We start from the raw sequence: 72,089 nt of genomic DNA, 5'->3' as shown, positions 1-72,089 counted from the left end.
ACAATATCTCAGTAGAGTCAGAAAAAGTATTCTTGACTGTGTGATGTCAGGGGGTCCTTTGTTGCCTCACCCTAAGCCACGTCCTCCAAATTAGTAACCATCAGGAGCCAAGGTGACAGTTGGATCTGCACCTGCCCTAACTCCCTGTGTGTAGAACCCTTAGTTGGCTTAGAAGTTGGGTGGGAACAAGAAAGGTGCTGTCCATTAACACCCCTCTCAAGCCCCAATTCAATGTAGGTTATAGCCACGTACCAGAAACAGGACACCATAGCTATCGTAAGCGAGAGAACTCCATATTACTTTCTCTCTAGGATGGAATATCATACGGACTGTAAACATCATACATCAAGAAAAAGGTGGACACTATTCAAGCCTGAACTGGAGAAAGCACGTAACAAAAATAGTGCATAAACCAAACATAAACATAATTGTGATCATAAACAAATTGTGATACCTGGTGGGAGAGACCAGTAGAAAGTACTTCCAAGTACCAGCATTTATCTATAGGTGCTGAAGCCATGGCTGATTCTTATTTTCGCCCTGTCTGCCTCTTGTATTATATAAATTCCCTACAACATGTTTGAATTGCTTTTATAATCAGAAAAAAAAATCCCTGTTATTTTTGAAGAAAGCAGCATTTTAGAGGTCACAGTGATGACATGATTTGTCCTCTGCACATCAGGAAGAACAAACTCTGATTTGGGCCCAGAGCACTTTGAACACATGAGGACAAACCCACCAAAGGTTTATTCTGAGACAATGCAGTGCACCTGCTCTCAGTCAGGGCATCTGACGACTCTGAGACCTTGTGCGCCCGCACAGGGTCTGTGCATCCATCCATGTCCGGACACATGCCAAGAGCAATGAGTGAGCAGGGCCCTGCACCCAGTGTCACACGTGCAGCCTGCAGGGGTTCGGTCCTCACATCAAAGGAGTGAGGCATGGCAGGAAGGCAGACATGCAAACAGACTGAGGGGTGTGGCCCACTAGATGCTGTGCTCAAGATGTGCACACAGCCCTGTGGGGAAAATGCAGGAATTAGCATCAAGTCTCCCTGGGATATTCAGGGAAGGAAACATTTGGTCTGGGTCTTGAAGGATGAGGAAGAACCAGGTGGATGGGCCAGGTTGGGCAGGGTTATTCCAGGCGCAGCAACATGAGGGAGAAAAAGAGCAAGAGACAGATGATAGACAGACAGACAGACACACACACACACACACACACACACACACACACACACATGCACACAGAAGAATATATATAGCTATTGGTATCCTAAAAATTCTACATTCGATGGGAGGGTGTACCAGCTATGGTTCTTTGGTCATAGACCACAGAAACTGACTCTAACTAAGGGAGAGAGGGAACTTGCTGGAAGAATGTAGAATAGCTCTAGGAATCACTTAACTTGAAAGCCGAGGCTCAGAAAATGCACCCCCAGGAAGCTTTAGAACAACCACACTGGTCTGTTCTGGAAGCTGCAACAGGTTCACTCATGGGGAGTCCACTGTTTCACCGAAGACTAAAACCCAGGGAGAGAGCTTTTGTGGGGTCACATGTAAGTCACATAGCTCCTGGAGTTTTATGAGAAGTCCCATAATTGAGATAAAACAATGTCAAGCCTAGGCACTCAATAAATTCTATCTTCTTCCCTTCCTTCCAGGAGCCAAACTGTGGTAAGACCAACACATAAGGCTTCATTGAGATGGACTCAACAGACTCAACAAGATAGACTCAACAACCTGAAGGCACACATTTATGTGCCATTTGGCTGAAAAGGACGGCAACCAACTGATTCCCTTCCCTGAGATTTCCAAGGCCCTTGCAGTCCCGAGGCAGGAAGTGGCCCCCTATGGAAAACTCAGGCCAACATTTCTCTTCAAGCTGCCGGGAACACTGCTCCAAGCCAAATCCAAAAATAATCCCATTAGTCACATTGGAAGTGCTAAGCAGAAACAAAAAGAAATCAAAATTAATTTCAGTACCTACAATGACAGCAGCAATTAAGGTGACAAGATTATGGAAATCATCAGCATCTCCCGAGATCTTTGCCTGAGGGGGGAAATATCCAGTAACACAGCAGGACTGAGAGCTAGAGGGACTTGGGTTGTGGTCTGATGAAACTCACTGTTCGCTACTTATGGGCCCCCAGCCCTCAAGGATTCTTCTCCAAATAATAATAATGTCTTCTGTACCTACTATGTGCCATGGTCATTAGGTGATTACCTCTAGTTTTCCCGCCAGCCCTACAAGAGGGATTATTGTTCTTACAGATGAAGAAACTGAGTCACAGAAAATTTCAATAAATTGCCCAAGCACACACAGATGGAAAGTAGCAGAACCAAGACTGGCAAGGACCATCCCACTGCCCTATTGTTTTAGATAACATTTCAGATAACCAGATAAAGTCTGTCTGATCCCCCAGGCTTCTGCATATGTGCTCCATTCCTGTGCTAGGAATTGAAGGAAGACAACTAGATAGAGTTTGGGTGTTCTGCAAGTTGCCCATTTCCCTCTTTCTGCCTTCCAGTTTGTGTTGCTGAGAGTGGCTGCTAAAGAACCCCTGTGTGGTCATCCGAAAAAGGCCCAAGCACAAGAGAAGAGCATCTTGTTCTGAAATCTCAGGGGAGATAAATTGCATCTTGCTGTGCAGAATGACAAAAACAATCATTAAAGTCAAGCGGACCTGGCATAAGGGAGTCCAGGCAGCAGTGAAAAGCTCTTTGTGGCTCTGTCCCCTGGTCCGCTCTCCCGGGAACAGTGCCCTTCTGGGTACTTTATATACCCTTATTGATCACCTCCGTGGAGGCCTGGGTAATGGAGAAAGCAAGGTGGCCTGGATTGCTTTTATCAGGATAACAATGAGTGGCTGTTCTGGCCTAATTACATCGCTCAGTCCAATTTGGGGCAAATTTGAAGGCTTTTAGAGCAAAGAAGCAGGAGCAGTTACCAAGTGTCTTCATGTGTATGGTGGAGGGTAGATCAATGCCAACAATGACCATAATTATAAGACAGTAACACCACCCACCGCTAAACTGTGCTGTGCTCTCCAGTCGACAGTACCCCTCCAGGGAACATATTTTCATTTCTGAACCAGCAGTCCTGTTTCCTGAGGGTCAGGAGAGGAACGCAGAGGAGTCAGAGAGTCAGAACCGGTTTGAGGAAGTTGGGGGGATTTTTTTAGCTTCATCCTCCTGTGCTGAAATCTCCCGCAGTGCAAGCTTGTCTTCACAAAGCGTGCCAAGCCCATGATGAAGGACTGTGGGGCAAGCTGAGGTCAAAGGGCAGGCTAACAGCACCGCCCCCCTCCAGGTGGGACGTGTAGGATATTCTTTGGACACTCCTGGCTACCCCCCAAAAACGAGAAAGGACAAAAAACAAATGGTTACACTGATAAGAGTCTCCTCTGGTTTACCAGAAAAAGGCAATCCCATCAACATCCTCAAGTGCAGAAACTTCCTACCGTCTTCATGTTAACGCTTTGCTAGAGGGAAAAACAACCTTAGTTTGACAAGAACTAGGCGTCCAGTAATCTGTGAGTCTTTAGCATATGAAAGTTTCTTTGGAAACTTGCATTTTGACTTGACCTCCCCCAAGTCCATGGTATATAACTAGCCATTCTACACAACTTCACGGCATCTCTTCCGGCCTACCAGTCCAGTCCCCGTGCTTTAATAAAATTGCCTTTTTGCACCAAAAACTTTTTCAAGAACTCTTTCTTGGCCATCAGCTCCGAACCCCATAAACCCCACCATCACCCCAAAACTTCATCAGCCTGGGTCTGTATCTATTGTAGAAAGCCTTGTCCCCTATATCTGTTGGTGGGGGTAGCATTTAATCCCTAATTTCCAAAGACATTTGTTGTTCTTTTTTGACAATACTTAGAACAAGGTCTCTGACACTGGCCCACTAGCCAGCTGTTGAATGCCCAAGTCATCTGTCAATGGATCTAAGTCACTCTCAGAGACACACAGGCTTTTGGTAAGAAGAATATGGTAGATTAGCCGGTACTTTGAAAGACTCGACTAAGACTCAGATAAAACAAGAGGCAAATAAGGAGATATTAGATCATTAAAGCCATTCTGCCTTAAGTAACCATCAATTCCCATGGGTGAGGGAGAGACTAGAGACTCATGAAATTCTTTTTCCATTCATTCATTCATTCATTCATGCCTGCGTGCATGCATTCACTCAATACTTACCTACTGAGCACCTACTAGGTACCAGGCACTGTTCAAGGGCTTGGGGAAGTTTTTGTACAACGACAACAAAACCCCAAAGATCTCTGGTTGGGGTGGTTTACCTTCCAAGGTTTGAAGGAGGAGATGTTCAAAAAGCAGGAAGTATAAGGAAAAGGACAATTATACAGTATGACTGGCAGTGACAAGTGCAGTGCAAACAAAGGGAAAGCAAGTATCCAGAGGGAATGGGATGAGGAGGAAGGAGTTAACATTTTAAATAGGATGGTCTAGTGGAAGATGTAACTTGGAGGGAACAGTCAATGGGAAAATCTTACGGTGGCAGTGTGCTTGGCTCAATTAAACAAAAACAAAGAACACATTGAGGTCAGAGAGCTTGTAAGGGTGGAGACTGGACCATCTCAGACCACGTAAGCCATTTTAAACATGTGGAAGAGGAGCCTGGTAGGGAGGCAAGTGGTGGTGGGGTGGGGGGCTCAGTTGGTTAAGTGTCCGATTCTGGATTTCAGCTCAGATCATGATCTCACAATTGATGAGTTTACGCCCCACAAGATTGAACCCGTTGAGACTGAGCCCTGCACTGACAGTGCAGAGCCTGCTTGGGATTCCCTCTCTCTCTCTCTCTCTCTCTGCCCCCCCCCCCAGAATAAAAAAAATAAATAAAAATCTGGCAGAGGAATTGCACATGTACATTTTAGGCACTCTCTGCTGTTCTATATGAGGTAGGCCATGGTGATGATGGTGATGATGATAATCCCCATGTCAGTGATGAAAACAATGAGAGTCAGAGAGGGGAAGTAACTTTCCCAAGGTCAAGGTCACCCAAATGGTAAAGAACACAGCCAGGATCCTACTAGGACGTAGCCGACATGATATGATTAAAGGGATTTTGAGCCCACAGATGTTTTCCCTGTAGAACCTCCAACTGGGTTAAGCATGTCCCTCTTTATTCTTCTCCTTCTAGCAATAGGCTTCTCTGGGGCAATGGTTCTTTAACAATAGTGTACTAAGAATCACCTGAAGCTTGGGGCACCTGGGTGGCTCAGCCCGTTAAGCAACTGACTCTTAATTTCAGCTCAGGTCATGATCTCATGGTTCATGGGATTGAGCCTGAAGTCGGGCTCTATGCTGACAGCTCAAAGCCTGCTTGGGATTCTCTCTCTCCCTCTCTCTGCCCCTCGCCAACTTGAACACGTGCATAGGTGCGTGCTGTCTCTACCCCCTCTCAAAATAATAAACATTAAAAGACAAAAAAAGAATCACCGCCCCCAGCCTCATCCTGATTCAAGACATCTGAAAGATCCAGGAATCTATGTTTTAAATAAGTAACTAGGTGATTTCAAGGTCAGAGGATCCAGGACCAGAATGAGGTGTTTTGAGAAACCCCACTATTAGTGCCAAAAACCTGACTGTGGGTGAATTTCCCACATGTTTCCTTCCAGGCCAGGGAATCAAACATAATGAGAAGAGACCACTGTAGGGAGCCTACAAGCTCTGTAACAGGCTGAGGGTATTCCTGTGTCTGAATCACCCCTCACCAGGGGCCAGAGGAGCAAACAAGATTGTGCTCATGTCTGGCTGTTGGAAAGCTAGAAATAAGATGTGCTTCCTGGTACGTGTGGCCTGGCTCAAGAAGAAGTCATCTTCAACGCTGTTTGTTTCTCAGGTGTCCAGAATATTTTAATGATGTTTGTTCTTTTCTGATTGCAAATATAATGAGTTAATGCATGCTTATGGTAGAAATTACCACTATGCATAATGAAAAAACAGACCATTGCTTTTAGTTCCCACTCTTCCAGGATAACCACCGATGAATTTTGCATCTTTCTATCTTATGTTTTTTAATTGTCTTCCTCCCTCCCCACCCCACCTTGCCCCATCCTCTCTTCGTTTCTGTCTCTCTCCTAATCTCTCTGAACCGTTTTTTCCTTCTCTGTCATATGGGGATAAAAATACCTACCTTTCAGGATTATGTAATGGATGCTTAATAACTTACTCGACACCTACTAGCATTCAACTTTGATTGTGTTTATTTTCTTCCTCTTGACATTCCATAATGAATATTTTCCATGTGTCATTAATTACTTTTCAAAAACATGACTTTTAATGGCTGCATAATACAACATCATTTAATGAACCACATAATTTATTTAACTATTCTATTACTGAGCTTTGAAATGTTTTCTAATAGTTTTCTATTAGAAATTTTTCAATTAGAAGTAACACTGACTGTTTAAATCTTCTACTTCCCTGCTTTCCTTAGGATAGACTTCCAGAACAGGAATGGAAAGGACAAACAGTGTAAATATTTTAAGTCTTTCTATGCCTGTGCCAAATTATTTTTCTATACTGTATACTTCCAACACCATCACCAGCATTCAGATTTACCCAGAATTTAAGACTTGTGTCAGAAATGAATGTGTGTCAGCATAATAATTGGTGAGAGTGAAGAGTGAAAGATAAAATCCACAGAGTGAAGAGGAAAGATAAAATCCACGATAGAGTTAAAAAATCATCAAGTCTTTGGGGGGTGCACATAACACATTAAACTCTACAAGGGAAGAGACTCAGAAACACTAATCATTTCCTACACACTGCTCACTTTCTAAGAGACGTTCATCAGAGCAAAAACATAATTTTTCACTGGCATGTTTCTAATATTAGTCCATATCTCCAAAAACCCTCCTCTCTTCTGGTCCCTATTGCTAAATTCCAATCATCCTGAAGGGGATTGATAATTGTGGCAATTGCACCAAATGATTGCTACCTGCAGAGGCAATCACTTCCATCACCTGCAGAACTGATGAGCAATTCATTATCAAGAATTTAATTGCTATAAACCTGGGAGGAAGAGATTTCTTGTACGATTTTCAGGATTTTGTACATTCAACGTTTCTGGGCACCAAATTGGCTTTCATGAACAGGGATTTGAAATCAGGCTGGGGCGGGAGGGTGGTTACACAATGGCAAGTACGGTAGAAATATTGGCATAGCCTGTCTTGAACGCACGTTGTTAACTTTTTAAATGGGATGCTGCCTCCATGAGTGGGGTAGAATCTTTTTGGACGATGACAACAATCCTGGCAGGAAGCCCAGAGCTGGTTTCCATAAGCAATGCAAAAAAATGCTGGTTCAGAAGAGCGTGTAAGTGCTATGGTGAGTATGGTTTCAGCATTAGAACAGGATCTCTGGACTCAGATTCCCTGGCCTCAAAAGATTGCTCTGCTCCCCTGTCTTTACTGGGTGAACTTGAATGGACTTAGCATATCCTCTACAATTTGCAATGGAAATGATGATAACAGTGTCTGCCTCATATGGTTGCTGCAAAGATGATCTGAGAATATCCATGTAAAGTTTTGGGTCCACATAAAGTAAATTATTATTATTCCTACGATACTGTAAAAGTTTCCTTCATTTTCCTTATATGAATTTGTCCTTGGACCTCAAGTATTCTCACCACCAAGAACTATATTTTTAACCATTTGATCTTCTCCTATGGACTCCTTGTTTTAAGAAACTACAGTAAGGAGAAGGGGAGTACTATTTACTGAAGACCTACTATGTATTACGAACACGTGTCATGGCATTTAATCCTTAGGAACTACTTTTGAAGCTATGTGTAATTTTGCATGATTTTTGCATGGTACTACTGTGAATCAGAATTCTAATCCTGGTTCTCCACTTATTATTCATGTGATTAAGGTTGAGGACATCTCCCAGCCTCATTTTCCTCACCTCTAAACAGGCAGAGTGATAACCCTTACTTCACCTTCCTATGGCGGTTGGCACATAGTTAAGTGCTCAAATAATACTGGACTTTATTTTTATTTACTAACTACTTACTAACAGTACAGACGCTGAGGTTCATTTAGATAAGTTAAGTACTATTCCCTGGATCACAAAACTAATTGGTGAGCTGAAATTTGAATCCAGATCTGGTTCCATAGACCCTATCCATTTGACTGGATCACAGCAACAAATGACACTAGTGTGGTAGTCATTCATTCATTCTCATAATCTCATCCGGCAGACAACACTGTAACTACCAAATAGACTTTCTTACCAGTTCATGACCAGCAGACAAGCATAATGTGACGAGGTTGTGTTGAAAACATTCCTTGTTTTCTCATGTGTGCTTTTCTTGTGGAGTTATTTTTTGAGGTTTAGAAATGATAATTTAAAGTTATATTTGCTTATTAAGTAGGAATCATTACTATTTTATCATTTCTGCCCAAAGGAAGAACAATACATGAGACTTCAGTTACTCTGTGTAGATTGGATATTGAGAAATGTAAATTTTCTGTTGAGTTTTTAGAATATAAAATACAAAAAGGTTTGGATACCTAGAGATAACAAAATTTAGCACATGGTTCACTTTTTGGCATCAACTATGTATCTTCAGCTAAAGATAAAACTTGGGCTGATGTTCATACAGTGAGAGTAACTGCTAATAAATCAACGAATGACACCCTAGAGAATAGTTGTATACCCTCTGAAAAGCCATTTATAAACTGAAATCAGATCTGTACTTCTTTTGGGGAAATACATCATGGATAGGAGACCCTATTGCTAAACATGGGGAATTCACACCTAGTTGTGATATTTGAAACATTATTTCGTGCAAGAAAGCAAAAATATCGAGAATAAACAAAGGAGACCTAAGCTGAAGATCATGAATTATACCATAAAGAGAAATAAATGAATATTGTTTATTGTCTGCCTGTGTCCAGCATTTTCCACAAATATGCTTGAATGGAAACCTCCTGGTAGAATCTTGCTTGCAACCAAGGTGAAGTAAAAGGGACCATATTTATCTTTCTACATAAAACAACTAAAAATCTGGGTGTAATAAATGAAACATCTGTTTTTACATATTGGACTTCAGGCAGTCAAAACAGTGATCTCTAAAAGAAAAAGACCCAAACAGATCCAACACACAAATTATCCCAACTAATTAATGGAGAGAGTTTTCAAGCCACGTTGAAGGGAGGGGAACTCAGGCAAAATCCAGTGTTCTCTCTGAGTTGAGATGGAGCTGGAAATTCACAGAGACCAAGGTGATAAGAGTTCACAGGGAGGGGTCCCGAAGAGTAGAGGATAGCAGACAGACAAATCTGGAGAAGATCCCTCTCAAATCTTAGGCTGAGTACCAATCAGCATGTAAGTGTAAGAAAAGTACCAAATCTAGGGAAAGAACCCCTTGAAAATCGCAGAGGGAATAATCCCCAGGGAACAAAGAGCCAGGACAAGTGCCTATCCCTGACAATGAGAATGGAAAACCTCATCTTTTGCAGAGCATTGGGTAAAGTACACAAAAGGATATTGCCTTGGTAATAGGGGAAAATGAGCCCTAGACCAAAGACTGCTCAGATTCCCCTTAAAAAGTCTGAAAGGCAAGTCTCAAAAGTATCAAAATGTTCTGAAGTGATTTAACTGCATCCTAGAACAAAGCTCAGGAATATTTATAGAAATACAAAGTTATCCAACACCTAACTGGGTGAAATCACAATGTCTGGCATCTAAATGGAAATTACCAGGCATTCACAGAGGCACGAAAGTATGACCCATAATAAGAACAATAACAAATTAATCAAAACACTTATTTCCCAGAGATGACACATATGATAGAATCAATTAGACAAGGATATTAAAACAGTTATAACTAGATCCCATATGTGTAAGAAAGATTGAGCATGCTAAGTAGAGACATGGAAGACATATAAAAGACCAAAAGGTAACTTCCAGAGATGAAAATTACACAGCAGGAAATCAACAGAAGATTAGACATTGCAAAAGAATTGTAGATTTGAAGATATACCAGTAGAAACTTTCCAAAGTTTCTGTATTTCCAAAGAAATACAGAGGAAAAAAAAAAGAATAAAAACAAATAGAACATTAGCGAACTGTGATCAACTTCATCTGGCCTAATGTATGCATAATTAGAGACCCCAAAGAGTAGGGGACAGAAAAAAATAATTGAAGAAATAATGAGTAAAATTTTTCTAAATGTCATGAAAACTACAATCCCAGTGATCCCCAAACTCACCAAACCCAAAAATGCAAGAAGCATGAAGAAAACTACATCAGGACATGTGATAATCAAATTGCTCAAAACAGGTGTTAAAGAGAAATTCATAAAAGTAGCTAGAGAAAAAAGGCATATTGCATACAAAGAAGTAGAGGAAAGCAACAATATTTTCATAAGAAGCAATTCAAACAGGAATACAATAAGCAATATCTTTAAAGTACTAAAACAAACAAGCAAACAAACAAACAACAAACACCCTGTTGACCCAGAATTCTATACCTGGTGAGAATACCTTGACTTCATATAAAAGTCTGGGGCTACATGAAAAAATGCAGAGCCCTAGAAATGGCAACAGTATATATGTGTGTATGTGTGTGTGTGTGTGTATATGTACATATATGTATGTACATATACGTGTGTGTATATATACACACACATATACACACATATAAATTTAAAAATTATATATATACATATAACAGCATATATATGCATACATACACTTAAAATGTGAGAAAAAAATCCTATGTGTGTGTGTGTGTGTGTGTCTGTACATATAATATACACTGTAACATATATATAGGATTTTTTTCTTACATTTAAATTTCCTTAAAATATAATTGGTTAGTAAATCAAAACTATTAACACTCATAAAAGCCTGTTTTGTGGATATCATTATCCACATTTTAGAGATGAGAAAACAAAGTCTTATACAACTGGAGAACTCACCCAGGGTCACAGGTATGTGTAACAACAAAGCCTTTGACCCTCTCATGGAAGGTATATATTGCTCTACCTGTGAAATGGGTTACTTTTTTTCCCCGTTTACCAACAACATATTCAGAACTTTAGGGAGGCTTAAAAAGATGTTTAGTTAATTGGAATTGATCAGGATAAATTGAGTACTTTCTGACAGAAGTCTGAAGCCAATGGATTTCAATTCTATCTCGGCCCAATTCCCTCTCTGCCTCTGTTTCTGTATGAATAGCACATTTCTAGTGGTTCACTTTATGCCTCCTGATTTGTTCATCCCTTTCCCTCCTAGAGCTGAATTTCTCTAACTGCATTCCATGAGAGATTAATGCATCTATTAAGTGTGTTCTGTGGTAGAACATAGTGGGAACAGTAAATTAAGCGGGCTTATTTCCTATAGGACACCAGAGAATCTGAACTATGGTAGCATGTCTTATCGATCTCTAAGAGGAAAGAAAATATACGGTATTGCCCATACTAATTTCACCTCAGGAAAGTTATTTGTGTAACTCTTTCTAATAGAGCATAACTTAAAATACTCTCTACTGGCAATCAAGAATTCAGGCATGATGTATAGAATTGGTGAATCACTATATTGTACACCTGAAACGAATATAACACTGTATGTTAACTATCCTGGAATTAAAATTTAGAAACTTCATGAAAAATAAAATAAAATAAATGCACATGAACTCTATTTGAATTAAAAGAAATGAAAAAAATTTTAAAAAGATTTCAGGCAGTCAGAGGAGGATATGACTATTATGATTTATGCACCCTTAGCATTTCTGGTGGACTTTGGAAAACACATGTAGGCATCTGAATCAGGTCACTGGCCACAACACAGTGTCCAGATCTACTGGTAACTTCTCCAGTGTTAGTAAGTCAATATTATACGTTAAAACATGAGGTGTGCCCAAAAGAAGAAATTGGTATCCCCTAAGAGACTCCCGGAAACAAAAACATTTCTAAATTGGGTGTAAAGGTTACATTTGCTAACTTGCCTCTTTTGTCCTTTCTGCTAACATCCTTATTGATTATTACGGGATGCAAGTTGTTATGGTGATAAGAGGAGGGCTTGGATGCATGGAGACTGGGGAAGATGGTGCAGAGAGCCTAGCCCGATGTTTCTCGACTGTTTAATGTGCATATTTCTCAAATGTTAATGTGCATATGAATCCCTGAGAATCTTGCTAAAATTCAGACTTACATTTACTAGGTCTGGGGGAGAGTCTAAGATTGTGCATTTCTAAAAGGCCCCGAGGAGATGTTGATGCTGCTGGTCAGTGGACCATATTTTGACAGTGTCTACCCTGGACATATGTGGGGGATTGTGTACCCTTTTGTGCTAGGCTTTCTAATGGACCACATGTGGTTGGGTCTCATGGGATGCTGCAGGCAAAATGGTTCTTTATTTGTACAACTCAACCCCAAGAAGCAAGGAGATCCTACCAACAAATACCCTGTGCCCCCAACTAGTAAACACCCTCCCCCCACCAAAAAAGTCCAAACTCTTTACTTTGGGTTTCCAGGCAATCAATCTATAAATTGCCTCTGGCTACCTTATATTCTTTTCCACCATAGTGGTCCCTTGTAGAATACACTCTTGAGACCCGAATTACTTGCTTTTCTGGGGAAACATCCTATGTTCTCCACCCCCTTTGTCTTCACAAAAGCTGTTCTTTCTCCCTGTATGTTGTCCGCCTGGCGCTGCGATGTCCATCTCAGATTTACTCAGTCGATGAAACCCAGTTAGTTCAGGCTCTAGGAAGCCTTCCAAGCACCCCAACCACAATCAACTGTGCTCTCGTCCACTGCATTCATGAGTATGTATATTAACAAGCTCAGCCTGAAGTACGCTTTGTGTTAGAGACATGTATATCACATCATCTTCCCCTTTTACGTGTTGAGCTTTTGATGGGAAGTAGCCTTGTCTTATCTAATTTTAAACTCTCCTCCCTATAGTATTTCATATAGAAATGTACCATAATAAACACTTGTTTAATTAGTTAATTGGGAACAAAATGTATTAGGAAGTCTCTGGAGAAGAATTTACCATCTTATTTTGGAAACAAGACATAAGAAACCTTTTGAGAAAAAATACCAGACTAAAAATAGAAACAGCTATCATATACTGAGAGATTAGTAAATGCCAGGCACTGTGCTAAGCCGTGTTTCACAAATTGCCATTTGCTCCTCACAAAAACTCTATGAGAATAGAAATTACCTCTGTTTACGGAAAAGCAAAATGACTTAGGAAGACAAATGACTTGTCCAAGGTTGCAGTTCTGACATGTGGATGCACCTTGTAACTGCCTGGGGAATTCTAAGAAACACTGATGCCCAGATCCCGACCCCCAAAGGTTGTGATTTCACTGTTCTGGGGTGAGGCTTGGGTATCAGAGATTTGAAGCTATACAGGTAATTCTAACATGCAGCATAGGCTGAGAGCATTGGTTGAAGACATACAATATGGTGTACAATTGGGTCTGTGTGATTCCACGATCTGGGCTTCACCCTTGGGTTTAGCAAAAGCAGGAGCATTTTGTTTTTTCATAAGGTAGGAGCATTTTAAATTTTTGATTTTTTAAATTTGTTTTTATTTTTTAGGTTTGTTTATTTTTGACAGAGACAGAGCGTGAGCATGAGCAGGGGAGGCGCAGAGAGAGAGGGAGACAGAGAATCTGAAGTAGGCTCCAGGCTCTGAGATGTCAGCACAGAGCCCGGCACGGGGCTTGAACTCATGAACCTTGAGATCATGACCTGGGCTAAGGTGGGATGCTTAACCGACTGAGCCATCCAGGTGCCCCAAGGTAGGAGCATTTTAGAGAGAGGTGGCTTAGAGTAGACTGGCAAAGTTGGAGATGGGAGAAGGATCTAATTTGACCACATGTAGATCTGGGGTAGGAGTGTAATTGTGATAGGAAAAAATGTAGTTTCTTGGGGCCACTACATTTTTGAGAGCACTTTTGGCTTCTGAATTGAATTTAGTCTGCAGGTCCTAAATATCTGACCGAGGATGTCTAGGTAATCTCTTTTGTTGCAAGCATACATCAAAATAGCCCAGAAGAAGTAACCACTGTCATACAATAAATGAAGGACAATGCCTCTGACTACTGAAAAACCTATTTTTTTTTCATTTTCCATCAGTTGCCTGTGACCTATTTTATCTTCTAATTACATGGCATACTGATCAAAAGCCCTCCAAAATTCTGCATGGAGACATTCTCTCCTACAGAAGAGGTGTCTTGCCCAGGCTAATCCTCAACTCAGATAAACAGCAGAGCTAATGGAGGGTCAGGGAAGGGTGGACAGAGCTTGAGCCTCTGCAAGCCATGCAAGGCAAGGAATAAATGTCCTCTGTGTTTGCACAGAGGCAGGAATCCTCTCCTTCTTGACAAATGCTGGGGGAGGGGGGGCAGAATGAAGGTTCAGTAACCACCCTCTATTTAGAAGCAGAAGGGAACAAATTTGGGAAAATTGCTCATAAGATTGATGCCATATTACTGGAGAAATCCCCTGCAAGGGAGGGGAGGAAGTTTGGAATACAGGTCCCAGGTAATGGGGGCAGAGGAAGTGTCTTCCCCAAGATGGATTAAAGAGGTATGTCTGGGATGGGTGGGAGGATTATAGGGAAGGAGCCAAAGTTGTAACTGGTTGAGTGTATCCATTTTTTCACTAAGTGAATAAATACAAGCTAGGAACATGCTCTGTGTGAGGGGCCAAATATGGTAAATTAAACCAACCTGGTCACTGTCCTCATAGAGGGAGGTAGTGAAAGAGAAAAAAGTAAGTAGTACTGGGGCACCTGGGTGGCTCAGTTGGTTAAGAATCTGACTCTTGATTTTGACTCCCTTAGTTCATGAGTTCAAGCCCCACATCGGGCTCTGTGCTGGCAGAACAGAGCTGGCTTGGGATTCTCTCTCTGTCTCTCTCTCTTTGCTCCTCCCCCACTCATGTGCTCTGTCTCTCAAAATAAATAAATAAGCTTAAAAAAAAAAATACTGTTGCTGTAGTGTGCTGAATGGCATCCCCAAACAATCATGTCTTCCCCGAGCCTCAGAATGTTTGGAAAGAGGGTCTTTTCACATAAAATTATTTAAGATGAGGTCATGATGAATTAGGGTGGGCCCTGAATCCAACACCTGATATCTTTACAAGAAAAGATGAAGAGATACAGAGACACACACAGAACCCTGAGCTGAGTTTGGAGTGCTCCATCTACATGTCAAGAAACACCCAGGATGGCTGATAACCACTGGAAAGTCCCTCAGAGGCTCCAGAAGGAATAAACCCTCTTGACACTTTGATTTCAGACTTCTGGCCTCCTGCACCATGAGAGTATAAATTTCTGCTATTTTGCACCACTCAGTCTGTGGTGATTTGTTGCGACGGTCCAGGAAACTAATAAGAGTAGGGTGGTGAGTATGCACATTGTACTCAGATTTCCAAGAAAATGCATCATTTATATTTCCTGAATTAACCCGATAACCTTCACAAATCCCCATCCTGAGGAGTAGTGGGGGTAAAACACAAATCTAATTTAGGCAAGTTTACTCAGTCTGATGCAATACTTCAAATCATCTCTTAAGGTAAGCCAGCCTCTCCTGATTTCCTTCTCCCTCTCTTTATGCTTTCTCTCCTTTGGGTATTGAATGGGGATCAGGGAGCAGGGAAGGGAGGGGCCTCGGATCTATCCACTCAAGCCCATCCACTGAATCCATGCTCCTCTGGTCTCCATGGCGATGTCCCTTGCTGCCTGGTTTCTGGGCACCCTGCTTGGTAGTGGGCAGTGTGGAAGCCAGTGACTGCTAACCATGAGGCCTCTGTCCTCCCAGCCCAGACAAGGCCTGTGATAGGTCCATCCGTGTTTCTTCTGAAGCTGCATATTCCACTCTCTTTCAACCCCAGGGCCAGGTGGCCACCCTGCAGCACCCTACCACTGATCATTTGCCTTTGGAGCAGGAACCACTAAGGCAAGCTCCCTTAGTCATTCTCAGACTTAACATCTGGATCCCTCAGGAATTCAGAAGAAATTCTGGCTTTTTCCAGCCCCCACAAGAGTGAAGGGAGGCTTAGGATGTTGTCTCAGACTCTTACCCTAACCACAGCATGATGGTTACTGACGATGTTCTGACGATGATCTGACGATGTTCTGAAGTAGCCACCCATGTTGATGTAGGGGACATCTCATAAATCCCTCTCTTCTCCGACCCCTCATAGGAAACAAGAAAAACCCTCTTCGATTTTCACCTATCCTGATGGTTTCCCCTCCCTCCACTTTAGCCCAGAGAGGTCTCACCATCTGCTCCATTGAGTTGCTAATCTGTTCCTTCCTGCCTCACCCAAAACAGCAGGAATGGGCCTTCACCTACTTCTTCCTCCTCAAAATGGTGCTTTCTGTTCCACACACTTCTCTTTCCCAAGGTGGGACGTTTCTTCTGTAATACTCCAAAGCTCTCTCCTAAGGACACGATTTACCACAAAAAAGGTTGAAAAGAAATGTCTCCATAAACTTTTCAAATTAATACCCTATTACCTGAAAAAACCAAGATGTGAGTAGAACATTTGATGAGTATTAAGAACAAAAGAAATGGAGTGTCAGTGGCAGAAAATAATCAAAGATATCTTAAAAGAATGAACCCATTTATGACCTAGTAAACCCTTAATAATTTTTTAAAATTTATTGTGGCTGGAGCATTAGTTGAAGCATGGTCATGGGTACTTCCATCATTAACTGGTAATGGCTGAGAGTCAGATGATAGAGAAGCACGTTCACAACCCAACTGGCAAAGGGCATATGGTTTGACTGGTGTGGACTTCAAGCAGTGTTTCTAAACATGAATGTCCCTGGCCAAATTCACATCATGCCTTCAACCTTTGCACTAAGTGCCAATTCCTCATAAGCTGTACCTCGAGAACCCTAGCTGTCCTTGTTTCTCTGAGCTATGACACCCACCCACTCATCCATCCACTGTTACGGCTTCAGAAATAGTAGTATCTCATTTATATCGGTCACAGACATGCCATCCAGACTGAAGAAGACCCCAAACTTCAGGGCCGTGGGAGCCATGGTGATGGCCATCTCTATGAGCACCAGAAGCACCCAGGAGGCCAGAGTAGTGTTAGTGGCAGACATCAACACAGGGTCAACTTTGACAAATACCAGCCAGGTTACTTTGGCAAGGTTAGTGTGAGGCCTTGCTACTTAAAAGAACCCCAGAATTTCTGCCCACCTCAGAACCACTGAGGTTATGTCTACCTCAACAAATTATGGAACTTGATCAGTGAGCAGACATGGATACATGCTATCACATGTGGATAAACACAACTGGAGATGCCCCTATCATTGATATGGTACAATGGGGCCACCCAAACGTCCTGGGGAAGAGAAAATTCCTAAAGCCCATTGTTATGATGACAGTCAAATTCTTCAGCAGAAAAGCCAAGAAAAGATTAGAGGCAGAGGGAGGGGGCTCGTGTCTTGGTTTGAAGTCACACGGAGTTCTTTAAATGCTAAAAAAAAATCCAAACACAAAAAACACTTTAAAAAAATATGAAAAGTTGGCACAAAAAAAGGCACATAGACCAATGGAATAGAATAGAAACTCCAGAACTAGACCCACAAACGTATGGCCAAGTAGTCTTTGACAAAGCAGGGAAGAACATCCAATGGAAAAAAGACAGTCTCTTTAACAAATGGTGCTGGGAGAACTGGACAGCAACATGCAGAAGGTTGAAACTAGACCACTTTCTCACACCATTCACAAAAATAAACTCAAAATGGATAAAGGACCTGAATGTGAGACAGGAAATCATCAAAACCCTAGAGGAGAAAGCAGGAACAGACCTCTCTGACCTAAGCCGTAGCAATCTCTTACTCGACACATCCCCAAAGGCAAGGGAATTAAAAGCAAAAATGAATTACTGGGACCTTATGAAGATAAAAAGCTTCTACACAGCAAAGGAAACAACCAACAAAACTAAAAGGCAACCAACAGAATGGGAAAAGATATTTGCAAATGACATATCTGACAAAGGGCTAGTATCCAAAATCTATAAAGAGCTCACCAAACTCCACACCCGAAAAACAAATAACCCAGTGAAGAAATGGGCAGAAAACATGAATAGACACTTCTCTAAAGAAGACATCCGGATGGCCAACAGGCACATGAAAAGATGCTCAACGTTGCTCCTTATCAGGGAAATACAAACCAAAACCACACTCAGATACCACCTCATGCCAGTCAGAGTGGCCAAAATGAACAAATCAGGAGACTATAGATGCTGGAGAGGATGTGGAGAAACGGGAACCCTCTTGCACTGTTGGTGGGAATGCAAACTGGTGCCGCCACTCTGGAAAACAGTGTGGAGGTTCCTCAGAAAATTAAAAATAGACCTACCCTATGACCCAGCAATAGCACTGCTAGGAATTTACCCAAGGGATACAGGAGTACTGATGCATAGGGGCACTTGTACCCCAATGTTTATAGCAGCACTCTCAACAATAGCCAAATTATGGAAAGAGCCTAAATGTCCATCTACTGATGAATGGATAAAGAAATTGTGGTTTATATACACAATGGAGTACTAAAGGGCAATGAGAAAGAACAAAATATGGCCCTTTGTAGCAACGTGGATGGAACTGGAGAGTGTGATGCTAAGTGAAATAAGCCATACAGAGAAAGACAGATACCATATGTGTTCACTCTTATGTGGATCCTGAGAAACTTAACAGAAATGCATGGGGGAGGGGAAGGAAAAAAAAAAAGAGGTTAGTGTGGAAGAGAGCCAAAGCATAAGAGACTCTTAAAAACTGAGAACTGAGGGTTGATGGGGGGTGGGAGGGCGGGGAGGGTGGGTGATGGGTATTGAGGAGGGCACCTTTTGGGATGAGCACTGGGTGTTGTATGGAAACCAATTTGACAATAAATTTCATATATTGAAAATAAAACAAAATAAAATAATTAAAAAAAAATACGAAAAGTGCCAAAAGTTGGATGTCATTCAATGTCCTCTCTGTCACCTCCATCTGAGAAGGACATCTCTGAATATGTACCGCCCTCCAGTTCTCACCTCCAGCTCTATGACCTCCACTTAAGAGAAAAGGGAATTTTGCTGGCCACTGATCTCTTATCAGTCAAGAGCGTCTTTCAGGTTGGGTGTGACCATTCTGCACCAACTGTTTTATCTAATAGTTAGGGGCTGGAAATCTTGGACATCTCCTTGGCTTTCCTCTACCTGGATTTATGGCACCTGTGCTTCCCTTCCCCCAACTTCTTCCCACCTGCCAAGTTGATCAAATCCTCTATCTTCTTCAAAATCACTGATGTCGCCTCTTCCACGAAGATTTCCCTGACTCTCCCAAGGAAAAGTAGTCATTCCATTCTCTCCAGTGCCCATACCTTGTATGCGTTACCATCAGTGCATTTAATATCTTGTATCACATGCATTTATTTACATGATTGTCTCCATTTACTTTCTCAAGGGAGCAATTATGTCCTTGTCAACTCTGTTGGTTTAGGACAGTGGTTTTCCACCCTAAGCTCACAATGAAACCCCCTGGGGAACTTTAAACACTAAAGATGTCTGGGAGAATCCCCAGAGTTTCTGGTTTAATTAGCCTGGGATTTGCCACTGAAGTGTGTGTGTGTGTGTGTGTGTGTGTGTGTGTGTGTGTGTGTGTATTTTTTATTAGATTGTTTCTGAATGCCAGGGATAATTCAAATGCACAACCAAGGTTGAGAACAACCATCTTTGTGGCCAGTATAGGTCTCAGTGTATTATACTGTTTGCCATTTAACTGTTTCATGCTCCTTATGTTTAATGCTTTTAACCTTTAGCAGATTTCTCTCTACAACTGTTATTGGGATGAATCACCAAAATATCACTTCTCCCTGAAAAACGAAACAAACCTTTGAAATGGAAGGCTCCATCCATCAGTGCTCTCCTCCTAGGGCAGCTCATAAAAAACATTCAAGAAATAACTCCCTCTGAAGGAGGGAGGCTAGCTGTTGACTTTATTATTTTTGCATGAAGCCCACACAAACCCCAGGAAATGCTCTGTGGCCCTGAAGCAGAGGCCTGAAACAGCAACAAACCCAACAGGAACTCCCCTAATGTTTGAACCCCCCTGACTCTCTTCTTACCCAGCCTTGGAATCTGACAACTGCTCAAACTGCTTTCCAATAATTGCCTATGAGATGAGGGGCGCTGTTAGCTAGAGGCCTGTATCAGTTTCGGTGTGAGGTTTCTCCATTTTTTTTTTTTTCATTTTGACAAAAAGGACATTTCCCATTGTGATGCTCAGATGCAAAGCCAGAAAGAGAATTTGGAGCATCAGGTATGATCTGGGAGCCTCCTGAGAGACCTTTGGCATATTTCTGAAGCTACATAGAAGGAAAAGAACTTTGAACGGTTTTTATCCTAATGATACGTTCAGAGCTTTCCCCACCGGCCCCTCCCTCAGCAGTTTGATCATCTGAAGATAAATTGGAGATGCTCTACTATTAATGATGTTGACCCCATTTGCTTCCTGGACCATTAATGAGGAGCCCCACTCCCCTCCCTTGTACCTAGCTTGACCTGGAGGCCAGCCATCTTTCTATGTGGTGCTGATTTATACGTATTCTAATATGCAGGCAAGGGTCAGATGTTAATGAAAGCAGACACATTTTTATTCTTCCCTTTATTATTTTGAAAGCCGTATTAACTGGGGCTAGGCTGACCTTATGAAAGCTGCAGTAAGAGCCTGCCCATGAGGGGCAAAGCCATCCCTTGCCTGAAAAATATCAGCCCCGAGGCTGATAACCCATCATTCAAAATGCATTCCTTGAGATTTGGGGCAGCTAGCATAGTGCCAGACGACCGTCCCATCCCCATTGGTAATGACACCAAACTTCCAGAGCCACGGGAAAGTCTAAGAAGCAGGGTATGTTTGATGCAATTCATCGCTGGGCGTAATAGAGGTGAAACAGAGGAGACCAGAGCTGGCATGAGCCCAAAAAGGTGAGCATGAGGCATTCCTACTGAGAACGGAAGGGGCAGACTTGCCATTTTAAAGAAGAAAGACTTAAAGGAGCAGTACAGAATATTCATAATAATTACAGCTAGCAGTGGGGGCCCGCATTTTCTATGGGTCTGGGACTATTCTAAGAGTTTGACAGGCATCGTCCAATTTGATCCTCCTAAAATGCTAAGAGGAAAGTACTGCTATTGTTGTCACTCTTCTCTTCCAGATGGGGAAACTGAGGCTCAGGAAAGTGAGGAGTGTGCCTCACATCACACTGCTAAGAAACGGTGACATTAAAATACGGCTCCCCAAATGGTGTTGTTGACCATGACGCTATACTGCCACATTAACAAAGAACTAGATGAGCAGGAGGGTTGGAATCTTAGCATCCCGCAGAGAGTTTGAAATCCTGGTGTTGAGAGAGACAAGGCAGTGTGCACCAAATATAAACCCCACACAGTTGGCTCAGGATGCCCTGGTTTCTTGAGCTAGACGCCACCACCAACTCTGACAATTTGATATCCATTTCACGTATCATTAGTAAGGCCATGGGCAGCCTGGAGAAGATCCCTGGGTATTGGCAAATCGAAGTCAGGCTAGTCAACCAGAGGCCAAAGTACATCACGGTTTTAAGACACTTTTGGTCTCTCAAGCATAGCTCCATTGGCCTAACCATGATGACAATCAGGCCAGGATAGATTAGTCAGGTGTAAAGTTTCTCAGTCACAGCACTATTGATGATTTGGGATAGGTAATTCCTCATTGGTAGAATTTCCTGGGCATTATGGGATGTTTAGCAGCAACCCTGACCTCTACTCACTAGATGCCCACAGCACCCTCTGCCCCAGCTGGGACATCCAAAAATGTCTCCAGACCCTGCTAAATGTCTCCTGGGGGAGACAATCACCCCCAAATGAGAAGTACAGTATAGTTACCTAGCTTTCATGTACATCAGAATCACCCTACGGGCTTGAGATTTCTGGGTACCATCTCGTAAGTTTCTGCCTCAGTGGTTCTAGAAAGGGTCTAAGAATTTGAATTTCTAATTGGTTCAAGGTGCTGGTAGTTCAAGGTAGTAAGAATTTCTAATTGGTTCAAGGTGCTGGTAGTTCAAGGTAGTAAGAACTACCCTTAGAGAACCACTGAATTAGTCCACTCTGTTATGTATGCAGAGCCACATGCATCACTAATCCTGGAATGGTACAATGGAGGGATGGTTAGATGACTCTGAAAGACCCTTCCTCACCTGCTAGAAAAACAAAGGTTATGGCTTAAACACTGCCTCTCTGTAGAAGAGTCATGTGGTGGAAAGAAGCCTGGCCTGGATATAAGCCTATAAAAAAAAATTCGTTGAATCATTTAACCTCTCAAAGCCTCCAGTTTCCTTACCCCACAAGATGCAGCTCAGAACAAATGACAAGTATCTACCCTGGGTTGTTGGTGATGCCTCAAACTAAGTGTTCCCCCAACTTTTATCATCCTCAAAGCACATCATAACTTCTTACCTGTCTACCTACCAGTTGAAATCAACATTTCCCTTTAAACCAGCTCACTGAAAAGGGGAGGAAAAAAAACCCTTAATCATCTACTTTATTATATGAAATGGTATCTGTGAAATCACATTCTCCTAATATGCATTAAGATAACTATTAAAAATCTCCATGTACCACTTAAAATCATCTTATATACCTCCTCTGGTTCATGCAATCATCCTCTGGGAACACAGAGACATTTGTGAGGGAGGTTGGCAGGTTGCAAAGTGTATAGATTCAAGGTGATCTTATCAACTTTGTCTAGGCAGGGCAGTTGTTGGAACCATCTAGAAAGTGAACAAATGGCGACACCAGAGTGGCCTTCCCTGGAGTGAGCGAATGCAGCACGTGTGTATTCTCCTTCCATTCTTGAAGTCTGGCTGGATATCAGGAACGGTCACTTGAAACTGTTAGCCCATCACCCTGGGTCTCAAGTGCTTTTCCTAATATGTTATAATAGCATTTCAAAAGGGAGATGATGAATTAAAAGGGCAGAGTAAATTGGAGCCAGTAGGAGTGTTCTTGACACTAACGAGATCCACCTGAGTTTCAGTTATTTCTCTTGTAATTATCAGAAACCTGTCTTATTCCAGAAGAGGCCCATCAGTGGATTCAGCGCAGGCCTTCCTGGAGAAGACATGACTTTAGAGCTTTGCCAATGTCTGCCTGGGGCAGACGACACCTTCACTGCCTGCCTGGGATCACATGGCTTAGTGTTGGTCTTGGTGTCTTCTTGGAATAGGTTCAGATCCTTAGGCAACTGCTTCTTACATTAAATCAGCAGCTCTCCCTTCTGTGTGCATTAGACTCACCTTGGAAGCTTTTTGAAAAATGATGGCATGTGCCCCACCCCAGACCAAATGAGTTAGAATCCCTGGAGGTGGGATCTATGCATCAGGATTTTCAAAGCAAAAGTAGTTGAGATAAATTCTGCGGGAAAAAAAAGAAAATCCATACATGCATCCCTGGTTAAGAACACAATCTTAAGTGAAGGAGAAAAAAATCCGCAAATACTTTGAGCCTCCCTGTAGCCAAAGGACCTCTGTCTTAGAGATAAGTGTGCACCAATTTTAGTTCTAAAAACTCCATGGCCTTTTACTCATGTCCCCCTGAGACACTGACTTTTTCTCCTTTCCAAATGGCAACTCAATCTGGTTTTCACCTCAAGACTCCAAGCAGGGAATAAATCCACACTGTTGAGTGACCAACTCTATGACCTGCACTTTTATAAAGTTTTTACTTGAACAGGCACTCTTCTCCATGTTTTACTTAATCTTCTCATTGAGTATATACTATTATAATATTTATTGTAAAAGATAACCATTAGGTTGTCTATCCAGTACAACTACAAATTCTAAACTCACCCACTCACATTTTTCTGAGATCACATCCCCCTCCCTCTTACCCATGAAGTTACAAGGGGAGCCACCATTTTGCTACAACTTTACTCCCAGCCTTTAGGTACAGATGACTGGTCTAAGGTTAGATATAAAATTTAGCCTTGCCAAGTAATCCCTTCCCTGAAAGCATAGAATTTAGAATGGGTTGAAATGCAGAGGGAGAGGGAGAGGGAGAGGGAGAGGGAGAGGGAGAGGGAGAGGGAGAGGGAGAAGAAGAGGGAGAGGGAGAGGGAGAGGGAGAGGGAGAGGGAGAGGGAGAGGGAGAGGGAGAGGGAGAGGGAGAGGGAGTGGGAGTGGGAGAGGGAGAGGGGGGAGGGAGAGAGAGAGAGAAGAAAGGGCTTCTGCATGAATAATCTAGTCACATGTAAACTAGAGGCACCAGAAGTCTGTGTGTGTGTGTGTGTGTGTGTGTGTGTGTGTGTGTGTGTGTGTAAAACTAAAGGAAACTGTTATCCAGTGAACAAGAAGATGGTAGCAAACATTTAGGGAATCTCATATAATGGAGGGAAAGTCTCATATAATGGAGTGTGTGTGTGTGTGTGTGTGTGTAAAACTAAAGGAAACTGTTATCCAGTGAACAAGAAGACGGTAGCAAACATTTAGGGAATCTCATATAATGGAGGGAAAGTCTCATATAATGGAGTGTGTGTGTGTGTGTGTGTGTGTGTGTGTGTGTGTGTGTGTGTGTAAAACTAAAGGAAACTGTTATCCAGTGAACAAGAAGACGGTAGCAAACATTTAGGGAATCTCATATAATGGAGGGAAAGTCGACTGGCATTTAAGACCTGATTATTCCCATTTTGTACTGAGACATAGGCCTGCTCTTACGCTCTGTAATATATCAGTATCCTTAAAATTACTTCATCTTGCTTCTGCTAGTCTGAGTGGGTTTCTGTTACCTGCAACCAAAATAACTTAAATTAATATGACTATGCATAGGATATAGAAGAAGGATGCAAAGAAGTATAGGACTCTGCCAGATGCCTCTATAGGAATTTACAGTCCAGGAAGCACAAGAGAAAAATGAAATATTTAGAGTCAGACCCTCCCTCACCTGTGTTATCTTGGGTAGTTATTTTGTCTTTGCAAACCACAGGTTTTTCACCTCTACAAAGGATACCGAGATTTCATGTGGACGTTGTTAAAATTAAATACTAATATACTTCCTGGCTCCTCAACTAACCAGAATTCCTTTCCCTGTCTTCAAACTAAAAGGGATCTTAAGAGAACAAAGAGCAGAAACTTCTGAGGGCTTGCCACCCAAGATCTGAGTGTGACCTAGGTTTCATGCGATCACAGCCTACTTACTTCTCCCCTTCCTCACAACTGAGGCAGTAGAGGAGGCAAGCCAAGGGGGCCATTCCCACACTCCTGGCCCCAAACATCACAGAGGGTATTGGAGCACCCAATGAAAATATTTTATCCTATAAGTGTGCAGTGAAGCAGGTGGAAAGAAGAGGTCACAGAGCTCAGAGGGCAAAAAGAGAGAGAAGCTCATTGGGGCATGTATTTGGAAAAACCTGATTCTAAAAGAAACATTAGAAAAAAACTGGGTCATTGAACTGAAATTCATCAGGATCCTCATTAAAAGTGTGGGTTTTCTTCATATGAATCCCATATAATAGAAGAATATGAGAATGGTATTCAGTTATTTTGGGGTCAGAGGAAAAGTTTGGGCTTTGGAGCCAGACAGACATTGATTCAATTTTGGGTTTTTTTTTTTTTTGCTTGTATTTTTTTACTTAGACTAGTGGCCTGCAGTAAGCCTCATCCCCTGTTTTAACCTCAGTTTACCACACCCCCGTTAAATGGAACTAAAATGCCCGGTTCACTGTTGGCTAAAGGAATTCAGTAAGATTCTCATAAAGTGTCGCCATAGTGCCCAGCACATGGACATGCTCAATAAAAATGGTCACACCTCCTCTCCATACCCCATAAAGCTTTAGTGTGGCCCTAAAGCACGTATATTTTAGGGTCACGCATAATCAAGTTCCACTTTTGATAATGATGACCATGTGAAATTACTTAACCTTTCAGACCTTCAGTTTCCTTCTATATTCAAGAGGAATAACAGTACCTATATAGAGTAGACCCTAATTTTGCCCACCCAGATCTATCGCCCTTTCTTCCTCACAGACAGATGGTTTTCTTCAGGTACCATGATTTCTCCATGCTTCTGAAGGGCTGATTTCAGCCTCACTCCAAAGTTGCCCTGGTTGTTCTGGAGGAAATCCTATTCTCCTGATGGACTCGGAATGGGCATGTGACAAAATGTGGGTGAGACCAGAGCAAATCGCTGGAGACTTCTGGGAAAAATCTCCCCCTTCCGAGGACAGTCTCCCCCTCTTCCATTCCTGGCTGTTTTCTGGTCTAGACATGAAGACTGTAACTTCAACCATCTTGTGACCAGCCTATGGGTGAAGCCAACACTGAGGCAAGCACAGAAGAAAGCTCGAAAGAGCCTGGATCCTTGTATCATTGTTCACCCTTTGAATCAACCCATGTTGAAGCCTGCCATACTTCTGAGTTTCCTGTTACAGGCAGCACTTAGTGACCTACAATTTAAGCCAGCTGGAAGTGCAATTTGTTGCTTGCCTCCAAAAGTATCCTAAACTATGAGAGTTAATTAAGATATTCCACGCAAATCATGTGTCATAGTCAACCCTGACATCCCAGTATAGTCAGAACAAAAGATCAGCCCTTACTGATGCCAACGTGATCATTATCGTCATTACTAGCTAACAATAATAGAAACAACAGCAGCAACTAGAAGAATAATAGCTAACACTTCCTATGTGCCAGACATGTTTTTAAGGGATTAACATACTTAAATTATTTAATCCTCATGACAACATCATAAGATAGATGTCATAATGATCCCAATTTTATGGATGGAGAAAATGAGTTTCAGAGAGATTAAGTGATTTCCCTGAGGTCACACAGATGGTAGGTGACAGAGGCAATATTTTAACCCAGGCAGCCATGCACTAGAGTCCATGATACAGAGGAGAGGAAGACCACAAGGAAATTTCATTTCACCTCCTGATTTGGCCTCCCTTCTTCCTTCCAGCTTCTAAAAAAAACCAAACCAAAACAAAACAAATTCAAGGCAAATGAATAGGGTCCCTAGAAAGTGAACATCATGAGACAGAGAAGGGGAAGATTTCAGAGAGATGTATGTGAGACCTCAAGTAATATCAGACTGTGACTCAGTTGCCATCCTGTACAAAGGGCAGGTGGAAATCCCCCCACCTTGAAGGATTGCAGTGAGGACCGCAGAGAATGCTTCATGTTCAGTGCATGGCTCAGAACTGAAATGAAAGCTATTACAGACTAACTATCACAGGGTCTGAGCATCTACCTACCTTCCTCCCATTTACCAGTTGCCTGATTTGTCTCATTTAATGATGACATGGAGAGGAAGAAAGACTTAAAGAGACTGTCTGAATGCCAACCAAGTCGGCAGTTACTGCTTTAATTTAAATCCCTTTCTCTGCTCTCCCCACCAAGGAGTCTGATGATAATTCCCTTCCAAGGCTTCATTTCATAACCAAGGCCAATTTGACTCATTATCTCCCTGTCAGCACCAAGAGAATGAAAACCAGCTGTCATTACCAACTTGTCCCTGCTCTGAATAGAATCTGGAAGGGAGGAAAAGTCAAGGGTGAATTCCCTACACAGGTCATTAACCCCGAGGACAACATTCAAGGATTCTCAGTCAAGCTCAGCCCTGGACAAGGCTTCAAATGCCAAGAAATTTCTGAGTAACCTCAAGGGGCAACCTTAGAGGGAACAAGCTATGCGGCCAGGGCAGGAGGGTAACACCTGCCAAAATGAAAGACAGTGTGATATTCAGATTCACAAATGGCACCAAGCCAGAGCACAGGTTCTGGAATAGGCAGATGTGGGCTCAAGTTCAAGCTGCCTTATGGCCTTAGGCAAGTTGCCTAATCTCAATGAGCCTCAGTTTTCTTGTCAACATAAAAGAGTAATACGATATACATATGCTGGCCAAAATATGACTACCCTTTGAGATTGATCACTTTTTAAAAAATATTTATTTATTTTGAGGGGTGGGGAGAGAGAGAGAGATTACATGAGAAGGGGAGGGGCAGAGAGAGAATCCCAAGCTGACAGCACAGAGCCCAACCAGGGGCTCGAACTCACAAACCATGATATCATGACTCAAGCCAAAATCAAGAGGCGGACACTTAACCGACTGAGCCACCCAAGTGTCCCTGAGATTGACAATTTTTTTTTCTCACATGTCAAAAGGTGAGAAAGCATTCCTGCTGCACATGGCTGTTTCCCAGACATTTGTTCTCCTTCTGAAATTTCAGCTCTTTTGAAGTTCACACGAAACCTTGAACCTCAGAGCCCCTTCTTTTTAGTCTTCAGCTGACCTCATGGTTATTCTCACCTGCTGAAGATTTTAGCACCTGCATCGCTGTCTTCCTGTCCACCATTATTCCCGTTACCTTTCCTTGTGATTCCAATACCCACTCAAATTACCCGCCCAGTTATCCATCCCAGGAACTAGTTTCTTGGGTTCTTGGCCACCCTACCTCCATAAATCTTCTTCCTCACCTCAGCTACACATCTGTATGGATGCACCCTAGAATTCTGAATGCACCAGAGCTAAGACCTCTAACTTAAGGAATATATTCTCTGAGCACACCTTCTTATCCTTCCAGCTCACCCCTTGTGGGACCCTCTAATCCAATAATCCTCCACCATGGAGGACTCTACTCCATGGTTCTCCATCACCATCTCATTACTGATTATCTTTTTTCTGGTCTCACTTTCTTCTTCACACAGTTTATGTGGTCAGACACTAAACCATATCACTTGGGGACACCCTTAACTCTTCTCCCTCCTCTGCCCTCTCTTTTGCTTCCCTAGCCAAGCCAAGCCCAGGTTAAACCAGTACTTTACCTCTTCTGTGCCTGCAACCTAGCAGCTCAGTATGATTGGAGAAACACACACCCATCTCACCGACCTCATTTTACCCTAATGGCCACAGTCCTATGACAAAATCTTACTGTGTTTCTATGGAAAGTTGGCCTCTTTAGTTTTCCAGGAGGAAAACTTTTCCCCAACCCTCAATGCCTCTTCTCTCATCCTTGGCAAATGGACGATTTTTCTCTTCTTTCACTGACAAACTGTAAGCATTCCAAAGAACGTCTTCATTGTCCCATTCCCCCCCCCCACCCACCCAACTTACAAGCATCTGTACAGACTAATCCTGACTTGCATGTTAGGCTGAATGGACAGCCTATGGCTCTTTCTTCTGCATAGACTTGACTGCTTCAGTTGCCATTTCTCTCCCTGCCATTAATTCTCTCAATTCCCAATTTGTGGATCATTCCCATAAGCATACAATACCACTGTAGCAACTGTCATTCTTAAGAACACTTCTCTTGCCACCACATCTCCCAACCCCCATGCCATTTCCCTTTCCTGTTACACCAAATTACTCCACCTTCCAGGCTTATTCTAACTGCACCCATCTGACTTTTATCTAACTCATTTCATTTACCAACATTGCCTATAACCTCCCTGTTGCCAAAATTAACCATCAGTTCTTGATCCTTCTCTTACAAGAGTCTGCAGCATCTTCAACACAGTTGGCCACTCATCCTCCTTAAAATATCATCTGAATCTGAAGATACCATCCACTTCTTGTCTGGAAGCTCCTCTTCAGTCTCTTTTGCTGGATCTTCCTCATATGCCAGTTTCTAAATGCTGAAATACTCCAAGGCTCAATTGTTAAATTCATCTTTCCTTCCTCCCTTCTCCTCTCCTCTCTTCTCTTCCCTGTCTAAACTCTTCCCCTGGATGGCCACATCCATTCTTATTATTTTAAATAGCACCTGTATGTTGACAATCCCACAACTAATATTGCTAGCCAATCTTTCCACAGTACTCTACCCTTTACCCACCTCTCCACCTGTGGATTCAAACTCTTCATGTAAACATCTAATGAGCATCTTAAATCCCTTTGGTCAAAAGCACAACTTTGATTTGTCTGAGAAATCTACCCCATATCCAGAATGCATGCTTAATCCAATCATTTATCACTACTGTCATCAGAATTAGTATAAGACAGGGGTTAACAAACTATGGCCCTTGGCCCAAATCCAGCCCACCATCTTGTTTTCATAAATAAAGTTTTCTTAGAAAACAACTACCCTTATTCATGTGTGTATTGTCTATGGCTGTTTTCATACTATAATGACAGAATTGTATGGTTGTGAAAGGAACCATTTGGCCCACAAAGCCGAAAATATTTACCACTTGGCCCATGACAAAAAAAAAGTATGCTGACCATTGGCCTAAGCCACCAGTGTTTCATGCCTATGTGACTGCCATGTCTTCCTACTGGGTAGCTTTTCTTCCATTATTTTCCCTTTTTCACCCAGAAGTCAGAACGATGTCCTTAAAACAAAACTCCTACCTTAGTGCTCTCCTAATAAAAAAGCTCTAATTGCTTCATCATATTTGCAATAAAAGCCATACTCTGTGCCACAACCCACAACGCCTTAAATGACCTGGACCTACCTTTCTCTCCAACCTTATTTCCAACAACTTCCTTCTTCCTCACCAGACTCCAGCCACATAGCCTTTTTACTGCTCCCCCAAAAAGCCAACCACATTCACTCCTCAGGGTCTTTGCATTTGTTTTGCCATCTGCCTCAAGCTTTTTTTATCTACATATCCCTGGGGCTGCTTCTTTCATAGCTCAGGTCTCTGCTCCACTATCACCTCCACCCACATAAGGATGTCATTTCCCACTTGGCAGGGATTTTGTATTTCTCATTTACTTCCATGTCTGCAGAACCCAGAACATTGTAGACTCTCAATATATGATTGTTGAGTAGATGAATGAATGAGTCCTAACACAGAGATAAGCAAAAGTGACTGTAGGAGCACAGAGCAAGAGCACCTAGCCCATTTTAGCACAGAGAGTGGTTTAAAAAGCCAGATAAAAGGGGGACATTAGAGGGAAAAGGAGATTTCTTGGAAAGGAAGGCAAACATTTCAAAAACAGGAATCATGCAAGAAGGTGGCACATTCGAGAGACTCACAGTAGTAGGTGTATTTACAGCATATCATACATCTACATATACATAGAAGTCAGGATCTGGCAGCAGAAATAGGCAAAGGGCAGATGATAAAAGACCTTGAAAGTCAAAAAACGAATGTCATTTTTTTTTTCTGAGGTCATGAATAAGTTAATGAAGACTAAATACAAGAGTGGCATGATCAGGGGCGCCTGGGTGGCTCAGTCAGTTAAGCATCCGACTTCGGCTCAGGTCATGATCTCACAGTTAATGGGTTTGAGTCCCAGGTTGAACTCTGTGCTGACAGTGTGGATCCTGGAGCCTGCTTAAAGTTCTGTCTCTCCCTCTCTCTTTGCCCCTCCTTCTCTCTCTCTCTTTCTCTCTCTCAAAAATAAAACAAATCATTAAAAATTTTTTCAAAGAAAAAAAGAGTAGCATGATCAGAATCGCTGGTATCCAACACCAGTGTTGACCTACTCCACATTCTCTCCTATTACAAAGCTCTTATAAATAGTCCCTCTGGATTTTCAGTATGAAGGGTATTATTTTGGTGTCTGGATCTAGAGTCAGACTTAAAAGCTTTCATAATCTCTCATGCATCAATCCCATTTCTGCAATTCCATAGTAAGGAAATTATTTAAAATCCTGAAAGAGTTGTGTGCACAAAAAGTGTTCATCATAGCATTACTTATAATAAAAAAAAAAAAGAATCAACTAAATGTTTTAAAGAACAAAATCATTCAGAAAAACATGGCATATCTACTCGTTGTGATATTAAGCAGTCATTAAAATAATGTTTTCTAGAGGAACAGAAAAATACATCAGTGGCTACAGTGGAGAGACAGGCTGACTTAAAAGGTTGATGAGGGAAATTTTGGTAGCAATGGGGCTGTTCTATAGCTTGATTATGGTGGTGGTACCCATTTGCAAAATTCAGCAATGGTGCACTAACCTGGATGAATTTTGCTGTTAAGTTATGCCTTAGAAAGAATGAAAACCAATTTAAAGTTATTTTTTTATTATTTTGAATGCCATGAAGAAATTGTACATGCTATATAAAATTATATCAAGTGACACTGCAACAATGCAGAGAAAATACACTAGAAGCAACTGTGTCAAAATACTAACAGTACATTATCTTTTGGTGGTGGAAGGAGCAAATGTTGTTTTCTTCATTTTCCCCCTTTTCTGCACTTCATTCTGACGATGAAACACAAATATTTTGCTTTAAAATATGTGAGATTATGGAAATTTCTCTAAAGTTTCTTTCAACTTTCTTTGAGTTTAGGGTCCTTTAAACACAGCACAAGGCTTGATATCTGTGATCTACTGGAGAGGAGGGTGGTTGTCAGCACCACAGACAGCTCCTGGGTATTTGCTGGTGTGGCTTGAGTATGGGCCTGGAATGGGACTCCCATAGCTGCCCCTTCCCATTGCCCCATGGCAATTCTCAGGACAGGAGACACAGCTTCCTTCTGAGAGCTCAGATGCCCTCTACTAACAAAAGGTATGCCTCAGTCCCTGCCTCCCTCTTCAGACTTTTGTGAAGGAACGTGAGACACTCAGAATACTTGGTGACCATGAGGGAAAAATGGTGTTATTATCTAGACAGTGGATGTAGACAATCTCTTCAAAACCATTTCATAAATCACATCTTAGAGCCTGTCAAAAAATACATATTGCAAACAACAATAACAATTGTGCCCTTTGGAAAATGGATTTTAAACTTCCATCTGGCCCATCAGAACCTTTTTCCCAAATGCAATGTGTGTTTTGCTTCTTCGTCTAAATGGTTATGATGGACTCAAGTAGTGGTGAGGGGATAACATCCTAATGAGGACAAGCAGAGAATCCCAGAAACACGATGGAAAAGCTACCATAAATTATAGATTTTGATGAATTACCCCACACTGTCGAGTTTCAATTACAGAAACACACAGTTTACACAAGTAATTACCGAGGAAATTACCACAGAAGCACATCCATTCATTGAATTATAAGGCATCCATTCTCTCCTTTGATTGCATCTTCAGTTCCAAGGATGGCAATCACAGCTCCACACAAAACTTTCATAACACAATCTTTCTTGGATTAAAAGATGCTGTTGGATGTAAAATGTGTACAGGGATGATAAGAAAAGGCTGTTGATTCATATTGAGAAAGAAAATGGCTTCAATGAGTTAACTGCAAAGCGAGAACTTTGATGGCTGAAGGGTGATCACTCAAGTAGCCTGCTCTGAATGTGAGTTCTAACAATCTCTGAGGATCTTTGATGTCAACTTGCAAGTCAGGAGACAGGACCTGTCTCATCAACCAACATATCCTTTTGATGTTGGGGTGTCATGTAACATTAGAGCTGGCAGGACCCTTAGGAGTTTTAGTTCAACTTTCAACACATTGATGTCTTTTCCTCAACTCAATATCCAGTTCTAAACACACAGATATACATATATGCACACAGTACATCCCTTACAGAGGACACTCCTAATGTCGCCTCATGTTCCCTTATTCTTTTAGTTTTTTTTAATCATGTTTATTGAAGATGAAATTTATATACAGCAATATGCACCCATGGAAATGAAGTTTAATGAGTTTGGATAAACACACCTGAGTAAGCATCATTATATTCAGCTTATAGAATACATCCATCATTCCAGAAAGTTTCTTCATGACTCTTCCCAGTTGATACGTCTCCGACCCCACCCCAGGAAGGAATCACTTTCTGTTTTCTATCACTGTAGTGTAGCTTTACTTTCTCTAAATTTGCATATGAATGAAATTCTACCTTATGTCCTCTTTTGTGTATATCTTCCCTCTGTCAGTATAACGCTTCTGAAAGTCATTGATGTGGTTGCATGTAACAGTTGTTTGATCCTTTGGATTGCTGAGGAGGACTCCATTGTACGGATGTATCACAGCTTGCTTGTGCATTCTCTGTTTGATGGGAATTTGGATAGTTTCTTGTTTGGGTCTTCAGGGACAGCATTTCCTTTGCACAGTTGTTAAGAACTGGACCAGGTGTGTCTGGACGGCTCAGTTGGCTAAGCATCCAACTCTTGATTTCGGGTCAGGTCATGATCTCACGGTTCATAGGATCCAGCTCTGCTTCAGGCTCTGCACTGACAGCGCGGAGCCTCCTTGGGATTCTTGCTCTCCCTCTCTCTCTATCCCTCCCCCTATAACTAACTAACTAACTAACTAACTAACTAACTAACTAAATAACTAACTAACTAAATAAATAAAGCTGAACCACCTTCTGACTCAACCACCATTAACTGAAAGGGGTACTGCTCAAGAAAGTAAGGATGATTCTAGGGAACTCTTATCTGTGAGTGGATCAGTCATGTAGAAAGGATGCTACACTCACAGAATGAAGGATGAAAGGGCATCCAGCAGGAAGAGTAGAGTTCTCAGGTTAGGGGGTATAGTGGACTAAATAATGACCCTCCTCACCAAAATTCAGGAGCACCCAGAATCTCAAGATATGACCTTATTTGGAAATAGAGTCTTTTCAGATGTAATTAAAGTAATTAAGGATTGAGATGAGATCATACTGGATTAAAATGGACCCTAAATACAAAGAGTGTCTTATAAGAACTGTTGTTGTTGTTTTTTAAAGGAATCAGACACTGGGGCACCTGGGTGGCTCAGTTCTTTAAGTCGGTTAAGTCATTCTGACTGGTGGTTTTGGCTCAGGTTGTGACCTCACGGTTTGTAAGTTCGAGCCACTCATCAGTGTCTGAGCTGACAGTGTGGAGCCTGCTTGGGATTCTCTCTCTCCCTCTCTCTCTGCCCCTCCCCTGCTTGCTCTGTCTCTCTCTCTTTCAAAAATAAATAAATAAATAAAGGGCTCAGACACAAAGAAGAGGCCATGTGAATGCAAAGGGAGAGATTGGAGGGATGCAGCCACAAGCCAAGACATGCCTGTGCCACCAGAAGCTAGAAGAGTTAAGGAAGGATTCTTCCCTAGAGACTTGAGAGGAAGCATAGCCCCACCAACATCTTGATCTTGGACTTCTAGTCTCCACAACTGTGAGGGAATAGATTTCTGTCATATCAAGCCACCCAGTTTGTGGTCATTGGTTACAGAAACTATGACATGGGTGATTGGCCAGGAATACTCCCTGCTTCCTGATCAAGTCAGAGCATCACCCTGGACATGTGGTCTGATGGTTAAGGTTATTTACAGGGCATGGTTAGAAAATAGGGCCCCCACCAGTTTTTTTCAGCATGATCACACCAGAAGAGAAATGGTTGCAAAATCTTACCGGTACTTTACTGCTTTATTACCAATGCTTGTTTGGTGGTTAAATTTGTTAGTACTAGTAAAGCAATAATACACATCGAGATAATTGGTTGTTGAGTGTTTACCATGTACCAGGCACGATTCTAAGCTTCCATGTTTGTTAAATAATTTAATAAGAGTAATATCTTTTCATTAGACTTTATCATAATAAACTAATGGGTATTATTATCAGACATTAGCAAAAACAGGATGTCAACTCCTGGTGGAAACATAAGCATAAGACACTCTCATTGTTTGGATCCTCGCCACAGTTCTACAAATCCCTTTTGAAGAAGGGAAGATTCAGAGAATCTGAGAAACTGAGTTGCACCCGAGTTGCCTAAGTCTACATGGGATTGGAACCTAGGGTTGCCTGACTCTAAGTTCTAAGCCCATACGTGTGTGTGTGTGTGTGTGTGTGTGTGTGTGTGTGTGTGTGTGTGTAAGATGTATGTGGTGTCCTGCCTTTCGCCCCGAGCAGGTGAGGGCTCCCATTCTCACTCAGTAGCCTCTGGAGTGTGGAGGACAAGGTCATGGGCATGGTGGCCGGGCATGCACAGACTGCCTCTGCTGCCCAGCCCAGTCCGTTCAGAGCCCCACCTCAGTCTTCCATGCTGGGGAGAGCCCAAGCAGCCCATTTCACACCGAGGAGTGGCGTAAGCCGAGGGGACCGAGGAAGACGAGGCAGACAGCTGAGTTCAGGTACACGTGAACAATGCTGGGGCTGCCTTTGGGCTGTAAGAAAGGAAATGAGGAGCCCAGAGAGGGGGGCTTGGAATCTCTAGTCCTCCCCAAGCATTACCCCCCGCTTTCACCTTGGACGACTGCCGTAAGATCCTTGCTCCCCCCGCTTCCTCCTGCCCAGCTCCGTCCACTTCTCCTCAGCCTGCAGAGTGATGGCCTCTACACTCACAAATTAGATCGTGAGATTTCCAGACGACGCCCGGCAGACGAACAGACTAGGAACGCCTACCTCAGAGGTCTGCAAACTGTAACTCTGGGGCCAAGGCTCGCCCTACTGTTTTTTTCCATAGAGGCAGATTTATTGGCACATGGCCACACCCGCTCATCTTCTTACCCCCGGTGTCTGCTTTCTGGGGAAAGGCAGAGTTGAGCAGTCATGACTGGAACCAAAGAGTCTGCAAACCCTGAACTATTTACTGTGCAGCCCTTATCTGGAAAAGTGAGCCCACCCGGGTCCACCATCCCCTGGCTCTTGTGTCCGGCTCACCCTTGAGACTGTCCGCCTTACTGTTCTCCCAGAGCCACACCAACACAGGCCTCTGTAGAGCTCCTCTTTGCCCAGGGCCAAGGTCCCTTCGTCTGCCTTCACAGGGTTGAGATGTCGTCACCAAGCTCTTACCTCAACGGCCTCAGAGAGACTCTTCCACTCTTTTATTTTTAGTAAGTCATGAAACTTACTAGTTTGAGAGATTCTACAGTTATTCCTTTCCTTCAATCATTTATTCAACAAATACTATGTGCTGGGCAATTGTATGTGCCAGGGGACAAGACAGAAGTGATTCTGGTCTTTTGGGAGCTCACATTCTAGGTGGGGGAAACAAACCAAAAAGACATGTTACACACACAAATGGGATCACCGTATTTAGTGTGAATGGCTACAGAGACAAACGGGGTGGTCTGTTGGAGAAGACTCTGGGGGTGTGGAGTATTTCAGATGGGGCACACTGAAGGGTTGATCTGGGAGCTAAGAACCAAATGACAAGGAATGAGCCACGTAAAGTCCAGACTATTCCAGGAAGCGAGAACAGCAAGTGCAAAGTCCCTGGGGCAGGAGAGAGCTTGGAGGAACGGGAAGAAAGCAGTGTGGCTGGAGAAGCATGAGCTGGCCCAAGTCTCCCTCATCAAGTTCTAAGCTCCATGGAGATCACATCCATCTTCTTACTGCTGTCTCTCCAGCCCCTAGAAATTCTACCGTAGGCCTCAGTTTCCTCATCATGCAGTTGGAAAGTGAAACTAGACAAAATATAAGTGCCTCACCAGCTCAAACCTTCTACATATGATTTGAATTTTCTGAGATCACAGTTAAAATCCACTGGCTTCCCCTTCCAGCACCAAAACATCCTCCTCGTCATCTCTAAAACCACCCAAGTGGCAAGTTTTAAACATGGATCAGTAAACGCACAGCCATGCTGGGGGTTTCCAGCACATTCTCTGAGATGCATAGTCCATCGGAACGTAAATGGAGCAAGGTGCACGGGTGAGAGTCTGGCCCTTCTCACTCCGGGCCTATCTGGGAATGTCAGATACACAATGAAGCTTTTTAAAATAGCTTCCACCTTACATTTTTAATACACCGTAGTTTTTTAAAGTATCAGTAAGTAGTCACTGGGAAAGGGGAAGGGGAGCTAACTGACTACTAACTTTTTTCCCTCTGAGTTTCCATGGTCTTTGTCCCTGTTTCCTTCTTGAGAAGAGTAAGCAGAGAAGCCAATCAATCTGAGGAGTGATGGACACAAAGATAAAAAGGCACTGAAGACCTGCGGCGCCTGGGTAGCAGGGCTGAGTAAGCGTCCGACTCTGGATCTCGGCTCAGGTCACGATCTCACAGTGTGTGAGTTCGAGCCCCACAGCCAGCTCTGCTCTGAAAGCATGGAGTCTCTTTGGGATTCTGTCTCTTCTTCTCTCTGCCCTCCCTGCTTGTGCTCCCTCTCTCTCACACATTCTCTCTCTAAATAAATAAATATATAAACTATTAAAAAAAAAAGGCACTGAAGATCTTTGCTTCTCTCCTCTTTCTCCTTCTGTCTCCCCCTCCCCTCCCCACAAGCATGTACACACATACATACACCCTTACCAGCACACACAAATGTATCAGATGCACAGACATGGATAAATATTCACTGAAACACACACAAGCACAAATTAGGATTTCAGCAGGTGCACAGATATTCACATGTATGGGTGCCTACCTGTTTGAATATTCACACGCACCCCCAACACTCTTAAAATAATAGTCACACAGCCAGCACATTCATCCACATGCATTCTTAAGAACACAAACACTGGGGTGCCTGGGTGGCTCAGTAGGTTGGGCGACCAACCGGCTCAGGTCATGATCTCGTGGTCCGTGAGTTTGAGCCCTGCGTTGGGCTCTGTGCTGACAGCTCAGAGCCTGGAGCCTGTTTCGGATTCTGTGTCTTCCTCTCTCTCTGCCCCTCCCCCACTCTTGCTCTGTCTCTCTGTCTCTAAAATGAATAAACGTTAAAAAAAATTTTAAAAAAAAAAGAACACAAACACAAAATTGACGTGTACTTGCACTAGTGAACTCGCATGCTTACACATGCACATAGAGCACAAACATTCAGGTCCACACATAGACTCACATACGAATTCTGAGAGGCTCACACATACACACAAAAACATCGGACCACACACATGATACACAGGCACAGGCATGAACACGCACTCAGGCGCATAGGTACTTAGAGGCACTCACAATTCAGACACACCATCACCCCACCCCACCCCCAGAAGGTAGATACACAATCGCTGTGCACAAACACACACACTAAGGGGTTTCGTTCACACTTTTTTCCTGAATGATCGGGTCCAAAGAAATACAATTAGTAAAAAGATTGAAGATGTCTTTTGTTTCTGCCTCGTGGCTCTTTTTTTTTTTTTTTTTTTTTTCTTTTTCTGCTATGAAATGGAAAATCCATTGTAGTGGAATAAATGAAGCAGTCAGAAAATAAGAGGCAGGCTCCTGGGGAACCCGGAACCTGGAATTCATCTCGGCAAAATCGAGGGTGAGGAAGTTAGGCTCTGTGGGGAGTGGGATTTGCGCTCCTGAAATTCATGAAATCCTCACCAGAGGGAGTCTCCCAGGATGTTCCTCACCATCCCGTAAATTAATATTAACAACAGCCTTACATTTAGGACTCTTTTTGACTTGTGGGAGGAAAATGCTTTCACATCTGTGTTTCTCTGTTTATTCCTAAGCGTCTACAAAAGGTGGGAAGGGCCGAAGCTGAGATATCACTGAAGAGGTAATAGCCACACGAGTGCATTCGCAATCCCATATATGCACATAGGTGCCTGACACTGTGCTTGCTAAGTGTTTGGTTGTTTTTTTTTTTTTTTAAGTATATTTATTTTGAGAGAGAGAAAGAGAGAGAGCAGAGAGGGGGCAGAAAGAGAATCCCAAGCAGGCTCTACGCCATCAGCACAGAGCCTGACGTGGGGCTCAAACTCAGGAAGAGTGAGATCATGCCCTGAGCCGAGATCAAGAGTCAGACGCTTAACTGACTGAATCACCCAGGTGACCCGGTATTTTTGCCACCTTCACTAACAGCATCCCTGCAACAACCCTAGAGGGGAAATGAATCATTATTGCCATTTTACAGTTGAGGAAAGTGAGGATCACAGAAGTAATGTCTTGCTTAAGGTCACAACTGATGAGACTTGTATTTGAACCCAGGTCAGATGTGGAAAGACAGGCACAGGAGGTGGTAGAGACTGGGCTGTCTTAGAATAATGAGGGTCTTGGGGCCCCTGGGTGGCTTAGTCAGTTAAGCATCCGACTTCGGCTCAGGTCACGATTTCATGGTTCATGAGTTCGAGCCCTGGGTCAGGCTCTGTGCTGACAGCTCAGTGCCTGGAGCCTGCTTCAGATTGTGTCTCCCGCTCTCACCGCCCCTCCTCCCGCTCACACTCTGTTTCTCTCTCTCTCTGTCTCAAAAATAAATAAAAACATGAAAAAAAAAAAAAGAGTAGCTATGCAACTAAACTTAAAGCAAATGTCTTGTGGCATCATTGTTAAGCCTTACCCATCATTTCCCTCTGAATCACCACCAAATTGTGGCACTGTGCTTTAGTTAGTACCAATTCACTCCCTTATAATTGAGTGTATTTTCCACTCTCAAAGGGGCTGCATGAGATTTTCCAGCTGGGAAGACCCGGAGACCACAGTCTGACCCAGATGATGATTCTCATCTCATTGTGACACAAAATAAATGAGTCAGGGCTGTTAAAGATTAAAAATAGCATCCCATTGAAATCTAGGGCCACATGAGGTCCTCCAAAATGGTGCAAGGTCACAACTTAGAGGGTTCTAGGTAGTCTGTTCTGGGGGCAAGTGAAAAGAAAAAAGAACAACTAGCATCCAGTCCCCCTTTCCTGTCCACAACAAAGCCACAGGGTATTTGGGGCTGGGGATCCTGGTCCCCTGCCTACACATACTCACTTGCAGTGATGGGGCTCTGATTGGCTTAACACAGTCCGCATTGACCAGGAAGCCACACTGATCGGCTCAGTGCCTCTGATACATTTTGAGCCAGTGAGATAATAACTCTTTTGGCTAGAGGAAAAAAAAAAAAACTTTCCCTCCTATCTGTAGGAGGAAAGGCATTCTTGGTTCCTACTGCCCTGGGACAAGGAAGCACAGGGCTCCTACACGCTCCTGGCAGCCATTTTGAATCATGAGGGGAGTCGCTTTTAGAAATGAGACAGAAAAGAGGAATTTGGAGAGGAAGATGAAGAATATCTGTGTAGGCTGGATCAAATCCTGCTTGAAGCCAAAGCTTCTTCTGAGATGTTCATTTACCCAGGTCAAGATGTTCCTTTGCTGTTCATGGCAACTTGGGTTGGATTTTCTATTAAATTCAAGCATCGGGTTTTTTTTTTTTAATTTTTAAAAAATGTTTTTATTTATTTTTGAGACAGAGAGAGACGGAGCATGAGCAGTGGATGAGCAGAGAGAGAGAGGGAGACACAGAATCTGAAGCAGGCTCCAGGCTCTAAGCTGTCAGCACAGAGCCTGATGAGGGGCTCGAACTCACAGACTGTGAGATCATGACCTGAGCTGAAGTCGGACGCTAAACCACCTGAGCCACCCAGGCGCCCCTCAAGCATTAGGTTTCTAACAAATTATTAGTATTGGCTAAGAATAGGATCTGTCCTTTCGTATTGGTAGCATATAGGGCGAACATGGAAAGAAAATGAGACCAGACCTTGAAAATCATGCCTATGCCAGAAACTTTGCATTAATCCTCAGACGATCCTGGATGATTAAATATGTTCATTGCTATTTTTTTTAAGTGTATTTATTTCAAGAGACAGAGTGAGTGGAGGAGGGGTACAGAGAGAGGGAGAGAGAGAATCCCAAGCGGACTCCATGCTGACAGTGCAGAGAATAATGCGGGGCCTGACCTGAACCCTGAGATCATGACCTGAGCCAAAACCAAGAGTCTGATGCTTAACCAACTGAACCACCCAGCACCCCAAGTTCATTGCTATTTTATAGATGAGAAAACTGAGGCTTTGAAAGGCCAAGGGGCCTGCCTAGGTTCTCATGGCTGGTAAGTAGTGGAATCAGGATTTGAACCCCAGAGTGTTCAACTCTAAAAAGACTTGCTATTTTTATGAAACCACCTGGCCTCACGCAGATTCCACCAGACTGACATCCTCACCAATGAGGAATTCAAACAACCAAGGAGTGGAGGTGGCACCCAAAGTCTCCCTCACTTTAAAGCTCTGTGTCCTCCTGATTCTGGAAGCCTGCCGTGGGGACTAAGTGAGCTTGCAGTACAACTATTCCAAACAAACCCTTTAAGTGGGATTGCTAACTCGTGAACACAGCTGTTCAAGGAGCTTGCGTCCCAACCTTATCACGGTCCCGGGACGGTGATCCCTGTGGACATTGCTAAATATGAGTGGTTACAGACACTGGTTTCAAACTCCAGGTGCACCTCCTACCAGTTCTCCCACCTCTGGACCACCAACCAGCTCCTACAGATAATCTTAGTCTGGAGCGGGAAGTGGTGTGACCTCACTAGTTGCTTCTAGCAAAATTAATGTCATCCCCTTCACTCCATTCCATTGCTGAGCCGATGGACAAATGAATAAGTTACATGCCCTTGCAAATGATCCACAGCTTGTTTGTTCCTTCAAGTACCTTAGGGATAAGAAGCTCATGAAAAAAAAGAAAATAGCAATAAAAATCTCTTTGACACTGGAACTCTCCAATTTGTTTTTTTAATGCCGCAGGTTGGACCTCAGAGGAGACCTAGGGATTTATCAAGGTTAAGCGGACAGGGGCAGGGAAGGAGAGTCACTGCAGGTTTCTGGCTCCCCCAAATGCTCCTAATTCCCCAAACCCAAGGTTACTGCTCCCAGGGTGCTTCCAAAAACTCCAGTTCCAAGAAATTAGGCTTTATACTCAATAATAACTTTGGTGGTCAATAAAAGAAAATTTAACTTTTAAAGGTTTAAAAAGCCACACATGGGGTGCCTGGGTGGCTCAGTCAGTTGAGCATCCAACTCTTGATTTTGGCTCAGGTCACAATCCCAGGGTTATAGGATTGAGCCCCATGTCAGGATCTGTGCTGAGCGTGAAGCCTGCTTAAGATTCTCTCTCCCTCTCTCGCTCTCTCTCTCCCTCCCCTCTCCCTCTCCTACTGGCTCTCCCCTACTCTCTCTTCTCTAAAAAAAAAAAAAAAAGAATAAAAATAAAAACTTTTAAATAGCCAGTCATACTGTACCAATCCTATGCATGAAGTCATTCATTCATTCATTCATTCATTCATTCATTCACCAGTGTTTATGGAGTACCATATGTCAAGGATGCCATGAGGCACAGAGATAAACTTAGCTTTGCAGCCATGTAGAAATTTAGAGTATATGTGGTATTTTATATTACATCATGGGAACCTTGATGAATCAGGGAAGCTGTGGTCTGGATATAAAGAAAGTGGGCTCTGAGGTTAGATGACATGACCTCAAAATACAATTCCATTACCTGTTAGTAGACAAGTAACTTGTGTTCTCTGAGCCTTGATTCTACTACTACTGATAAGGGTTAATAAAAATCATAGGGCTGGGGCACCAGGGTGGCTCAGTCAGTTGAGTGTCTGACTCCTGATTTTGGCACAGTTTGTGATCCCAGGGTTGTGGGATCGAGCCCCGTGTTGGGCTCTGCACTGAGCGTGGAACCTGCTTGGGATTCTTTCTCCCTCTCCCTCTGCTCCTCTCCCCTGCCTGTGTGCTCTCTCTCTCTCTCTGTCAAATAAAATTTTTTTTAATTAAAAAAAAAATCATAGGGTTGTAATCAGATTAAATGAACCAACAATCCATATACAGTGTTAGCACAGTGCTTGGTCACAATGAGCACCTAATAAATGTTAGCTATTATCTCTAGAATATTCTACCTGTACAAAACTTGTATCACCAGCACCTACTCTGGGCTCAGAAACCATTAGTCCCATTCAGCAAATAGAGGCCTTTTTTATCTGAACGAAAGATAGTATAACCACTGTCAGAACTATCCTAAAAAAAAAATGCCAGGAGGAAGAATAATTCCCCGAACCCCAAGAAGATTTGATAGCTCCTTTCAAGACTGGAAAAACAAAGGACATGCATCCTCTGAATGGGAATAAACCTTTTGTGAATAAACAGGAAGTCAAACTGGCTTGAAAAGAAGCAGGAGAGGGAATGTGTTAACACACGACAGGCATTTCAGGCAAACCAGAGGTCTGAGAATGAGATGGGCTGCCTGTGGAAGTAGGCACCCCCAGAGGTGGTCAAGAAAACCCATGGTAGTTATTTGTTATTTGTAATGTAGCATAAAGGGAGTGTTGGACCAGTGGGGCTTTAAGGCTTCCCGCTAGGCTCATACTCCATTGTTCTCTTCTTAAGATTCTTGTCCCCAGTGTTCCTCAGGTGGAGGAAAGAGGGAGGGTACTTTGTATTTAGGGGTACAATAATTTTCTACTTCTCAGTAAGGTACTTTTGTCATCTCCTATTTTACAGATGATGTTACTGAGGTGGGGGGGTGGTTAAATGACTTGCCCAAGGTCATGTAACTGGGATTGGGGTTTGAGCACCGGCTGGCTCCAGAGTCTATGCTCCTAGCCAGTGAACCATTCTGCTTCTCAGTTAACTGATAAACACATGTACTGGCTCCATGCTCTGCCCTCAGCATGTAGAATGATGCCTAGCACATGGTAGGTGTTCAGTAAATACTGAATTAACAAATGACTGAATGAACAGGGTACATGCTCCCCAGACGTTAGTTCTCTCTTCCTTCCTCTCCCCTGCTGCCCCTAAGGAGCCTGTGAACGGTGAATTTGGACCTCTTGCCTTCCCCCTGAACCTTAGATTTTGCACAGAACTTGTCCAAAATTACGTGCAATTGTGGATCGGCCATAAGGACAAATTCAGTTGATTAGATCAAAAGTACCATCTCCCTATCACAACACAATGGATTTATCTGGGAAAGGTATTTGGCTGGAAACCCGACCCGACCCAAACCAACCCAACCCAACACGAAGCTCCTGAGCCCGCCGGGGAGAAGCACGGCCTGGTGACTAACAGGATGGTTGAGCGCTGGAAGCGAATGATGGTTAGGAGATACCCACGGCCACGCTGCCTCATAACAAGATTAATCTGGGGGCGAGGAAAGGGTGCTTATTAATGTGTCCGGAAGGCGACTCTAGGTCTTATTCCCTTGATGAGAGCCGAGTCACAGGTTATTTATAGCCGCTTTCCAGGAGGAACGTGGCACAGGGCGACGGAGGAGAGAGCCATGCCAAGGCGCGCTAATGAAACTTTGGGGATAATTTACGGCTCAAGTGCAAGGACTTTTGCAGTGAGAGAGAGCCTCTCAAACTCCCAGCAACCCCTGCTCAGTTAGGACGCTAATGGTGACGGTGCAGGTTTGTTGTTCAAGACTCACCATCAGCTCTGGCCGAGTTACTGCAACAGCCTCCCTACTGTTCTCCCTTCCCCTCCTCCTGTGTCAGTCCGTTCTCAATGGCGCAGCCAGGGGGACCCCGTTCAAACCAACTCAGATCAAATCGCTCCTTGGGGATCAGAGCGAAGTGCAAGTCCACACAACAGCCCAGAAAGCCCTACGTGACACCGCCTCCACTCCTTCCTCAACCTCATCGCCTCCCTCTGCCCCCAGCTTGCTCCCAGCTGCTCCTGCAACATGCAAACACACTCCCACTGCAGACTCCTGGCTCCTTCCTGCCATTTCCTCTGCCTGAAACTCACCTGGATGATAGCCTTTTAAAACACGGACTCCCTTTCCTGCTTCCCTGCTGTACTCTTCTCAGTAACTCGCCGGAATCTGACATAGTATCTGGTCCCTGCTTGTTATTTGCAATAGCTACATGCCATGAAATCACAGGGCAGTCTGAATTCACAAATACTGAACCATTTGCTACTAGGGTAAATAGGGGATTAGGTTCCTGCAAGCCTCTGGGCACAACATTTCTGTCAACCAAACAATCCGGAACCTAGTTTTCTGTGTCTCTGTTTGAAGGCCCACCTGAATGAAACTTCTCCAACACAGGTATTTTGCCTGTGACGCACATCCCAACCTTCTTGCACTCAGGGACGCTAGACAGCATTTCAGAACTACGATTGGGGGCTGACTTCAACAGCGAGATGACCAACGGAAAGCACAAAAACGCGAAGAACTTGGCACTACATGGATTGCTAAAAGAACTCTTGTTTCATGAGCGAGAGCTGAACAAGAAGGCAGAGCATCGCCCTGTTTGACCTGAGCTGGGAACCGTGTGCATTAAGTGACAAATTTTCACCACCCTGCACGTGTGAGTCAATGACCGTGAAAGCACCCTGGGTATGGATTGGGGGGTTACAAATAAATTTTAGCAAGCAGGCTAATTCACAAACACAGAATCCATGAAAAATGGGGATCAACTATGTATCTAACTTAGGTACTTATTTATTGACTGCCTTCCCCACCAGCAGGTAATTTTATCTGCTTTGTTCACGACTGTGTCTCTGAAACCTGGAACATAGTAGACTCTTCACATATATTGTTAGGTAAATAAGCCTGAAATTCTTTCCGTTTTGACCAGATACAATACCAACTATATTTACATTATTTGTACGCAAATAATGTAACTGTAATGTAATAATGTAATGTAAAAATAGTGGCATGTAATTCTGGAGAGATTTTAGAGAATGGTCAACCAATGCCCTCACATCATAGATTAGAAGCTAAAGCCCAGGGAGGGGTAGTGATCAGCCTAAGGTCACCAAACAGATTGGGGGCAAAGCCACATGTATTTTTTAAGCCACGGTTCAGGACTCTGTGTGCTTCTCAATACTGCTACTACCGTGCAGATGGGATCTTTGCTATTACTGGGATGTCACAGATCATCTGCCCCAGTGCTTGGAACAGAGCGGGTGTTCAATAAACGCTGACAAGGTAGATTACAAGGGAGGCGGAGGGTATTCCCAGAAGATCAAAATGCAGCCTGTACCTTCAGCTAAAGTCAATCATACCGATTGGAATGACTGACTTCATTTTAAGTATAGCTCTCGCTACAAAAAGTTCATAAGAAAGAAAGAGGAGCTTTGAGTATAACACTGTGTGTTGCAAGTAATGGAAAATTAAACTCACACTGGCTTCAGCAAGACAGAAAATTTATTGAGTTGTATAACAGAAAAGTCTGGAATTAGCATGAATTTTTGATGAGGGTTGCTCCAGAGATTGAAAATATCATTAGTTTTGCAGCAATCGTTAGTTTTCCAGCTTCAACGCTCTGCAGTTCTCTTGGTTGTGTCCTGGGGACAGCTTTCCTCCCAGTAGCAAAATGTCTGTAAGAGTCCCTGGCTTAGCATCTACCCAACACAGCACCCAGAAGAAGACAGTTTCTGTGATCTACCCAACACGGCACCCAGAAGAAAACAGCTTCTCTGGTCCACAGTTTCCAGACAAAGACCTGCTCTTTACTCTGATTGGATACACCAGAGGTCACATGGCCACCCCTAAACCAATCACCATAGCCAGAGGAATGGACATTGCTGATTGGTGGACTGGGATGCCGTGGTTACAGGACCAATACTCCAGTAAGAGAGAGCAGTGTATTCAGACACAGGGCTGAGACGTGTACAAAGAATGAATAATAATTCACAACAGCTGGGTCATAACCTATAAGCTAAAAGGTATGAGGGGCCTAGGGAAAGGACAGGGTCATCTCAGTCCCCAAGTAGAAACATTGTTTCTAGGATTTATTTCTCTTAACATCTTTTTGAATATCATACATACATTAGGGCTGGAGATTTGCAAGTCAAGCAAACTCTTTATTAGTCCCAGAATATTAGCAGAACTTGGTTCATCCCAATGAATGTCTCTGAGACTATCAGGAGCCTGCCAGCCACCCCTCCAACAGTCACTGCGTCCCTTACATAATGCACAGGGGCTCCAATGAGGAGGATTTGGCTTCGCGTCCTTTCAACACGCCAGAGATTCCCATGACTTCGCTCTCATGCTGATGTCAAACAGCTGCTCCACTGTTAAGCATTCTAAGTGACAAAACAAACTGTGGGCAGGAACCACTCCTTGTTGCAATGACAGGAGCGAGAAAGTTTGCAGCAAAATCACATCTGGTAGCTGTGCTTGTGTTTTGTGCTGACGAATACTGATCCTTCAGGACTGTGTTCAAATCCAAACACTAGCAACCTAGCAGTGGTCAAAGGTGGCAAGCTGAGGGTGGGAGGAGGTCCACAGGTGACATGCTGGTTCCATGAATCTGACTGTGCTACAAAGGTCAAGGAAGTGACCTGAGTCGTCTTAAACACCAGGCAATGGGCAAAGGTAATCGCCAAGAAATCCCAGAAGTAGAGCAGATGTTAAAGATAATAAAAATAAATAAAGGAAAAGATGGTGGATTGGCTGTGTGACTAGCAAGTTGAAGGTTGGACTAGTCTCAGAAAGGAGTAACCATCAGTGGACATCAGTGAGGGGGTGAGAGCTGGCTCTCTCCATCTTCTGGCTAGCTTCTCCACAGGTGGTGGCCTCATCTTCACCCTGCCCCCCATAGACAGTTTTCTCCACGTGGAGGAGTGGATGGTTGTCCCCAGTCACCAACTACCATTCTTTCAGCTTTGTGACATGAAAGGCAAAGTCCTTTTCCAAGAGCACCAAATCAGGAATTGCAGGGGGAGGTCTTCTATTAACCTGGCTTAGTTAGGATACTAACCCCCCGGAAGAGACTTTAGAACTAGAGCAAAGTGGTTCCCTAACTGGCCAGCCTTGGGGTACATACCCACCCTAATGGTACAGTTCCCAGCTCTATCGAATAAAAAAGACAGTGTAAGTACGGACTAAAAAATTATTCGTTGTTAATTTGAAACTCAAATTCAACTGGTTGCCTTATATTTTATCTGGCGAACCTGGAATAGAGGCAGAAATGAGGATTCTGTAATTGGAAACTCCCCAGAATCACATGCCAGAGAGGAGAACAGATAAATTTACAGACTATTGGATGGACAAAAACAAAATTGCCCTGCAGCTCAGTTTTTCATTAACTGGGAAAGATACTCATCAAGATACATGAGAATTCGAAAGTTGATAGAGAAGCCAAAGAGAAAGACTGTAAACCAATGTTTCTTAAAATGCACTCCATGGAACACTAGCTCAGTGGGCTGTTAATAGCTCTTACCTATAAAAGGGCTTCTGTGGCCAAATAGATTTAGGAAGGACTTGCTAAGTCCAGTTAATTGGGTTTCTCTGCTGTAGGACTCTCATTGCAGTAATATGTCAATTTCCATTGAGAATTTCCCAGGAGGGAAAGGGTGAACGCGGCTTTCCTCAGACACATGGCTATGGAAACGTTTTAGAGCAGAACAGCTCCTGGGGCTTCCATTTGTGGAAATCATGAAGTCCAGAGGGGCATTCTGGTAGGTATATTGTCAACAGGATGGATACCACAAGCTCCATCCTCTGGATTAAAACAGGGTATCCCCAAAGAATGAAATTAAGAGTAAATATTGATTCCATGTCACTATTTCCAGCTAAAACCAGGAGGCAGGGAATGCACACACTTCCAGCAAATGTGTCCACCTCTCAGGCCCATCAACATGGTGTCCTGAACCAACCAGGCCAAGGTCTGACCCCTCTCTACTGGTCCCCTGTGAACTCCTTGCTTTATGCACCTGCTCACGAATTATTATTCCCAGCATGCAATGCCACAGGAAGTGTAGGAACAGGAACGCACAGTTCCAATTTCCTCCATGCTTGGATACCTTATTATACTTGGTCCACCTTTATCATCACAAGGTCACAGAAACTAGGAATTGAGGAAAACTTTAAATTTAGGAGAATAAGAGAACGGAATCACATCTCGACACTCAGGCATTATATACTCCCTTTCATTCATTCTCTCAGTTACTTCCCCAAGGCACCCTTATATCTTACATATAAAAGGAATTCTGTGGTCAAACACATTTAGGTTTTCTCAAGGCCACTTAACAGATGCATAAACTGAGCCCAGAGATAATAAACAGCATGACTGAGCTAATTCCACTACCTGAAAAAGCTTTTGGAGGAAGGGATTTTATCCCTGTAGACTGTTGCTATTTTATACTTCTCAGCCACGCAGGGCTCCACTTCCCCAAGATACTCTCTGCTTCTTATTTGAATGCTTGTCAACCTCTGCCCCTCCACCAAATTCTTCTAATAAACAGCATCCAGGAAGTGCCGTTCCCTTTGTGTGCCCCCACAATCCTCTGCATTATGTTTGATCTCAACATCCCATTGAAAATTGGATATTGGTAGTTGCCTGCTATGAGAATGAACCAGTTATGTCTCAATTTGAAAAGGCATTTAAGACACCTGTTTTCATTAGTAATTATAGATAATTGCTATGGTGGAGGGCTGCTTTTTTTTTAATTGCACAGCAAAGGTCTTTGAGAAATGAAACAATTAATTTCCCAATACCTTACCATGAGCAAAGTATGATGTGAGCCCTCATTTTGGGAAGTGTTTGTAGGTAATTGGGCTTGGCTGCTTGCAAGGGAAAAAAGTAAATTATATTTTAGATCTACGTAGTGACATATGTTATCCATAGATAACTATTTTTTTTAATGTTTTTAATGTTTTATTCAGAGTTTACTCATGCATTCACTCTAGAAACACTTGGGCCAGGTCCTTGTTAAATACCGAGAGGCAATGACTCACTCACTCATTCATTCACTCATTCATTCAACGCAAGGCATTCAACAATAAATACTGAATTACAATTTTGAAGCCCTACTTAGACAGTAGGAATCCATTTTCCTAAAGAAATGTTCCTGCTCTTTGGGCCCATAATTCCACATGTAAAAAGTTTTCTTAAAGGCACTGTGTCTTAAAGAAAGGAGTAATCTAAATATTGATCAAGAGTACAAGAAGGGGTAAATGAATCATTATAACTGACAGTCATTAAGAAATATAGAAGAGGGGCACCTGTCTGGTTCAGTCAGCCGAGCACGTGACTCTTGATCTTGGGGTTGTAGGTTCAAGCCCCATGTTGGGCGTAGAGATTATTTTAAAAATAAAATCTTGGGGCGCCTGGGTGGCGCAGTCGGTTGAGCGTCCGACTTCAGCCAGGTCACGATCTCGCGGTCCATGAGTTCGAGCCCCGCGTCGGGCTCTGGGCTGATGGCTCAGAGCCTGGAGCCTGTTTCCGATTCTGTGTCTCCCTCTCTCTCTGCCCCTCCCCCGTTCATGCTCTGTCTCTCTCTGTCCCAAAAATAAAAAAATAAAAAAATAAAAAAAATAAAAATAAAATAAAAAAATAAAATAAAATCTTAAAAAAAAAAGAAAGAAATATTGAAGAAGATATGCTATGGGGTAGTCATGTATTAAAAAGAAGGAAAATTTGGCTATGAAACAACCCCAAACCTGCAAACTAAAAATGACTGAGAACATAAGCCAAAAATCAGAACCATCCAGAAATCCCACAGCAGGGTATTTACCCCAAACAAGTGAAATCAGGATCTCTAAGAGATATAAGCATTTCCTGGTTCATCATAACACTGTTCACAGCAGCCAAGAGGTGGAAACAACACAAATGTCCCTCAAGAGAGGAATAGATGAAGAAAATGTGGTCTATACATACTACAGACAGTATTCACCTTAAAAAAGAAGGAAATTTGGGACACCTGGGTGTCTCAGTCGGTTAAGTGGCCAACTTCAGCAAAGGTCATGATCTCAGGGTTCATGGGTTCAAGTCCTGCATCGGGCTCTGTGCTAACAGCTCAGAGCCTGGAGCCTGCTTCGGACTCTGTGTCTCCCTGTCTCTCTGCCCCTCCCCCACTCACGCATGAGCATGCGTGCTCTCGCTGTCTCTCAAAAATAAACATTTAAAAACTTAAAAAAAAAAAAAAAAGAAAATTCTGCAATGCATACATTATGGACGAACCTTGAGGACCTTATGCCGAGTGAAATAAGCCACAAAAAGACAAAAACTATGATTCTGCTTATGTAAGGTATCTAAAAGAGGCAAATTCATAGAATCAAAGAGTGGAAGGATAATCGCCACGAAGTGGGGTCAGGAAAATGGGGGGGGGGGGGGGGTTGGGATCAACGAGCCTAAAGTTTCAGTTGAGCAAGATCAATCAACTCTAGAGATGTGCTGTACAAAACGTGGCTATAGTCAACCATACTGCATTATATACTTAAAAATCTGAGAGGGTACGTCTCATGTTCCGTGTTCTTACCACATTAAAAAAAAGAGAGGGAGAGAGAGAAGCCAAAATGGAAGTAATGGTTCTCTTCAAGGAGCACTATTGCCAAAGTAGTCGTGTTTGGAGACACCGTTGGGATACATTTTATCTGGCGCACTTTTCTATGTCCCCAGATTTCTAACAATAAACACGTATTACTTTTGCAATCGTGGTATCAGGAAGGAGAGGCATACGAGGGTGGGGAAGTGGATGGGAGGGTGGGAGTGAAGGTTCTGCGCATTCATCAGCCTTGGAAGACGAGGAGCTGAGTCCAGAAGAGACGATAACACCTCCCATGATAATAACAGCTAGAGCGACTCACAGGATCTCAGGGTCGGAGAGACCACGCAGTTTGAATCCTTCTACATCTATGATAACCAATCTTGGCTGAGGCTTTTACAAGATAGAACTGTTCGTGTCCAACCCCACCGTTCCTCCCACGGGACTCATCCTGCACCAGGGGCCAGGCCTTGGTACTTTTTAATTTTACGTTTTAAAGTGTCTTTATTTATTTTGAGAGAGAGAAAGAGAAAGAGAGGGAGTGTGAGTAGCGGAGGGCAGAGAGAGGGAGAGAGAATCCCAAGCAGGCTCTGTACTGTATCAGGGCAGAGTCCAACTCAGGGCTGGAACCCAACAAACCACGAGATCATCACCTGAGTTAAAAATCAAGAGTCAGGTGTTCAATCAACGGAGCCACCCAGGTGCCCCAGCACTGGTACTTTATAGACTCCCCATGTGATGATAATGCACAGCAGGTGGGGATGAGAACAATTACCACCACTGATTCTCAAATACATAGTTGCCTATACACAGGAACTACCTGAGAGCCTTTAAAAAAATTTTTTTAACATTTTATTTATTTTTGAGACAGAGAGAACATGAACAGGGGAGGGTCAGAGAAAGAGGGAGACACAGAATCCGAAACAGGCTCCAGGCTCTGAGCTGTCAGCACAGAGCCCGACGCGGGGCTCGAACTCACGGACCGCGAGATCATGACCTGAGCCCAAGTCGGATGCTCAACCGACTGACCCACCCAGGCGCCCCGAGAGTCTTTATAAAAATACTGATTCCTGGGAGCCATCCAGAGATTCCGGTCTAACCAGTGTGGGGTGTAGCCTGGACATCCTGGTTTTTAAAAGCTCTCCAAGCGATTCCAAAACATAACTGAGTTTGGGAACCATCAGTCTACACCCTTGTACTTGAAGAGTGGCCCAGAGGCCGGAAGCATGGGCACCACCTGGGAGCTTGAGGGAAGCAAAGAATCTGAGTCCACACCCCAGGCCTACTAAAACAGAATCTGCAGTCTTCGCAAGGCACTTAGATGGTTTGTGTGTCTATTAAAGAGAAGCACTACCTAGACCATCCCGGGCAGGAAACATATGAAGTCCCCGACCTCTTCCAAGTTGAATTTCCAGACTCCCATCTCTACCCTACCCCGCAAAGAGGGAAACAAACAAACAAACAAACAAATCTAACTTCTGGCAGTTGCACAGCAGGTAAACTAAGACCCTGTCCTTCCCAATCTGCATCCAGGCTTTCAGCCCTCCCACACAACGCAGCTGGAGGGCAAGCATCTGTTTGTTCCTCCTCGGAGCTGAAAGATCCAGACTGTTTTATTATTCTAAAGGACCACACTAGGCGGTAACAGAACAACCCCTGTAGAGGACGTTTCACCACGGATCAGCTTCAAGAGGCCTCCCCGGAGTCCCCAAATTCCCCCACAACAAAGTGAGCCGATTTTAATCAGCAGCTGCTATCTCATCTGCATCGGAGATCCCATGAATATGCAAGCCGGGGAGATGGGGTCTCAAGGAGCAGGAATAATTGGCCCCTTGCATTTGATATTCCAGGCCAGTGTTCTCTGGTGCGCTTTTCTCTCCAGCAATCTTGTGAGGGATTCAGGTCACAGCAAGTACCATGGGCATTATCCATTAGAACAAGATCAAAGGGAAGGAGGAGTGCATTTTAAAGAGTCCAGTGTGAGGTGCGATTACTTCATGGTACTATTACATTTCTTCTGTGTTTTGCAGCCTCTCTGGAGAGGGGTTTGCAAATACCCCCATGCCTCATTAGCCTTGGGTCAAAGCAGCCCTGGGCTTAACTGCACGGTGGGAGGTATGCAGCTGGTGCTTATCACTCTGTGGCCATCTCTAGCTTTAGGAAAGGAGAAACACAGGGCTCTCTGGAGGCCAGGTTAGGTGGGCTGGCTTCCAGGCGCAAATCATCCAGATGTGGCCTCTGGAGCTGACGCTGTTTTTGTCACCAGCATTTATTCTCTCTCCTTCCTCTGGAGAACCAGGCTCTCACAGTTCTTAATTCGCATGGTTCGGAGAAGAGTGCCGGGGTCCAAGAAAGGGTGTGTGACTCGGGTTCAGCCCATCAGAGGATCTCAGTCTCCCAGCCACAGGAAATTGGTCAGAAATGCGCATGTGACTCCAAGTCAATGCGAATTTAGTTGGTTGCAGAGAAAGGCAAGAGTTGCAGAGAAAGGCAAGAGTCTTTACACGGGGGAAGATCTAAAACCAGGTTGCCCACAGTCATCTTACCCCACAGGGAGATCCTGTCTGAGACTAAAGCCAACACAGAGAAGAGCAGAGCCAATGGTACAAAGCGTCAAGTTGGGCCTGGATCTGGCCATACCTTAAGGCTTGAGCCTTACAGACACAGGCCAATGGATCTTATTTTGTTTCTGGAGTTAGATTTCTATCACTTGCAAGCAAATGAGTCCTAATTGGTAGTGGACAGTTTTGCTCAAATCCCATCATGATACACCTGGGTTCTACTCATCACATCCCTTACAATGAAGTCAGGAGACGGTAACATACACTCTCTCTAGTAACATCACTGAGTCTCTGCTATGTGCCAGGCACTGTTATCCTGAAGAACCCAGGATAACTCAGCAAACTAAACGGGCAAAAGTCTTGGTGTTTTCGAACTTCGGTGGAGTTGGATTGTGAGGGGAGCGTCTTACGTTACCCATAAATCCAGCATTCTGAGATGTTCAACAACCTGCCGAGGTTCGCCGGGGAAATGTGATAGAATGGAAACTTAAACCCAATCACTTTAATTGCTTAGCCCTGTGTGAAAATCCAAGCCAGAGGCTGAAAACTGGCAGAGTCTAGCCAGATCAGACCCAAAGACGTGTTGTGTGTGGACCTTGAAGATTTCTTCTTTTTTTCTTTTTAATTATTAGCCATAATTAAAGTTCAGATTTTATATAAACATCCACATTTTTAAGTAATCTTGAAAAGCTGCAAACTTCTGATAGCAATGGACTAGAACTCCCACATGCCAGCCACTGGCAGGAGCCAGAAGAGGCTGCTCGTGAAATATGGCCACACGTTGCCAATGGCTCCAATGTCCACCCGGACCATCTCTGTCACTTAAGTTGCCCTCTTGGCCCTGTGGGCCTTTGAGTTGGCAAGCTCCACTGCAGACTTTGGGAGGGCATCCTCCTTTGTGCATTTATTGCCAGACCTGCTGTACTTAGCCTCTAGCACAGCACCAATGTTGGCTCACTCTTCTTTCTACCACATGACAAGTGAAATGAGGTACAGAGACTCTTTGTGAGATAGCGCTAATGGAAGCCACCCATTCATCTACTTTTTAAAATGAAAATTGTGTGTGTCGGGGCGCCTGGCTGGCTCAGTTGGTTGGGTGTCTGACTTCGGCTCAGGTTATGAGCTCACGGTTTGTGGGTTCAAGCCCCGGGTCGGGCTCTGTGCTGACAGCTCAGAGCCTGGAGCCTGCTTTGGATGCTGTGTCTCCCTCTCTCTCTGCCCCTCCCCCGCTCAAGCTCTGTCTCTCTCTTTCAAAAATACACATTAAAAAAAAATTAAAATGACAACTGTGTATTCTTAAGGTGTGCAATATGTTGTTTTGATATACATAGTGAAACGATTACAACAGTCAAGCGAATTGAACTCTCGTCTCCCCACATAGTTGTGTGTGTGTGTGTGTGTGTGTGTGTGTGTTGTGAGACCCCCCAAAGCCTTCTCTCTTAGCAAATTTCCAGTATTCAATACACTGTTATTCACTATAGTCATCATGCTATACATTGGATCTCTAAACCCATTCACCTTGACATTTGCATCTGACTAAACCTCACGGAGGCAGAGTACTCAAAATCAGTCCGGGAAACATGTGCTCTGCTGGCCTCTTTAATGTCTGGAGAGGAAATGTAAGCATGCCCCAGACCTTGTAGGTGCTACAGACAATCCAGTGTTTAAGGCCAAAAGCCCAGAGCAAACCGATACAATGATGGAAACAAACATGCCTCTACTTGTCTGAAGAAGAATGGGATGACAGAACAGAGGGCTTGATATATAGACATTTTTCCAAAAGGGGGAGAAAAAAAATCGTGGAGGAGAACATCCAGTCTGTTCCTGAGCAGCTGCTGTGTGCCAGGCACTGTGCTGAGGGTTCAGAACCAGAGGGGAGGGAAACACACTTGTGCACTCAAAAGGCTCAGAGCCTAGAGGATGGTGGGTGGGCAGAGGCGAACACACAGGACTCTGCGCGTGTATGGGAGTGGTGACAGGATTCCACAGGGGGTACCATGGTCCCTTCTGGGCAGTATCAGTCTGGGAACAAAGGAGTGGAGGGGCAAGACAGCAGAGCACATTAGGGGGCAGAAGGTATGACTGGAGCACAAGTTGTGAACAGGCCAGGGGTCCAGATGAGACAGATCAGACTGGAGAGGTTGGCAGGAACCCAATTATGATGGGTCCTTCATATCATATTGAACCAGATTTTCACAGAGGGTAAGGGCATCACTCTGACACCACACCAGACCTGGAGTCACGTTCCTACTCCTTGTACAATTTTCAGGGAGACCTTGAGCAAGGGATGCCACTTTTCTGAGCCTCAGTTTTCTCATCTGAAGAATGGGAAACTAGGAGCACTTACCTCATAAAGTTGTGACAATGAATATATAAAATAATCTTTGTCGAGTGCTTATTTATTTTTGAGATTGGGGGGAGAAACAGAGGGGTGGGGGGAGAGAGAGAGAGAAAATCCGAAGAAGGGGCTTGATCTCATGAACTGTGAGATCATGACCTGAGCTGAGACCAAGAGTTGGATGCTACACCAACTGAACCACCCAGGCGCCCCTAAAATAATCTATTCAGAGCTCTGCATAGTGCCTGGCACTGAGGGTGTATGTAATAAAGATTACTATGGAGAGCTCCTTAAAGGTGGGGCAGGGGGCCATAAGTCCCCCAAATGCTTAATGTGCTGCTGAGAATAAGAAAAAGATTCAGAGAGGCATTTGATCCTTCAGCTCCCTAGGGAAAACCCTTTTGCCTCCCATTGTCCCCCATTGAAGAGATGTGTCCGTGCATAAGGAATCCACAGAGCTCTCAGAGCCCCGGACATGGAAATGAAGTTTCTGGTTTACGTTTCAATTTTCATTTCTATAGATTTTGGCAGGGGACGGGGGGAGGTTGGGTCACTCAGAGTTATTCTGGTGCTTTCTGAACAATGCCCATGATTGACTGGGTGCTTTGGAGTTGTGCTTCCAGGGATGACATCATTGGAAAGTTATCACCAACACCTCCTCACAGATACCAGGCGAAGTGGCATTGTTTAGACAAGTGCTAATAATTCAAGCCTCTTGTAAATGAGAAGGGAAAAAGTGATAAATGAAGAAAGAAACAGTTTATATTTGCAATTTGCCTTTGCCATAAAAGAGCCTTGTGTGACAGCCACGTGTGCAGAATTGAGCGCGTTGGGAGGGGGGAGAGCGGGTGGTCAGCCTGGGGGCTACCAGGCTAGGAGGGTGCCTGAAGCTTCACTATGATGGCCCCTAATTTGAGGCTTGAACACTTTTTGGTCCTCTGAGATTCTTATTTAAATGCTAACATCCCTATAAAAAGGCAACGGCTTTCAGGTAAGGATTTCTAAAAATTCCAGCCAGATGCTGGTCATTCCTAAAATAAGTGACAGCCAAAGTTTGCGAATTAATCAGCAGGTAAAGATACACGAGGCAAGGGGCAAATGCAAAAACAATTAAATGGATGAGTGGTAAGTGTGTCATCAGATAGAACACAATTCAAGACCCAAAGCATACATTTGCCAAAAGGGGAGATTATAAAATGACAAAAGTTATAACCCGTGGAGAAAAGAAGGGAGCAATGAAATTTCTGCACCAGACAGCAGAGCATAAGGGAAAGAAATCAGGAACAACCTGAATGAACATGAATAGAGAAGCAAAGAAAGAGCTCTGAATGCATGCTTACTATAAAATAGTATGTAGCTGTTCAAATTGACAAGCTACCTCTCTAGGTCTTGGACTAGACTGGGGGCTCTTGACCCTGGCTCCATGTTAGAAGTATCCAGAAAGCTTTTCATGGGGCACCTGGGTGGCTCCGTCAGTTAAGCGTCTGACTTCAGCTCAGATCATGATATCACAGTTCATGGGTTTGAGCCCCGCGTCGGGCTCTGTGCTGATAGCTGAGAGCCTAGAGCCTGCTTCGGAATCTGTGTCTCCCTCTCTCTCTACCCCTTCCCTGCTCACGCTCTGTCTCTCTCTCTCAAAAGTAAATAAACACTAAAAAAAAAAAAAGAAAAAGAAAGAAAAAGTTTAGAATTATCTAGAAAGCTTTTCAAAATGCCACTGACCAAAGTGAGTCAAGCGGTCTTGGATAAAGCCAGTAGAAGTGGAAGGTGTGTATAGCCCTACATCTACTGCAGAAATTGAATGTATAGTTTCAAAACCTCACCGCAGACAAAACTTGCCCAGATGGATTCAATGGTGAATTCTATGAAACATTTAAGGAACTGCAGGCATACCTCGGAGACATTGCAGGTTTAGTTCCAGACCACCACAATAAAGCAAATACCACAATAAAGGGAGTCAGGTGAATTTTCTGGTTTCCCAGTGCATATCAAAGTTACATTTACACTATATTGTAGTCTATTAAATGTGCAATATAGCATTATGTGTAAAAAGCACAGTACATATCTGAAAAAATATTTTTAAAAAAAAAAATTTTTTTTTCAACGTTTATCTATTTTTGGGACAGAGAGAGACAGAGCATGAACGGGGGAGGGGCAGAGAGAGAGGGAGACACAGAATCGGAAACAGGCTCCAGGCTCTGAGCCATCAGCCCAGAGCCTGACGCGGGGCTCGAACTCCCGGACCGTGAGATCGTGACCTGGCTGAAGTCGGACGCTTAACCGACTGCGCCACCCAGGCGCCCCTGAAAAAATATTTTTAATGTAGAGACAGAGAGACAGAGTGCAAGCCAGGGAGGCACAGAGAGAGAGGTCACCACAGAATCGAAAGCAGGCTCTGGGCTCTGAGCTGTCAGCCACAGAGCCTCATGCGGGGCTTGAACTCACAAACTGTGAGATCGTGACCTGAGCCGAAGTCAGACACCCGAACGCCTGAGTCACCCAGCTGTCCCCTGAGAAAATACCACATGGCTAAAAACTGCTAACCATCATCTGAGCTCTCAGCAAGTCGTAATCTTTTTGTTGGCAGAGGGTCTCGCCTCGAAGCTGACGGCTGCTGACTGAGCAGGAGGGTGGTTGCTGAAGGCTGGGGATGCTATGATAATTTCTTAAGATAAAACAACAACCAAGTTTGCCACATCAACTGACTCTTCCCCTCATGAATAATGTCTCTGTGGCACGAGATGCTGTGGACAGGATTTTAGCCACAGGAGAACTTCTTTTGAAATTGATATCAATCCTCTCCAACCCTGCGACTACCTTATCCATGAAGTGTATGGAATATTCTTGATCCTTTGTTGTCATTTCAACCATCTGCACGGCATCTTCACCAGGAGTCGGTTCCATCTCAAGACACCACTTTCTTTGCTCCTCCATAGGGAGCAACTCCTTATCCGTTAAAGTTTTATCAAGTAATTCCAGCAACTCAGTCCCATCTACAAGTTCTACTTCTAAATCTCTTGTAAATTCCACCACCCCTATGCTTCCTTCTTCCACTGAAGTCTTGAACCCCTCAAAGTCATCCATGAAGGTTGAAATCAACTCCTCCCAAACCCTGTGAATGTTAATATTTTGACCTCTTTCTATGAACCATGAATGTTCTTAATGGCATCTAGAAAGGTGCAGCCTTTCCGGACAGGTTTTCAACTGACTTCGCCCAGTTCCACTGGGGGAATCACTACCTATGGCAGCTAGAGCCTTAGAAAATGTATTTCTTCTTCTTTTTTTTTTTATTTTTAAAAAATTTTTATTTATTTTTGAGACAGAGACAGACAGAGCATGAGTGGAGGAGGGGTAGAGAGAGAGAGGGAGACACAGAATCTAAAGCAGGCTCCAGGCTCTGAGCTGTCAGCACAGAGCCTGACCCAGGGCTCGAACTCATGGACTGTGAGATCATGACCTGAGCTGAAGTCTGACACTTAACTGACGGAGCCACCCAGGTGCCTTGATTTTCCATTTTCAAACTACTCTTGCACTTCTGCGACTTTTCCTTTCACTTGAACACTTAGAGGCCATTGTAGGGTTATTTCTTGGCCTAATTTTAATATTGTTGTGTCTCAGAAAATAGGGAGGCCCCCAAGACAGGGGAAGAGATGGGGGATGGCCAATAAGCGGGACAGTCAAGAACACACACATTTATCAATTGAGATCATCATCTTATATGGGTGCAACTCGTGGCATCCCCAAACCATTACAATAGTAAAATCCAAGATCACTAGCCACAGGTCACCACAGCAGATATAATAACAAAGAAAAGACTTGAAATACTGTGAGAATTGCCAAAATGCAACACAGAGACAGGAAGTGACCAAATGCTGTGGGAAAATGGTGCCAAAGGACTTGTTCAACACAATGTTGCCACCAACCTTCAATTAGTAAAACTTGCCATATCTGCAAAGCATGATAAAATCAGATACAAAACTCTTCTCTTAAAAGCCTAGAGAGGAAGGAATACTTCCCAATTCATTCTATGAGGTCAAGATTACCCTGACTTTAAAACCAGAAAAAGATAGTAGGAAAAAAAAAAATTACAGAACAACGTATCTTGGGGCGCCTGGGGAGCTCAGTCGGTGAAGCATCTGACTCTTGGTTTCAGCTCAGGTCATGATCTCATGGCTTCGTGGGTTTGAGCCTCACATCGGGCTCTATGCTGGCAGGGCAGAGCCAGCTGGGGCTTCTCTCTCTCTCCCTCTCTCTCTGCCCCTCCCCAACGTGCGCTGTTCTCTCAAAATAAATAAAAATACTTAAAAAAAAAAAAAAAAGAACCATGCCTGTCATGCACACAGCTGTAAAAATTCTCAATAAAATTCAAGCAAATCAGACCTAACAGTTTTTTTTTTAAAGAGACAATAAATATACCTGTGTGGAGTCTATCTCAGGAGCGCAGCTTGATTTAACGTCTGAAAACTGACCCGTGGAATTCACTAAAAGCAGCCTGTAAGAACAAAAAACAACAAAGTACGATCACTTCAGGAACAGATGCAGAATACCCTTTTATAAAAACGATCATCCGTTGATTATAAAAACTCTGAAAACCATCACAGAAAAGAACTTCATCCACCTGATAAAGGCATCCATGAAAACCCTACAGCTAGCCCCATATTTGATGGTAAAAGACTCTGTGCTTTGCCCCCCCCACCCCCCCCCAAGATCAGGAATCAGCTCAGCTTGTCTGCTGTCACTACTTCTGTTCAACATTGTTCCAGAGATTCTGCAGCACAGAAAGGCAATCAAAAGACACGAAAAGCAAGCATCTTGGAAATAAAAAAGCCAAACTGTCTTCATTCACAGACTTGATCATTTATACGGAAAACTTTATGGAATCCACCATAAAGCCAATGGAACTAACAGGTGAGTTGAACAGGTTTCTGGTCAACATATTTTGGAAATCAATTTTGTTTCTATATACTAGTAATGAACAAATGGAAATTGAGATTTATAAAAAGATCCTTATTAATAATAACAGCAAAAATGTGAAATACTTGGGGATAAGTTTGACCAAGGTTGTGCAAGACCTATGCACACTAAAAATCATGAAACATTGCCAAGAGCAAGTAAAGAACATCTAAATAAAAAGACACAGGGGCTCCTGGGTGGCTCAGTCAGTTGAACATCCAGCTGTGGCTCAGGTCATGATCTCACTGTTTGTGAGTTCGAGCCCTGCATCGGGCTCTGTGCTGACAGCTCAGAGCCTGGTGCCTGCTTCAGATTCTGTGTCTCCCTCCCTCTCTGCCCCTTCCTCACTTGTGCTCTGTTTTTCTCTCTCAAAAATAAATACATATTAAAAAAAATTACTAAATAGAGAAAGAGAGGTGGTGTTAAAAGGCCTAATGTTGGTAAGGCGTCAATGCTCAAACTAATCTATAAAGTAAATACAAACTCTTTCAAAATCCCAGTGGGCCATATTTGTGCAAATTGAGTGGCCATGTCTGAAATTAATATGGAAATGCAAAGGTCCTAATTTTGGAAAAGAGGAGCAAGTCGGAGAACTTGCGCTATAAGATCGCAATACTTAGTGTAAAGCTATAGTAATCCAGACAGTATGGTATGACGCTGGCAAAAGAATCAATACAAAGACCGATGGAACAGAATAAAGGGTCCAGGGATAGACGCACACGTATATGGCCAAAGATGCCGAAGCACATCTGTGAAAGTAAAAAGAAAGCCACAGGTTGCGAGAAAATATTCGCATTCTATCCTGAACACACCAGGAACTCCCGCCTCTGAATAAAAGAAGACAAACCATCCAATATAAATCTGAATAAACATGAGGCCCCTGGTGGCTCAGGCGGTTAAGCATCGGACTTCAGCTCAGGTCATGATCTCACAGTTCGTGGGTTCAAGCCCCACGTTGGGCTCTGTGCTGCCAGCTCAGAGCCTGAAGCCTGCTTCAGATTCTGTGTCTCTTCTCTCTGTTCCTTCCCTGCTCATACTCTGTCTCTCCCTGTGTCTCAAAAATACACGTAAATTTTTTTTTTACATCTGAACAAACACCTCACCAAAAAAGATGCACAAAAGGTAAATAAGCATTGGAAAAAATGCTCAGTATTATTAGTCATGGAGAAAATGTAAACTAAACCACCCTGAGATACCGCTTCCCTCACAGAGAAAAACGTAGAAGATGGATCCAACCAAATTTTGGTGAAGGTGCGGAAAAACCAGAACCCTCATATGTTACCGATGAGGATGTAAAAAGCAACAACCACTTTGGAACGTGGTCCAGCAGTTTGTTATAAAGGTAAACATTCAAATAATGGATGACCCCACCATTCTACTCCTCGTATGGACCAAGGAGAAACTGAAGCGTGTGTCCATTGAAAGATCTGCAGAAATATGGTCAAAGAAACTTTACACTTAAAGGCCAAAAAACAGAAGCATCTGACAAGTCTCTCATCAGCAGGATAAATGAGTGAAAGACATCAGACGAAGAGAGTATGCATTCTATGCATCCACTTGTATAAACTTCTAGGAAATTGCAAACTAATCTACAGAGACAGCATACTCATGGTTACGTGGGGACGAGAGAAGAAGAAGGTGTACAGATGAAGAAGGTGTTACAAAAAAGGCTTGAAGAAACTCACAGGGGTGAAAGATTCATTCATGATCTTGACTATGGTGATGATTTTACAGATGCATAATAATGCCCAAACTCATCAAATTGTATACTTAACTATGTGAAGTTATCATAAGTCAATTATATCTCAATGAAGCTGTAAGGAAAAAAATGCAAACCCCACTCCCAAGCCCAGATATGCTGATTAAGTAGCAGTAGATAGAGTGCAGGAGTCATCAGCTTTTTAAACAGGCCTCTCTCTCAGGACAGGCTGGTGTAGGGGGTCTCTGCAAGGGCACTTGGAAAGATGCTGCCTGAGGGAAACATATCTCTTGGCTACACCAACCAGCCAGGGGTGCCGTATGCCAGACACAGTTGGTCAGTTTGCGTGAATCAGCCAGGCAAGCAGGGCCCGCGTAACTGGAACCTACGTTCACTTGTTTTAGATTTCTCTTACCCCGAAACACCCAAAAGCTGCTGGGGCCCTCCCCATCCTTAAACGGGCAGAATCCTCCAACTAACAGAAAAAGCAGTACAGGGGCTCCTGAGTGACTCAGTTGGTTAAATGTTTGACTTTGGCTCAGGTCATGGTCTCCAGGTTCATGGGTGCAAGCCCCGTGTTGGGCTCTATGCTGGCAGCTGGGAGCCTGGAGCCTGCTTTGGATTCTGTGTCTCCCTCTCTCTGCCCCTCTCCCACTCATGCTCTCTTTCTCAAAAACAAATAAACATTAAAAACAATTTTTTTTTTAAAGAGACAAGGTATTACAAAGTTTCCAAAACTGATTCATGGAAAAGATGTTCTTTTGTCCAAAAAAGGCTAGAAACCAAGCTCGGTCTAATGCAAATGTGTTGATGGCTCTTGAACACCTTTACTGTGGGCTGTTTTTGTTTTTTTTTTTTCCTCACAAATTCTTGCCTCTTTTTCTGACTGCATTTAGTTTGGAGATCTTGTGATTTGAGGCCAGTGGGCAATTAAAGGACATGTTGTATTAGATTGGAAAAGGTTAAAAAAAAAAAAAAAGAAATGGAAATAAAAATACAATAAACTTTTTAAAAACGCTGATAACCAGGAATAAGGTTAATGCATTTTGCCTTATCAGTAGGTGTCTTTGTGTGGATTAAAAGGGTTTTCTGGTTTAGCAAACTGCTTCTGTTCATTTTTTTTTTTTAATTAATTAAACAAGGAGGTCATTAGGCTGAGGTGGCTTTAATGCCTTAGTAACCTGCATAAGCCAACCAAAGCCTAAGCCTGTAACGCCTCAAGGTCAAGGAATTACAACCTAAGGACAACCAATCACAATCTGCCAGCTAGGCTTTCCCAAACAAGGCAACCGACGATGCTGTAGTGAATCGAATAATTCCCTTGCCTTCCTTCCAGCTCTTCCCTATAAAAGTCTTTCCTCTGGCTCCTGTCTGTGGTAGTGCCCTCCTAACCACTTCCGGTCCGGTGCTGTCTAATTCGAACAGAAGTTTGCTCACATAAACTCTTACAACGGCACAAGCGCCTCCGTTTATCTTTCAACAAGACCATGACATGGCCCGTTTGCTCACCGGCTCTGCCTGTCTTCCTTTCCCTCTGAAGTGATTCCATCCCTTCCTCCAGCCGGGTTTAGGCTGTCAGCCTCGCAGTGGCCACCCCGTTTGAAGGTCACTTTGCTAGCACCTTACCCCGGCGGTCAGGGAACGCTGGCAGGAAAAGCTCTTTCTCAGAGGTAGGGCCAGCATTAGTGCCCTCGGAGTTGCCAAAGAGGCCTTTGCTTCGCCCCAGACAATGAAAACCTAACTTGGAAAGCTTCCCCGGGCTTCGGGAAGCCTCTGCTCACCCAAAGGAGAACTTTACTTACACAATAACAATAATCCTATAAATTGACCAACTGCTTCTCATTTACCCAGTGCTTCTGGGTCCATTATGGCGATATATCAGTCAGGACTGTGTGACACAGGTACCCAGAACTCCCAGCTCAGAGAACTAAGCAAAAGGGGGGGGGGGGGGAAATGGGCTTGCATAACTTGAAAGTCCAGGGGTAAAGTCAATGTCAATCATGTCCTCATCTAGGGATTTAGTCGCATGCTCCCTGGTTTCCATCACATGGTCCACCATTCACTGGGCCACCTTCATTCTTCAGTCCCATGTTTGGCCCTCAGCTGGTACAGCTTCTACTGCATAAATGGTAGCTCTGTTTGCAAGAAAGAGCCGGGAGCTCTCTCCCGGGACTCCCAGCAAACGTTTCCTTGGGTCTCATTGACTTCATGGGATCACACGATCATCTCTGAGCCAATCAGGGTGGCGAGACACATCCCAGACTCTCTTTGGCCAGTTCCCAGGTCACAAGCTTACCTTCAGAGCTGGGGTTGGAATGAGAGTATAGGAGGCGGCTCCCTGGAGAAGATCAGAGGGCAGAAGAAAGTGCAGTAGATGGTCTTTCTTGGTGCACGCCCCCAAGTCCTCGCAAGGCCCCTGCATCTGTCTCCCAGCTGCCATGAAGCTCATGGCTCACACTGCACACTAGTCTAGAGGATGGCCCTGCTTCGGTAGAAGCCTTCTCACCGGCATGTCTTGGTGGATTAGGTCCTTCTCTTCGGAGTGGCCAGCAAGCAAGGACTAACTGATACAGAGGTAGAAAGCCCAGCTGCCTGGCCTCTGGGCAGGGCAGATTCTGCGCTAAGGTTCATGCACCCAAGCTCCCTGTAGGTTCCAGCCAAGGCTAGGTGTCACCTGAAACCACTTCTTTACATCCCTTCCTTCCACCCACCCCCCCCTTCCCCTGTTCCCTTGACTCCTTTACAGGTTTGTCCTGAGAGTATTCCCTCGAATAACCATTTGCACAAGAATCCCTAACTGCAAATTCTGCTTCTAAGCAACACAAACTAAGGCAGATGAAAAAGGAAAAAGCACGATGCTAAGCAGTAGAAACAATTGACCCTGGTGATGATAATGAGAGGAAGGAGGAGGTTGATCTTCACCATGTGTTGAGGACTGGCCTTTAATATGAATGTTGTTGTTGTTGTTTTTAATGAATTAATTTATTTTTGAGAGAGACAGAGACAACTCAAGTGGGGCAGGGGCAGACAGAGAGAGAATCTCAAGCAGGCTCTGTGCTGCCCGTGCAGAGCCCCCACACAGGGCTTGAACCCACGAAGCTGCAAGATCATGACCCAAGCCGGAACCAAGAGTTGGATGCTTAGCTGAGTCCCCCAGGCACACCCATGTCATATGTCTTGCATACGCGTCTTCATATCCTTACAGCCTCCGAAGATGGTCACTGTTACCTCTATTTTGCAGAGGAAGGACCTGGCGTTTAGAGAGAGGGGCCAAATTACCCAAACTCATATTGCTAGGAGCTAGCAAAGTTGCACTCGAACCTATCATTTTTTGTTGCCAGGGGCTCCTGCTCAGAGACCAGGTCAGTAACCTCCACCCCGCCTGGCAATACACCACACCCCCTTTATCCGCTATGTGATTTTTTTTTTAATGTGTAACATGTGTCAGACGCTTTGCTTTTTATGCATCACCTCAGTCAATTTTCACCAAAGCTCTAAGAAGTGGGCCATCATCCCATTTCACAAACTGAGACAACATGGGAAGGTGAATGAGCCTGCCCAAACTTACACGCCAGGAAGTGGTAAAGCCCAGTTTGGACCCGAGCACCTGACTTCAGGGCCCTCCCCTGCAACTGCTACTCAAATATTGTTACTAAAGTTCTCCCTACGTGTCCTAAGAAACCAGATTTCATCTAGCTCTGGGAAATCTAAAACAAAGAAAGTTTTCCTTTTCTTTCCCTGAACCTTGATTTTCTAGACAGGTAGGAAAGCAAATAATGACTCTGGGCCATTAACCCATGACTCAATCAATTTAAGTCAATTCCAAAAATTGCCAGAGGTGGATATGAGATTGCCTGTCTGCTTCATACATTTATGATGTGGGGGGAAAAGAAACCTGAGAATCATATTTAAAACTGGGATTCATTTCCTTTAGCTACATAAAGAGAAGGTGGCTCAGGGGCACCTGGGTGACTCAGTTGATTAAGCCTCTGACTTGATTTTGGCTTAGGTCATGATGTCACAGCTTGTGAGATTTAGCCCCACCTCCCTCCCTCCCTCTCTACCAATCGATAAATAAACAAACAAACTTTGAAAAAAAAAGAGAAAGAAAGAGAGTTATGTCAGTTAAGTGTCCAACTTCAGCTCAGGTCATGATCTCACAGTCTGTGAGTTCAAGCCCCGCATTGGACTCTGTGCTGAGAGGCCAGAGCCCAGAGCCCGCTTCAGATTTTGTGTCTCTCTCTGTCTCTGCCTCTCCCTGGCTTGCACTCTCTCACTCTCTCTCAAAAATAAATAAATATTTAAAAAATTTTTTTAAAAAAGAGACAGAGAGAAGTTGGCTCATTTTCTTTTTAGTAACTGCTACAGTTTTCCCAGGAGTCCTCTCTTTGTTGTCTGGCTCTCCCTGAAAGTAAGCTTGGCAAGAACAGTACCATATTGGTCTGGCTTATCACCGCTGTCCCAATACTGGGTGCTGCCATGGCACATGCTTTGTTTTTTAAAAAACATCTTTGAAAGAATATATTTTGAAAACGAAAGGAAATAGCAATCACATCAGGCTATGTGCCACTGATAAAGTTCCCTTTAAAAGAGAACCAAGGTTAGAGGTCTACTAATGCCTGATGATTCTACCAGTGATTAAAAGCAGTAGTTCCATTATTTTTTTTCTGTTCTGAGATTTCCCGAACTTAATTCTGCCTTGTAAATTGAGGTCAGAAAACTGGTAGAAAATTGAAATCCTCTGGGCTGTTCCTCCATGCCGGAGACTACAGCCGCCATCAGCAGTGTCTTAATGAATCTCCACTCTATTAAATTGTTATTTTGTCCTGAAGCAGGTCATTTGTAGCCCCTTTTCCTCAGAACAGAAGGTAGGCTGCAGAAAAGAAAGGGAAAATACAGATAAGGCAGAATGGTATTAAGATGTACTCTCCAACTGTGGCTCCACATTTAATTAACTCTTTCTGAACACAGAACAATCAGATAACAGACATGCTGTCGGGGAGGTTGTAGGTGGTGGAAACTTCCTGCAGAGGACTGTCCAGACTTGGACGTGGTAGGAACCCCAGGGATGGTGCATCTGTTTGGAGAACTGGGTCCCTTGCTGCTGGGAGCCTGGAGACCGCAAACTTCTTCAGTCAACTCAATTCAGATGGGAGCTAACTCATCTCCGATCACCCAGTCACTGTGCTGTCCCATGCTCCCATTGGCTTATTACCTCCTCTAGACTAGCCTCTGTGCCTTCAGTCTCAAGCCCTGCTCCCCCTTCCAATCTAAAAAGAATACTTATGTAATGAGCTTCAATTATATCGAGAGACTCTAAGCACATAACATGAATAAACTTATTTAATCCTTACAACAACGCAGGGGGGTAGGTAGGGTTCTCATCCTCATTTTGTTGAGAAGGGAACAGGGATTTAGGGAAAAGAAATGGTTTGTCCAAGGTCCCACAGACTAGTCGATGGCAGAATTAGATCCTAGGCCAAGGCAGCCTAATCCCAAAGACAATGCTGTTCACATTGCCATCTCACTTCTAGCCAACACCAAGTTATCTCTCTAAAGCCCCAATCTGACCATATCCCTCTTATTAGACTTCTGTGATTCTCTGCTGCCCAGTTTATGAAGTCCACCTCCATTTCCTAGTAAGTTTCTAAACTGGGCTTAACTCTTGCCCACCCTCCCCATCTATCTCCCCAGTGTACTCATCACCCCATCCGCTCTAGACTTCTTACTGTGTTTCAAACACATTAGTCTCCCTCATATCTCACCACATTAGCATATACTGTTCCTCTGCCTTGAATGCCCTTCCCTTCCTTCCCACTTGGAGAATGCTGAATTATCATCTGAAGCCCCAAAGTCACATCCTCTGTACAGCCTTTTTGACTGTCCAGCAGCTCATCCTTCCTTCTTTGGCTCCTACAATACTCTTGCTAAACCCTTACCAGGACACTTAGAGTATTGTACCATACTTGCTTACCAACGTGTCTGCTCAGGTAACTTGTTCAATGATAGAAAGAGTGGCTTTTCTTGTTGTGACACTCAGAGCCCCTATGCCAGCGTTTCTCACCAGGCAGCAATGTGGCCTCCCTCCAAGGAATTTGGCAATGTCTGGAGATGTTTTTGTTCACATCTGGGGGAGATGGAGTGCTACCAGCATCCAGTGAGCAGAGGCCAGGGACGCTGCCAGATATAGCACATATAGCCCCATACAACAAAGAATCAGCCAGATCAAAATGTTAATAATGCTGAGGTTGAGACACTGACTCATCCTACAACCTGGTTACAGGAAGCACAGTGACTGCTGTGAGCATTAGAACCAATTCAGCTTGGAACTTCAGTTGTGGTTCGTGTTTGTATTCAAGGACTCAGGCTCCATCCTTGGGAACCCAACCAGAAAATCCAGACACAATCAAAGATTTTAAAGTCCCAGGAATCTGCTGTGGAAGCAATCTGGGACATGCATTTCTCCAGTCTTTTCCTGATCTGGGCTTTTAAAGATCAATACTGTTTGACATAGACATAGGACACCTGGTATGGCAGAAAATACACATGAGCTCCATTCAGAAGACAGGTTAATTTGTTTTTTCCAGGACCTATTGTGGGGAGGAGGATGGGGAAAATTATCAGAGATATAGGAGTGAATGAGGAGTGTGATCTCCTGGTTGTATTCCAGAATATATCAGAGAGTGCTTCAGATGGGAAGTGTGGAATCATGCAAGGGTCTAAAGAAACCAAGGCTGTGTTTTACAGAGATGTTTTTAGCAGAATATTAAGAAAAATGTGGTCCAGGAAAAGGAAGATTGTGGCTAATAATGAATGATCAAGGCCCACAACAGAAAGGATTTAGGAATATTTCTTAAGTCAGAAAATAAACTAATGATAATCATTCAAAAATTCTTCCTGGTTGGCCATCTATCACTTACGATTCAGACTGGGGCCCTCTTGAGAATAAACGGGGGTGGGGGGCTGTACGGAATTAACAGGGATTCATTGACTTATGACAGGCATAAACTGAGACTGTCCCAGAAAAGGAAAATTTAGGACAATCCTATGTAAATATTCTGTTTTATTGATTCTACTTGGGGCACAGGTAGCATAGATGTGGCCTGCACATTACCATTTCTTCCTCCTATGACTGCAGAAGGCATTACTAATCCATCATGGTACTCTTCCCCTCTAAATTAGTGTATGGTCTGGAAATCAAGAGCATCCTCACTCTTCTCTACCAACGGACAGACCCTAGTATGAGTGATGAGACACCAGCTGTGGGTGAGCACCCCACTTTTACACTCCACTGGGTTCCCGTGTCTTTGTTCTCCCACCATTTTTGTCCTCACTGGAATTCCCATTCTCAGGCATCTAGAATTCTAGCTTTAGTAACTAAATTTATTAATTATCAGATACATTTTTAACAAATCAATTAATGTAATTAAATAATAAGTAAATCACATCAATTTTATTATAAGTAGGTTCTGAATTAAATTCAGGTTCTTGAGCAAGGCAAAGTCTAAGACACAGGAATCCTTCTGTTTTCTTTTGTAAAGTTTTAACTTATTTAAAGTTTATTTACTTATTTGGAGAGAGACAGGGACAGCACAAGTGGGGGAGGAGCAGAGAGAGGGAGAGAGAGAGGGAAAGAGAATGCCAAGCGGGCTCTGCACTGTCAGCAAAGAGCCCAACGTGGGGCTCGAACTCATGAATCATGAGATCATGGCCTGAGCCGAAAGCGAGAGTGGGATGTTTAACAGACTGACTCACTCAGGCCTCCCTCAAGTTTTCATTTAAAATCCAGTTGGTATGGGAAACAAAGGCAGAAGGAAATGGCAGACGAAATTAAATTTCCTTATAACCTACAGCCCATTGACAACTACTTGAGGCAGGCAGAGTAAAATATTTCTGCAGGAGCTCCCTACTATCTTAACCTAATGCTTTGCTAGAGGGAAAAACAACCTTAACTTGACAATAGCTAGCCACCCCCCACCCAGCCTCCAGTATCCTGTGAGTCCTCTTTAGCATGTGAAAATCTCATTGGAAACTTCCTCTTGACTTTACCTCCCCCAACTCCCAAGTATATAACCAGAGTCTCTCCATGGTCCCAGGGCAGCTCTTTCTGCCCATAGGTCCTGTCCCCACGCTTTAATAATATCACCTTTTTGCACCAAAGGTGTCTTTAAGAATTTTTTCTTGGCTGTTGGCTCCAGACCCCACAAACCACCCCCCATCACCCCAAAACTTCATCACAGTTAACATTTAGTATAATATTAGTTTCAGGTATAGGATACAGTGATTCCACCCTTCCATACGTCACCCGGTGCTCATTGGAATGAGTGCTGTGCTTAATCCCCATCCCCTATTTTACCCATCCACCCCTACCTCTTCTCTGGTAACCATCAGTGTGTTCTTTATAGTTCAGAGCCTGTCTCTTGGTGTGCCTCTTTTTCTCCCTTATGATTGTGTTCTTTCTTAAATTCCACATGAGTGAAATCCTACTGTATCTATCTTTCTCCAACTTATTTCATTTTAGCACAGTACTCTGTAGCTCCATCCATGTCATTGTAGTCTTTTTAGATAGAACTTGCCGACTTACTTGAGAAACTTGTTATGTGTGTATTAATGTTATATGATGTTTTATCAGTTTGATATCTAGGATCAATTAGGTGTGAATATTAACTATGTTTTTCAGTTAATGGTTAATAAAATGAAGCCCTCAGATCAATTTCTGCTTGTTGGAATTGGTAGGATTTGATTAACAAGGCCATTTTCCCAAGGAGCCATTCTACTTT

This window comes from Leopardus geoffroyi, chromosome E3, assembly GCF_018350155.1.
Source record: "Leopardus geoffroyi isolate Oge1 chromosome E3, O.geoffroyi_Oge1_pat1.0, whole genome shotgun sequence".
NCBI classification, from domain to species: Eukaryota; Metazoa; Chordata; class Mammalia; order Carnivora; family Felidae; genus Leopardus; species Leopardus geoffroyi.
Note: the sequence above shows the minus strand (reverse complement) of the source record.